At 34.4% G+C, this 72089-nt stretch overlaps 6 protein-coding genes across 6 annotated transcripts; all 6 read left to right on the top strand.

Moving 5' to 3' along the window:
• Positions 1-31138: 31138 nt before the first annotated feature.
• LOC133337676 (luciferin 4-monooxygenase-like) lies at positions 31139-34408 on the top strand. The gene is made up of 5 exons (XM_061545883.1): positions 31139-31282; positions 31445-31652; positions 31731-31917; positions 31990-32106; positions 33400-34408. Exons 1-5 carry the CDS (start codon positions 31139-31141, stop codon positions 34406-34408), a joined length of 1665 nt encoding a protein of 554 aa, XP_061401867.1.
• Positions 34409-34937: 529 nt separating this feature from the next.
• Positions 34938-40183, top strand: LOC133337675 (luciferin 4-monooxygenase-like). Its single transcript, XM_061545882.1, has 7 exons — positions 34938-35037; positions 37524-37636; positions 37734-37750; positions 37830-38009; positions 38918-39094; positions 39161-39277; positions 39511-40183. The coding sequence occupies exons 1-7, from the start codon at positions 34938-34940 to the stop codon at positions 40181-40183; spliced, it is 1377 nt and encodes a 458-aa protein (XP_061401866.1).
• Positions 40184-47095: 6912 nt separating this feature from the next.
• LOC133337674 (luciferin 4-monooxygenase-like) lies at positions 47096-50506 on the top strand. The gene is made up of 5 exons (XM_061545881.1): positions 47096-47239; positions 47370-47577; positions 47633-47819; positions 47886-48002; positions 49540-50506. The coding sequence occupies exons 1-5, from the start codon at positions 47096-47098 to the stop codon at positions 50504-50506; spliced, it is 1623 nt and encodes a 540-aa protein (XP_061401865.1).
• A 2814-nt stretch (positions 50507-53320) lies between these two features.
• On the top strand, positions 53321-55481 carry LOC133337673 (uncharacterized). Its single transcript, XM_061545879.1, has 5 exons — positions 53321-53350; positions 53555-53762; positions 53837-54023; positions 54094-54210; positions 54518-55481. The coding sequence occupies exons 1-5, from the start codon at positions 53321-53323 to the stop codon at positions 55479-55481; spliced, it is 1506 nt and encodes a 501-aa protein (XP_061401863.1).
• Positions 55482-58413: 2932 nt separating this feature from the next.
• On the top strand, positions 58414-61488 carry LOC133337672 (uncharacterized). The gene is made up of 5 exons (XM_061545878.1): positions 58414-58557; positions 58620-58827; positions 58896-59082; positions 59142-59258; positions 60522-61488. The coding sequence occupies exons 1-5, from the start codon at positions 58414-58416 to the stop codon at positions 61486-61488; spliced, it is 1623 nt and encodes a 540-aa protein (XP_061401862.1).
• Positions 61489-64688: 3200 nt separating this feature from the next.
• On the top strand, positions 64689-66722 carry LOC133337671 (uncharacterized). The gene is made up of 5 exons (XM_061545877.1): positions 64689-64832; positions 64913-65120; positions 65188-65374; positions 65436-65555; positions 65771-66722. The coding sequence occupies exons 1-5, from the start codon at positions 64689-64691 to the stop codon at positions 66720-66722; spliced, it is 1611 nt and encodes a 536-aa protein (XP_061401861.1).
• Positions 66723-72089: the final 5367 nt, after the last annotated feature.

The following is a 72089-nucleotide window of genomic DNA, read 5'->3' as shown; positions in this document are numbered from 1 at the left end:
TCGAGCTCTTTAGAAGGCGTGGATTTTTTAAAGAATATTTTTTCGAGCTCTTTAGAAGGCGTGGATTTTTTAAAGAATATTTTTTCGAGCTCTTTAGAAGGCGTGGATTTTTTAAAGAATATTTTTTCGAGCTCTTTAGAAGGCGTGGATTTTTTAAAGAATATTTTTTCGAGCTCTTTAGAAGGCGTGGATTTTTTAAAGAATATTTTTTCGAGCTCTTTAGAAGGCGTGGATTTTTTAAAGAATATTTTTTCGAGCTCTTTAGAAGGCGTGGATTTTTTAAAGAATATTTTTTCGAGCTCTTTAGAAGGCGTGGATTTTTTAAAGAATATTTTTTCGAGCTCTTTAGAAGGCGTGGATTTTTTAAAGAATATTTTTTCGAGCTCTTTAGAAGGCGTGGATTTTTTAAAGAATATTTTTTCGAGCTCTTTAGAAGGCGTGGATTTTTTAAAGAATATTTTTTCGAGCTCTTTAGAAGGCGTGGATTTTTTAAAGAATATTTTTTCGAGCTCTTTAGAAGGCGTTAATTTTTTATAGAGCTCTTTATTTTATTTTTTTTTTTCGAGCTCGTTTTTATTAAAAGCCACCACTAACTTAGTTTAACATGAATTTGCCTCCAACAGATTATAATGTTAACTATTGAATAGTTCGCAAATTAAAATGTTAACCATCGAATTGCTGGATAGATCCTTTATAATCTCCTATAATGGGAATTTCAGTGACGTAATTATTTTCTGTGTGTCCTGCTGGGCTATTTCGAACAATCGATTAACTTTCACTGACCTTTGTTCGACGACACCTATGAAACACGAATTCCAGCTGATTGTTTCATTAATCATCTGAAGGCAGCTATAATTAAATAACCAAACTGAAAATGTTGGCAATCAGGAACTACATACCTTAGTGGATTAGGGTGTAATGAAAACAAAACAATAACAACAACTTAATTCCTACATTTAGATATGTGATTCAATTTAAAATATTTCGAGGCTTACTGTGATTTGAATATGAAATCGGATCGTGTATAAATTTTATGGCCTAGTAATAGGGTCACATTTTTACCCCTTAAATCTGCTATCCTCATTAGTCTTCCATATACCCCAATATTAAACTAAATATCTGCACGAAAACAATAAAAATTGTTATGTTGTTTACGACAATTTAATGAAAAATGGACCCAAAAACACCACCAACAACAACAAAAACAGCAGCAACATTCTTTCATCATCAAACCAACCAGCCGACCATCCTGCCATTCATCCATCAGGGGATCCAATCACTAAAGTTAATCAATAACCAAAGTGACTAGAGTTCCGCACCGGGTGAGGACATTTTGTTCAACATAAAGTGGTAATGAAAATAAAAACCACACCACCACCACACACAATAGGTTCGTCGACTGCCGTGCTGTCAGACGTTTGTCCTTCTCTACGTTGGTCCCATGGCACTGGTCAGAATCAAAGGCTCAACCGTGTTATGTGAAAGGCTGTTGTCGTTGTTGTTGTGTGAAACCCATTGCGTATTTCGAATTTATATGTATATATGAGTGTGTCTATATTGGAACTAACTCAATCTTTTCTGTAGATATTTTAATTTCCCCTGATAGTGACAAAAAACAATTGAAATGAATTTCACAAAAGGCCTAGGAAAACGAAACGAAAAAAAATAACAACAACAACATCAAACAATCATAAAAGACATTCCAATGTATTAATAAAGAGAGACACACAAACATACAGCATATGGTCACACAGTGACTTAAGAAGGTGTAAAAGGAGGGGTACCAACAGACGTGGATTTGAAAAAAAATATTTTTTTTTTTTCAAATGACCACAAGACGTGGATTTTACAAAAAATATTTTTTAAGAACTATAAAAGGCGTGGATTTTTATACCCTTCACCACCCTGTGGTACAGGGTATTATATCTTTGTGCATATGTTTGTAACAGGCAAAAGAAAACGAGATAGACACATGGTTCTTTTTGAGAATATGCATAGAATCACTTTCTGAGTCGTCCATGTCCTGCATGTCCGCCCGTCTGTAGATGTTAAATTGTAAACAAAGTACAGGTCGCCTTTATGATCCGATTTGGATAAAATTTGGCACAAGTCACTTATTTGGCCCAAGGACGAACCCTATTGAAATTGGGAAAATCGGTTCAGATTTAAATTTAGATCCCATATATATTGTAAATGGTGTACCATTGTCCCTATACATCTTTCAATTTGCACGCAATTTGGCATAGAGTACTGAAGTAGGTCGTGAATGATGTGTGCCAAGTTTCAAGAAAATCGGTTCAGATTTAGATATAGCTCCCATATATAGTTTCGTACGATTTAAGGTAAATGGTGGACCAAAGTCCTTATATATCTTTCGATTTGCATGAAATTTGGCATAGCGTACTGAATTAAGTCTAGAATGATGTGTGTTGAATTTCGAGAAAATCGGGTCAGATTTAGATATAGCTCCCATATATAGTTTCGTACGATTTAAGGGAACCTCCCCCATTCTCGATTTTAATTGTTCAAGATTTTCAATGGGCTGGTAAATCAATACCGATAAGGTTTGTAACTTTGCACATATATATTTGAAGATTTAAAAGCGAAGAAAAATAATTTACAAAAAATTTTTGTTATTGTTTTGTTGTTGTTTTTTGTAATTAAAAAAAGACCTTATTTTTGATGGCGGGCATGATAACTCCTCACTGGAACATGGAATCCAACGGTGTTAGAAAGAGTACATGTCTGGCTCTCGTATATATTGACTTCGATCTAAAATTAACAAAACGGTGGACCTTTGAAAAAATATTTTTAGAAAATCGCCGATTTTTTACCAAAAACGAAGTTAAAAAATAAGGAAGATCTTCATCGATTGGCTTTATCCTAGTTCATACGAGAGCTATACACTCCCAGAGAAACGTTGCAAAATTTGGAACCGATTGGATTATTAGTTTTTGAGTTATCGTGCCCGCCATGTGTTTAGTGTTTAAAGTTTGAAAGCCCTTCAGCCGTCACTTGATGCTGACACAATAAATCGGCTATATCTTCAAGAGTCCTTGAGATTTTCACTTGAAATTTTGTAGAGACATTCTTTAATCAGTGTAGACTCGAATTATATCAACAAAAATTTTGACCCCGAGAATGGGGGGGGGTCCCCTTAAGGTAAATGGTGGACCAAAGTCCTTATATATCTTTCGATTTGCATGAAATTTTGCATAGTGTACTGAATTGAGTCTAGAATAACGTCTGCCAAGTTTCGAGAAAATCGGGTCAGATTTATATATAACTTCCCAAAGTCCCTACAAGGCTTGTTATAAAGCTCGGATTATTTTGAAAATATTTTAATATTAGTCGTATATTTGTTTTTAGTACATACAATAGCCGGAAAGAGTTCTGCTAAAAATCACAGTACATCTCTTTGCTGAACACACACACGCGCACACACACAAATACCTCTATAAAATTATTTTTATTTTCCTTTATATCCCCTTACAATCAGTTACACATTCATACCCGACATACTGTTGAATGACAGCAACTGTTGTAAAAGTAAATTTTTATGACAGAAATGATACGCTTGAATGACTTTCACCAACGACAGCGGCACGCACAAACACACACTCACACACAAATTGAAAATAAGCAACAAAATAGCAGCAAACAATCTTTTTTTTTTATAAAAGATGGAATCGAAAATACGGTGGGTCGATATAAATAAGATACGAATAGCTTTAAAGTAAAAAAAAAAACATGCAACTATTTCGAAATGTGATAAAAATTCAGTTGGGAAATAGGTCATGAATCCTTCTTCTAATATATATTTTTTTCAACCGACCCACCTTTATATTTTATGACATACGTGTATATTTCGTGTTGAATTTATTTCAAAGCCAACATAAATGTAAGGCATTTGCAGGATGTTGTCAGAAGTAGATGCTGGGATTTTTTTGCAGAATATCAACTGTTTCAAAACATTTCCTTTCATTTCAATTTAATGCCAAGAATAAGTCCCGTTAACGAGGATTGTATTGAAAAAGCAAAAGTAAATATTTCTAAGAAACTTGACGATGTTTAATAACTGGAAAAATATTCTTAACAAATATTATTTAAAGCCTCTACGCCTTCTATAGACCTGGAAAAAATAATCTTTAAAAAATCCACGACCTGGAAAAAATAATCTTTAAAAAATCCACGCCTTCTATAGACCTGGAAAAAATAATCTTTAAAAAATCCACGCCTTCTATAGACCTGGAAAAAATAATCTTTAAAAAATCCACGCCTTCTATAGACCTGGAAAAAATAATCTTTAAAAAATCCACGCCTTCTATAGACCTGGAAAAAATAATCTTTAAAAAATCCACGCCTTCTATAGACCTGGAAAAAATAATCTTTAAAAAATCCACGCCTTCTATAGACCTGGAAAAAATAATCTTTAAAAAATCCACGCCTTCTATAGACCTGGAAAAAATAATCTTTAAAAAATCCACGCCTTCTATAGACCTGGAAAAAATAATCTTTAAAAAATCCACGCCTTCTATAGACCTGGAAAAAATAATCTTTAAAAAATCCACGCCTTCTATAGACCTGGAAAAAATAATCTTTAAAAAATCCACGCCTTCTATAGACCTGGAAAAAATAATCTTTAAAAAATCCACGCCTTCTATAGACCTGGAAAAAATAATCTTTAAAAAATCCACGCCTTCTATAGACCTGGAAAAAAATCTAAAAAATCTTTAAAAAAAAATAATCTTTAAAAAATCCACGCCTTCTATAGACCTGGAAAAAATATATATCTTTAAAAAATCCACGCCTTCTATAAAAAATAATCTGGAAAAAAAAAATAATCTTTAAAAATCCACGCCTTCAATAGACCTGGAAAAAATAATCTTTAAAAAATCCACGCCTTCTATTGACCTGGAAAAAAATAATCTTTAAAAAATCCACGCCTTCTACAGACCTGGAAAAAATAATCTTTAAAAAGTCCACGCCTTCTATAGACCTGGAAAAAATAATCTTTAAAAATCCACGCCTTCAATAGACCTGGAAAAAATAATCTTTAAAAAATCCACGCCTTCTATAGACCTGGAAAAAAACCTTTAAAAATCCTAGCCTTAGGAAGACCTCGAAAAAATATTATTTAAAAAATCAACGCCTCCTATAGACCTCGAAAAAACAATCTTTAAAAAATCCACGCATGAGGAAGACCTCGAAAAATATTCGTTAAAAATCCACGCCATAGGAAGACCTCGAATAAATATTAAGAAAAAATATGCACTGAAATTCATCTGTTATTAATATTCATTTAATAGTCCCGCAAAAAATTAATTTAAATCACTTCGTCAACAAAAGATATCTCTCTCCTACCTCCCATAAGGCGTTCGGAATAAATCATTCCATAATACATTGTATAAAATATTTATTAATATTTATAAGTCTTGTAATCACCTGGCCCAACCTCGTATTCACACCGCTTATTCATTATGCAAACAATGTGTGTGTGTGACGTTGTCTATGTTTGTGTGTGTGTCCATGTTTTCCACATGACAAACAAAACTTTCTGCAGTCACTTTTGTTCTTTAACGCCGGAATTTCCTACTGTTTTGTTGTTGTTCTGAAATACCGATTGTTTTATTGTTGTTGATTTTTTATTGTTGTAACGAGACATTAGTTTCCGCCTCTACTCGCATATATCCCGCTTTCAAACTCTTTTCAAATGATGATAAATAACTGTGGCATTGTTTCGTTTTTTTTCTTCCTTTTTTTTTGCTTGACACACATCCTAACCTGCAGACAGGCGAAGGATTTAAGCAGTTCGTGTGTGTCTTCTATGGATGGTTGGAAAGGGATTTTATTTCATTTTGTTGTATTTTTCTCTTCAGACGTGAGAATTCTACAAAAAAAAAAAAATTGACGCACATCGTAACGACAACGACAAACTGACATCTACAAGTTTTTATGAATTTCTTTACACAAAAACCAAAATTTCATAAGCCATTGAAACATATTCATTTGTATTTATGTATGTATGTGTGTGTGTGCCTGTGAGTTCATCTGTTTGTCAAAATCCCTTAACGAAATCTTTGTTAGTGAAAGCATGACATACTTTAAGATATGGAACTTAGAACAGTGATTAAAATAGTAATGGAATTTTAAGGCTTACAATTTTGAAAAAAAAAAAAAAATAAAAAAATATATATATATATGGGCAATATTGCCAATTTTTTAACATAGCTGAAGCGGAGGTTCACACCTTTATAACTCGGGAACTACTTAAGTATATGAAAAAAAGTGAATAGTTTTGGGTTAATTGATCTGTCGTTGCAAACTGCTCATGATATTGACCACCAAACTTTATTTTAGTGGAAGCTGTGTCTACTTTAATGTAAAAAAATGTGTAAAAACAGGTTGAGGCGAACCAGTTTTTTTATATTCTCTATCGATTTGTGACTAAGCCACTCATTGCACGGCCTTCGTGTCAAAATAAAACTAGAAGCCAACAAAATGGGGACTACGCCCCTTATGTATCATTTTTCAAAATTTTAACTGCATCTACCTTTAAATGATGCTGACATTTTGAAGCTCGATTTTGAGTGTTTTTTGAATTTTAGTTCTAGCATTAATACGCGAACAGGAATTTCTAAAAATCGATTATACGATTATTGTAGTCGCGAATCTGCGTAATTTGATATGTATTTTGTGTATGTAGCATGCACTGCTTCAGAGTAATACTCATCCGAAGGTGCGAATTTTGTGCGATCAAATTTCTAAAAAACCTATTTTTCGGGCCAAATTTTTAGATCTGTCAACTGAATGATATGGGTACCCGCGATCAATAAGGTTTTTTCCGTTTCGGATGATATAAAATCTTCTTCGTGAAAATCCATCTACTAGAACGGCGGGAACTGGCCTTCCAAAAACACGAAATTTGGCAAAAAATGTTTTTGAAAATATCGCGGATTTATTTGCGTTTTCTGTGTATCATTTCCGCTTCAATAAATGACCTCATACGGATTTTGATCTTTTTCGAAAAGAGAACTTTAAAAACTTCAGCCGAAAGAGAGATGTACGCAATTTATCTCAAAAATAGATTTTGCTGGCACATCCATGGTTCTTAATGGACCACATTGAAATGGTATAGATCGATGTATTTTTTTAGGGTGCACACCGAAATCGGATGCGCGTTAATGGCATATGGAGTTTTCGGAAATTATTCGCGTTTTACGATTTTTTGGGTACTTCAATGTAACGTGCGGCACATCTTAGCCGTCAAATGAAATTTCGCAAAATATATATGGATTGGAAGATAAACTTCAGTACTTCCTGGAAACCGCATGCGCATCAAATGATTTTGAGAATTACGCGATGTAGACGCAATTTATCTCAAAAATAGTGTGAGCTGGCACATCCATGGTTCTTAATGGACCACATTGAAATCGATATAGATCGATGAATTTTTTTTGGGTGCACACTGAAATCGGATGCGCGTTAATGACATATGGAGTTTTCGGAAATTATTCGCGTTTTACGGTTTTTTGGGTACTTCAATGTAACGTGCGGCACATCTTAGCCGTCAAATGAAATTTCGCAAAATATATATGGATTGGAAGATAAACTTCAGTACTTCCTGGAAACCGCATGCGCATCAAATGATTTTGAGAATTACGCGACTTAGACGCAATTTAAAATGTATATTTCATAATATTATTTTATTTTAAGATTTATTCCTATTTATAGAACCCTAAGATTTATCGGAAGGGTCTTGATATAATCCGCAAGGCGTATACTTATACACAAAAAGTGATTATTATTATATATGTCAATTTTTCAGCGAAATTCGGGTAAAATAGCAGAATAACCCCAACATTTTTTTCTGAAATTTCGTGTATACAATTAAAAAAATAAATGTGATGACATTATTTTTTCGAACCAGAAACAAATAATTTTCCTCAATATCTTGTTTTGTTGTCGCTGTGATTTACAAACAGCTACACGGACTTGTGTGATTTTGATATCATTTGATTCACCATGGTGTTTAGATTATGTAGATATTTTTAAATTAATTTTTAGGTGTGTGTATGTCATTAATATAATGAAAATATTTACGTAATCTCCTATATTTTCATTATTTTTCTCATATTTCGCGAAGATGTGCAACTTTTTCGCGATTTTTATAATATATTCATATTCATATTTTACGGAGGAAGATATATATCAAAGTTTTTGGTCTATATAATAAACGGCGTAATTTTAAGATTTTTTTCTTATGTCCAAAATTAAAACCTCGATAACTTTTGCGCGCATCAACCAAAAATTTGATCGCGAACGGTTTTGGAGTCAGAACATTTTTCCCTATATATGTACCAAAAATCATTGATGTGCCACAAAAACAAAAAAGCTGATTTTTTGAAAATGGAATATTAAAAAATTGGCAATATTGCCCATATATATATATAAGGTGTGGATTTTTTAAAAATATTTCGTAGAGGACTCATAGAAGACGTGGATTTTTTTAAATAAATTTTTGGCCACATATAGAAGGCGTGGATTTTGATTTTTTTACCCTACACAACTATTTTGTCAGGGTATTATAGCTTTGTGCGGCTCCAAGAGTTTGTAACGCCGCGAAATATTGGTCCTAGACCCACCTTTAAGTATACCGATCGTCTGTCTGTCCATTATAATTTGCAAACACGATACAGGCCAAAGCTGTGGACCAATCTTCACGAAATTTAGCATGTAGGATGGGTTCTGGCCAATGATAAAAATCGATTAATATTTAGAGGTTGTAATGAACCAAATACTTAATCATACCCTGCACCACACAGTGGTTCAGATTTATATATAGCTCCCATATATATTTTCGTCCGATTTAAGGTAAATGGTGTACCAAAGTCCCTATATATCAGGGTAATGAATTAGGTCTAGAATGATGTGTGTTAAGTTTCCTGAAAATCGGTTCAGATTTAGATATAGCTCCCATATATTTTCGTCCGATTTAATGTAAATGGTGCACCTATATATCTTTCGATTTGCACGAAATTTGGCACAGCGCAATGAATTAGGTATAGAATATTGTGTGTTAAGTTTCCAGAAAATCGGTTCAGATTTAGATGAAATTGGGAAAAATCGGTTCAGATTTAGATATGGCTCCCATATATATTTTCGTCCCATTTAATGTAAATGGTGCACCTATAAATCTTTCGATTTGCACTAAATATGGCACAGCGTAATGAATTAGGTCTAGAATGATGTGTGTTAAGTTTCCTGAAAATCGGTTCAGATTTAGATATAGCTCCCATATATATTTTCGTCCGATTTAAGGTAAATGGTGTAGGTCTAGAATGATGTGTGTAAAGTTTCCTGAAAATCGGTTCAGATTGATATATAGCTCCCATATATATCTTCGTCCGATTTAAGGTAAATGTTGTACCAAAGTCCCTTAATATATTTCGGTTTGCACGAAATTTGGCACAGCGTAATGAATTGCAGAATGACATGTTTATGGATCCAGTTTCATTTTACTGGTCCTTTAAAAATGCGACGTCTGTTAGGATTCATCTGTTGAATATACACAATGTGGTGAAGGGTATCATATTGTCGGCTCCGTCCGATTTTACTACTTTCCGCAATTATGGTCCGAACACCGCGAAACATGGAGAAGGGGATCGGGCCAAAGACTAAGCATACCTGTTTGGGTAAAGATCGGTCAATATTTAGCGGGTCAAATGGGTCCTGACTTTTGTGTGAAAAATGACAAAATTTGTATTCTATAGCGTATATATTAGTCCTGAAGGACATAGAAGCGAGAAGTAGATAGTATATCCAAGATGAGTGGTTGGCCTTTAAATTGATACCAATTATATTATCGAATGTTACACTTAAATATTTACAGGTGTTTACATATTCATATATTATTTATATAGCACTGATCGCTTTGGAATTTTCCATGAGGATCTAGGTATGGCCAAGGACCACGGATTTATTTTTCGGTGATGATCAGATAACAATTTTGGGATGAGGTGGACCGAGAACTTAATTTTTTGTGCTTTTTTCGAGTCGATCAACAATTGAAAGTCGAACATCACAACAAAACCCAGGGTGAAGGGAATATGGACAAGTAATTGGAAGGACTGTAGTGCAAATTAGTAATAAAATAGATGCTGTTGACCTCTAACCGGGCAAGAGGGTGCAACTATCACGAAATATTACACAGGCTCGAAATAAAAATCCACAGAAAGTTCCGTGGTAGTTGTGTAGGGTATCGTACGGTCGGCCCCGTCCGACTATACTGCTCCGCTCGCTGATTTAAAAATACTTTTTAGAGAACCCATAGAAGACACTGTCTTTACAGGAAAACCGAAAAAGAAAGTGTTAAAAGTTTATATGTATATACCTATATATGTGTATATTCCCCCAAAGAAATATGCCCGTAAGTCTCGTTTCATTTTGGTAATCCAAAAAAAAAAAACCAAACATTGTTTTTTTTTGCAAATATTTCCATACATACATAATATGTACATGTAACTACACATATATTTATCTGTATATGAATGCCGTTTTCAACAACTCCTCCCATACCAAAACTTACACTCACACACCTCTTTGCCCATAACCATCAGCATCATCATCAGTAGCAGCAGCATCTATGTGCCATGTCTTCTATGTCATTTGTCTGTTTGTCAGTGCTTTGTCAAATCGAGTCATAGCTTTCAAAACACGCTGCTTTGTGTGTGTGTGTGCTTGCTTGCTTGCCTTTTGGGTACAGGGTCATAAATTTTGTGTCAGCCCATAATAAAAGTATTCCATTTTTACGGTCATGTGGCCTCCGCTTCGTATTTTCTTTCCAGTTTCTTTTCTTTTAGCTCAGTTTCACTTATTGAGTAATATTACTTAAAATGCCATTTTCATGGGCCTGTGATGGGTTTTTGAGTGATAATTTTGGCATTAAATTTTTAAGAACTCTTAGAGAAGACTAAGAAGTGATATTTATGCTGGCCTTAAAAGGATTAGCAAAAAAACAAGAATCAGGTCATAACATTTTCCAATGAATTCGTTAACAGATGGCATAATTGATTACCGCAAGGGGGAGGGGAGAGGTAGACATTGTTGGGATGTAATGGATAGTGTTTCGATTTAAAAACTTGTTTGATCAAATAAAATATTCTTACAATAAAAATGAAATTACATGTATATTTTTTTGCAATTGGAACCAAAGTATTCCCTGAAAAGAATCAAATTCCACTGCTTGAATTGGGTTTTTGTTTATTCTCCTATCAATTTTCTTTGCCACAACATTTCATCCCTTTGCCACCAACATCCCCATGTACTAAAACATTTGTATTACTTTTAGTTCATAATTGAATATGACATGGCTTAAAACCATAATTTTTATCAATACGTGCTGGAATAAAAATCCGGACAGAGGAACGGAAAATGCTCCATAATTCCACCACAAAATCAGAGTGTCACGAAAAAGATAACAAATGCCATGCCATGAAATTGTTTAACCATTCTTCTAATGCATTATGGTCATGGTCAAGTTCGTGGCTTTTTATGATAGCCAAGCTCATATAACAATGTTTTATCCCTGAAACTCGAACAGGACATGCAGACATCAACTGGTGGTCATTTGTGTTGAAATAATAATAGTAGAAAAATGGCGACAAAACAAGGGATCAAATCCGTAGAAATTTGTAAGAAAGACCTCGAAAAAATATCCTTTTAAAAATCCACGCCTTAGGAAAACCTCGAAAAAATATCCTTTTAAAAATCCACGCCTTAGGAAAACCTCGAAAAAATATCCTTTTAAAAATCCACGCCTTAGGAAAACCTCGAAAAAATATCCTTTTAAAAATCCACGCCTTAAGAAAACCTCGAAAAAATATCCTTTTAAAAATCCACGCCTTAGGAAAACCTCGAAAAAATATCCTTTTAAAAATCCACGCCTTAGGAAAACCTCGAAAAAATATCCTTTTAAAAATCCACGCCTTAGGAAAACCTCGAAAAAATATCCTTTTAAAAATCCACGCCTTAGGAAAACCTCGAAAAAATATCCTTTTAAAAATCCACGCCTTAGGAAGACCTCGAAAAAATATCCTTTTAAAAATCCACGTCTTAGGAAGACCTCGAAAAAATATCCTTTTAAAAATCCACGCCTTAGGAAGACCTCGAAAAAATATCCTTTTAAAAATCCACGCCCTAGGAAGACCTCGAAAAAATATCCTTTTAAAAATCCACGCCTTAGGAAGACCTCGAAAAAATATCCTTTTAAAAATCCACGCCTTAGGAAGACCTCGAAAAAATATCCTTTTAAAAATCCACGCCTTAGGAAGACCTCGAAAAAATATCCTTTTAAAAATCCACGCCTTAGGAAGACCTCGAAAAAATATCCTTTTAAAAATCCACGCCTTAGGAAGACCTCGAACATTAATGTTATTAAAGCCATTTGTAGAATAGGAAACTCATATATCTATGAGACTGGTGGTCATTTGTGTTGAAATAATAATAGTAGAAAAATGGCGACAAAACAAGGGATCAAATCCGTAGAAATTTGTAAGAAAGACCTCGAAAAAATATCCTTTTAAAAATCCACGCCTTAGGAAAACCTCGAAAAAATATCCTTTTAAAAATCCACGCCTTAGGAAAACCTCGAAAAAATATCCTTTTAAAAATCCACGCCTTAGGAAAACCTCGAAAAAATATCCTTTTAAAAATCCACGCCCTAGGAAGACCTCGAAAAAATATCCTTTTAAAAATCCACGCCTTAGGAAAACCTCGAAAAAATATCCTTTTAAAAATCCACGCCTTAGAAAGACCTCGAAAAAATATCCTTTTAAAAATCCACGCCTTAGAAAGACCTCAAAAAATATCCTTTTAAAAATCCATGCCTTAGGAAGACCTCGAAAAAATATCCTTTTAAAAATCCACGCCTTAGGAAGACCTCAAAAAAATATCATTTTAAAAATCCACGCCTTAGGAAGACCTCAAAAAAATATCGTTTTAAAAATCCACGCCTTAGGAAGTCCTCGAAAAAATATTCCTTTAAAAATGCACGCCTAAGGAAGACCTCGAAAAAATATTCCTTTAAAAATCCACGCCTAAGGAAGTCCTCGAAAAAATATTCCTTTAAAAATGCACGCCTAAGGAAGACCTCAAAAAAATATTCCTTTAAAAATCCACGCCTTAGGAAGACCTCGAAAAAATATCCTTTTAAAAATCCACGCCTTAGGAAGACCTCGAATAAATATCCTTTTAAAAATCCACGCCTTAGGAAGACCTCGAAAAAATATCCTTTTAAAAATCCACGCCTTAGGAAGACCTCGAAAAAATATCCTTTTAAAAATCCATGCCTTAGGAAGACCTCGAAAAAATATCCTTTTAAAAGTCCACGCCTTAGGAAGACCTCGAAAAAATATCCTTTTAAAAATCCACGCCTTAGGAAGACCTCGAAAAAATATCCTTTTAAAAATCCACGCCTTAGGCAGACCTCGAAAAAATATCCTTTTAAAAATCCACGCCTTAGGAAGACTTCGAAAAAATATCCTTTTAAAAATCCACGCCTTAGGAAGACCTCGAAAAAATATTCCTTTAAAAACCCACGCTTTGGAAGACCTTAGGCTTTATAGACGTCGAAAAATATATTATAAAAAATCCATACCTTAACAGACCTCAAAAAAATATTCTTTAACAAAATCTCCATCTTATATATGGTCCTTGTTTAAATGCATTTGTTAATTATGTCTTAATGTTCATGATTTGTACTTTAATCCATTTATGTGACACATTTGCTTGATTAATCTGTTCCGTAAGATTGAAAATAATCATTGAAGATCAATTCCTTTCAGAAGAGGATTTTCAAAAAAATAATCATTACATTATGAGCATTAATGTTATTAAAGCCATTTGTAGAATAGGAAACTCATATATCTATGAGAGGGTTGCAGTAACCATGACATAGTTGACTATACAAAACACTATCAGCAGCAACAACAACAGCAAGGGAAAATTGATATCGAAAAACTCATGTCCTACAGCTATAGTAGGAATATTTTATGGGGATTCCATAAACAGTAAGCAATTACTTAAATTGCGTTTAATTTCTCAGATTGCTTTGTATTGAACAAACAAGCGAATAATTATTTTTAATAAAATTATGCAATTCAGTGTAAATGTGCCATAAATAGTTTGTCATAAACGTTTATAATTTATTTTACGTCAATTACGCTCCATCGAATTACGCTGACATCGAATTAAAATATTAATTTAAAATTGAGACTATTTAAAATTTTCTGAACATACAAAACACGTATGGCAATGTGGAACATAGATGGGGTCGACATTGAAAATTAATTAAACAAAAATTTTAAATCTGTTTATTAAATCTGTTTATATGTTTTAAACAAGTGAGATGAGCAGTATAGTCGGACAGGGCCGACCATACAATACGCTACACAATTACCACAGAACTCTATCTTTCTGCTGATGTTTATTCCGAGCTGGGGCAATATTTCGTAATATTTGCTACCTCTAGCCCGATTAGAGGCAGCAACCTCTAACAGCACCTCTTCCTTGAACTGACATATTTTCGGAATATAAATATTCATATGCAGAACAGCCCTTCTAATTAATTGTCCAGATTTCCTTCACCGTGGGCTGTGTTGTGATGTTTGACTTATTATTGGCATCGCCTCAAAAAAAAAAAAAACAAAATTAACTACTCGGTCCACTTTATCCCATAATTATAATCTGATCATCACCGAAAGCTATAGGCATTGTCCTTGACCATAACTGGAACCTCATGGAAAACTTGGTATTGGTTTACTAAATTATATATGAACACCTGTAAATATTTAAGTGTAACTCCCACACCCGAGTACATACGACAATATAATTAGTATCAATTTATACAGTGGTGGTCACAGAATTAAAACATTTACTGTGGTAAACATTTTTTGATCAGCCCTCGATTCGTTTGAAGTATTTTTGAAAATTTTTAATTCAGAACACTTCGATATACTGCACTTAAGAGATTTAGTGTGAAAATGGAAAATTATTGCATGCAATTTTTCCATAAATAACGGTTTTTATGAAAATACATCGACTTTGAAGTGGCCATATAATTAAAACATTGTGTAATTTTTGACTTTACTGCATTTTTTGAAAATATTTCTTAAAAAAACTCTTTAATTTAGTTCAATTATGTAAACTAAGCACCGATAAAATCATTTACTGATAAAAATTTTTGAAAAAAAGCTGTAAAATCTATCAAAATTGCCAAAAATTTGTACAGTACACTTTACATTCAGAAAATAACCCTTATTATAGAAAATAAAGGTCCGAATGCACCAGAAATTGCTAGAATTAGTAGAAAACAATAAATAATTCTCAAAATAAATAAATATTTGAAATAAAAACTCAAAAAATTGGAATTAACCTAAAGGAACGATTCAATTTCGATAGCCTTTATTGAAGAAGGCCGGAATATTTTTGCAGTATGTGAGGAAATATCGATTGATATTGGCATTTATTATATCAAATCGATTGTTCGAATAGTACAGAATATATTTTATCAAAACATATACCAGTCACAACAGAAAGAACAGAGATCAACGCCTATGTTGACGAGTAAACGTTTCCGCCACACTGCAGCATTTTTGATGCTCAACACAAGACTTTAAATATTTGTCAAATTGTAAAACGTTACTTTCTTTTAGGCTAAAATAGATTAAATGGACATTATTCTATTCAAATATTTTGGAAAAATATTGTCATGTTCAATAGATTTTAAGGGTCAAGAGTGAACCATCAAACATGCTGCTGTGTACCAGAAACGTTTTCTCGTCAACATAGGTCTTGATCTCTGTTCGTTCTGTTGTGGCTGATATATTTTTTTGATAAAATATGTTCTGTACTACTCGAACAATCGATTTGATATAATAAATGCCAATATCAATCGATATTTCTTCACATACTGCCAAAATATTCCGGCCTTCTTCAATAAAGGCTATCGAAATTGAATCGTTCTTTTAGGTTAATTCCCATTTTTGAGTTGTTATTTCAAATATTTATTTATTTTGAGAATTATTTATTGTTTTCTACTAATTCTAGCAATTTCTGGTGCATTCGGACCTTTATTTTCTATAATAAGGGTTATTTTCTGAATGAAAGGTGTACTGTACAAATTTTTGGCAATTTTGATAGATTTTACAGATTTTTTTCGAAAATTTTTATCAGTAAATGATTTTATCGGTGCTTAGTTTACATAATTTAACTAAATTAAAGAGCTTTTATAAAAAATATTTTCAAAAAATGCAGTAAAGTAAAATATTACACAATGTTTTAATTATATGGCCACTTCAAAGTCGATGTATTTTCATAAAAACCGTTATTTATGGAAAAATTACATGCAATAATATTCCATTTTCACACTAAATCTCTTAAGTGCAGTATATCGAAGTGTTCTGAATTAAAATTTTTCAAAAATACTTCAGACGAACCGATCGAAAAATGTTTACCACAGTAAATGTTTTAATTCTGTGACCACCACTGTATGTCAACCAATCCTCTTGGATATGATATTAACTTATCGGTTGTATGTCCTTCAGGGGCAAATATATATGCCATATAATACAAATTTTGTAATTTTTCACACAAAAGTCAGGGTCCATTTGGCCCTCTAAATATTGACCGATCCTTATGAAAACAGGCATATTTATTCTTTGGCCCGATCCCCTTCTCCATACAGAATTTTGCGATATTCGGACCATAATTGCGGCCTCTAGAGCAGGGTTAACCAACCAACCACCACATGTGCATTGGCTTTGATTGTGTTTGTCTCACAGACAAAGGGGCGAGGTGACCATTTTCCGTGCTTATACTGATCATACGAGACCAATCTGCTAGGACGTTGTTTAAAAAAAAGAAACCACTTGGTGGTGGAATTAGAGTGGTGAACTGTCGTTTATTCAACAAACCTATGATTGTATGCGTGCACACAAAAAGCGCCCAATCGCCACCAGCCCGATTGGTGCGACCAGAAAAACCGACAAAAATTAACTATTTGGTCCATTTTATCCCCTAAATATTAACCGATCTTTACCACAAACAATAGGGGTCGTCATTGGCCAGAACCAATTCTACAGGCAAAATTTCGTGAAGATTGGTTCATAACTGTGACTTGGTCCATAACATGGTCCATAACTGTGACTCGTATCGTGTTTACAAATTATAATGGACAGACGGACGGACACCCATGTCTAGATCGAATCAGCTAGTCGAGATATGACGAAAAAATATTTAATCTTTGCAAAAGTATTCCAAACCAGTAAGGAAAGTAGTATAGTCGTTATGCCATGATTTTTAGGGACTTTGGTGCACCATTTACCTAAAATCGGCCGAAACTATATATGGGAGCTATATCTAAATCTGAACCGATTTTCACGAAACTTAGCACACATCATTCCCGACCTAAGTCAGTAGGCTATACCATATTTCGTGCAAATCGAAGGACTTTGGTACACCATTTACCTTAAATCTGAACCGATTTTAACAAAACTTCACAGATATCAGTCTGGACCTAATTCAGTATTCTGTGCAAAATTATATCCCAATCGGAAAATTATTGGGAGTTTGGTGCAACATTCACATGATATCGGACGAAACTATATGTGGGAGCTATATCTAAATCTGAACCGATTTTAACTAAACTTCATATACATCAGTCTGGACCTAATTCAGAACTCTGTGCAAAATTTTGTCCCAATCGGACAAATATTGGGAGTTTGGTGTATCATTCAAAAAAAATCGGACGAAACTATATATGGGAGCTATATCTAAATTTGGACCGATTTTAACAAAACTTCGCAGACATCAGTCTGGACCTAATTCAGTACTCTGTACAAATTGTTGTCCCAATCGGACAAATATTGGGAGTTTGGTACATCATTCACATAAAATCGGACGGAACTATATATGTGAGCTATATCTAAATCTGAACCGATTTTCATGAAACTTTGCACGCATTATTTTAGACATAATTCAGTAGGCTATACCAAATTTCGTGCAAATCGAAGGACTTTGGTACACCATTTACCTTAAATCTGACGGAACTATATATGGGAGGTATATCTAAATCTGAACCGATTTTCTCCAATTTTAATAGGGTTCGTCCTTGGGCCAAATAAGGGAACTGTGCCAAATTTCATCCAAGTCGGATCATAAATGCGACCTGTACTTTGTTCACAAAAATACATAGATTCTATGCATATTCTCAAAAGGAACCATGGGTCTATTTCGATTCCTTTTGCCTGTTACAAACAGATGGGTATAAAAAATATGTAAACCAGTAAGGAAAGTAATAAAGTCGGACGGAGCCGACTATATGATACCGTTCACCACTTTGTATATATTCAACAGATGAATCCTAACAGACGTCGCATTTTTAAAGGACCAGTAAAATGAAACTGGATCCATAAGCATGTCATTCTGCAATTCATTACTCTGTGCCAAATTTAGTGCAAACAGAAAGATGTTAAGGGACTTTGGTACAACATTTGCCTTAATTCGGACGAAAATATATATAGGAGCTATATCTAAATCTGAACCGATTTTCAGGAAACTTAACACACATCATTCTAGACCTAATTAATTACTCTGTGCCAAAATTTCGAGCAAATCGAAAGATATATAGGGACTTTGGTGCACTATTAATCGGACGTTCGGCATCGGGGCACCTTCGGCAATCGCGTTTTCGATATGAAGTTCTCACCGTACATCACTAGTTTCGATACATAGGTATCGAATATCGAAATAAATAACTGACACAAAGTTTGACATTTCTAGCTAATAAGCTTATTTAGATACATAGGTTTTTGTATTTTTATAGATGTTTCTGTAATATTTCAATTCCATTTCGTAAGTATTTCGTGTATAAAACTTTTAAAATTTTTAAGACAATATTATTAAAAAGTGGTTAACTACGATGTGTATTATTATAAAAATATTTAAAAATATAATCTTTTTACAAATCTGATCGAAAAAAAATGAAAAAAACTATAAAAAGTACATTCGGGGTACATTCGGCATTTCAAAGTGGGGCACATTCGGCCATATACAGATTGTGCAATATTATTTCCGTAAAAGGTTTTTGAGTTTGTTTTTAAAACTAATCCTTTAATATGGTTCGAAATTGCATATATAAGATCAAACGTGCTTGTATTGACGAAAATGCGATAGAAACCCCTTATTTCTGATGGTGTGTGCGACCTTGAGATGTAAACGTCCGCCGCTCGAAAATAAAGCCATATAATTCAAACATTGTGTGGCGTATTAAAACCTAATAGAGCCTTTAGAGGATCAGAATTTCAACCAGACTGATAGCGATGACAATTACCCGGCTATGACTATGGTGCCGAATGTGCCCCATCAAATGCCGAAGCTACCCCGGGTTGGGGCACATTCGGCGAATTTGACTTTTTTAAAAAAAATGTAAAATTTTTTAACTAATACTATTTTTTTATATCTTTTTGGTACTATTTTTTATAATTAAGTGTCAGAGGACAAAAATCAGCCATAAAGTTGTTATATATGTTGAATAAGTACTGAGATATAGAGCTCTAAAAAAAAGTGCCGAAGGTGCCCCAGTCTCCCCTACTTTGTTCACAAAAATACATGGACGGACAGACGGACGGACGCACAGACAGACATGCGTAAATCGACTCAGAATGTGATTCTATGCATATTCTCAAAAGGAACCATGTGCCTATCTCGTTTCTGTTTGCCACAGTACCACAGTGTGGTGAAGGGTATAAACATTTACGCAGTATATATTTAGCCCCTAGAAAAAATATTTATTCTTTGGAAAAGTATTCCAAAAAATTTTAATTAGTTATTTATCGACCCAGTCTATTATGTTTATGTGTTTTTAAATTCAAGCTCTGTTAAATATAGCAAAATGATGAACTTTTCATTGTTTACCGGCCCCTGCGATATCCGAACCCCGCTCTTAAATAATGTTATGTGTTAATGGAATGTGCATGTTCTATATGACGTAAAAATCATTCACATGTGTATATATATAGAGCTGGGATATGTGTGGCTGGCGATGATGATTACGATGACAGGCGGGATAGAATTTCAGTATATGTGCGTGTGTGTGTTTGTGTAGGTTCTGATATCCATCACATTTTGATGAGATGACAAACAACTTGCTAATGATGAACGACGATTATAACAGCAGGCAATAAATACTCATTAATATTTTAAAAGTAGATGACAAATTACGAATGAAATATGAAGCAAAATGATATGGGGGTAATAATAATGGACCACAAATAAGCAGGGTAGCTAGGAAAACACATTAGCTTGCACGTTATGGAGAACCATATTAAATGCGAGAATGCATGTATAAATACAAAATTTAAATATTTTTTTTAAATTTAACTAAAATACTTTTATTTTTGAGAAGGTAGTTCAAATGAACCCCATTCTCTTCGAAGAAAAAAAATCTCATTTATTTGACACACTAATTGCATTCATTTGTATATTCCTCCTCCCTCCCTCCCTCCTTCCCACCCACCCACCCTCTACTAAATGTATGTATATATGTAAATGTCCATTAAATGCTATTGGAAAATTGAAATCGAATATTGTAAATGAAATTAATGTGTTCGTGTCATTGCACTTTGTTTATAGCATTTTTCACGCCTCATCAATTCAATTCGATTTGATTTCATATTCAAAGAATAAAGAGACATTTTCAAATATTTATGACGATTGATAATTAACTTTAAATATCTAAATGAACGAACATTCATTCAACTGAATGCGAGCATTTAATATTTAATGCAGAAGCCAGAATTCGACATCAAAATTTAATTCGTTTTGTTTATTCAACACAAATTGAATAACAAAATCGCAACAGACAGATTCAATTTTACACAAACGCACACACAGATATACATATGGTAATGATTTGGCAGTTTTAAATGCGAGATTCATTTGGGAAGGGGGTAATAGGATTTGCTAGGGAATTGGAATTTTGGAGTGAATATTAAAAAAAAAGAATTCCTAGAATTTTTTTTAAAATCATTTCTAGGCTTACCTAAGGCATGGAATAAAGATTTTTTCCGACCCCTACGTAAGGCTTGATTTTTATACCCTTCACCACACTGTGGTACAGGGTATTATGTCTTTGTGCATATGTTTGTAAAAGGCAAAAGGTAACGAGATAGACTCATGGTTCTTTTTGAGAATATGCATAGAATCACTTTTTAAGTCGATTTATGCATGTGCGTCCGTCCGTCTGTCTGTCCATGTTAAATTGTAAACAAAATACAGGTCGCATTTATTATCCGAATTGGATGAAATTTGGCATACGTCACTTATTTGGCCTAAGGACGAACTCTATTGAAATTGGAAAAAATCGGCTCAAATTTAGATATAGCTCCCATATATATTTTCGTCCGATTTAAGGTAAATGGTACACCAAAGTCCTTAAATATCTTTCGATTTGCACGAAATTTGGCACAGCGTACTGAATTAAGCCTAGAATGATGTGTGCTAAGTTTCGTGAAAATCGGTTCAAATTTAGATATAGCTCCCATATATATTTTCGTCCGATTTATGGTAAACGGTACACCAAACTCCCTAAATATCTTTCGATTTGCACGAAATTTGGCACAGCGTACTGAAGTAAGCCTAGAATGATGTGTGCTAAGTTTCATGAAAATCGCTTCAAATTTAGATATAGCTCCCATATATATTTTCGTCCGATTTAAGGTAGATGGTGCACCAAAGTCCCTAAATATCTTTCGATTTGCATGAAATCTGGCATATCGTACTGAATAAATTCTAGAATAATGTGTGTTAAGTTTCGTGAAAATCGGTTCAGATTAAGATTTAGTTCCCATATATATTTTCTTCCGATTTAAGGTAGATGGTGCACCAAAGTCCCTAAATATCTTTCGATTTGCATGAAATTTGGCACAGCGTACTGAATTAAGCCTAGAATGATGAGTGCTAAGTTTCATGAAAATCGGTTCAGATTTATATATAGCTCCCATATATATTTTCATCCGATTTAAGGTAGATATTGCACCAGAGCCCCTAAATATCTATTGATTCGCATGAAATCTGGCATATCGTACTGAATAAAGTCTAGAATGATGTGTATTAAGTTTCGTGAAAATTGGTTCCGATTTAAATATAGCTCTCATATATATTTTCGTCCGATTTAAGGTAGATGGTGCACCAAAACCCCTATATATATTTCGATTTGCATGAAATCTGGCATATCGTCCTGTATAAAGTCTAGAATGATGTGCGCTAAGTTTCTTGAAAATCGGTTAGATATAGCTCTCATATATATTTTCGTCCGATTTAAGGTAAATGGTGCACCAAAGTCCCTAAATATCTGCCGATTTGAACGAAATTTGGCACAGCGTACTGAATTAAGCCTAGAATGATGTGTGCTAAGTTTCTTGAAAATCGGTTCAGATTTAGATATAGCTCCCATATATATTTTCGTCCGATTTAAGGTAGATGGTTCACTAAAGTCCCTAAATATATTTCGATTTGCACGAAATTTGGCACAGCGTACTGAATTAAGCCTACAATGACGTGTGCTAAGTTTCATGAAAATCGGTTCAGATTTAGATATAGCTCCCATATATATTTTCGTTCGATTTAAGGTAAATGGTGCACTAATGTCGTTAAATATCTTTCGATTTGCACGAAATTTGGCACAGCGTACTGAATAAAGTCTAGAATGATGTGTGTTAAATTTCGTGAAAATCGGTCCCGATTTAGATATAGCTCTCATATATATTTTCGTCCGATTTTAGGTAAATGGTGCACCATAGTCCACATATATCTTTCGTAATGAACTCAGTATAACCTATAAGTTAGATATAAATGCTGCACCGAATTCCCCAGGCGTGTCCGATTGGCACAAAGTTTTGCACAACTTATTGAAGTTATTATGAGATAACGTGTGACAAGTTTTGTTGAAATTGGTTCAGATTTAGATATAGTATAGTTTCGTCAGATTTTATGTTAAATGTGCACCAAAGACCCAGAGTTATATAGTTTATATAACCTTTATAAATGCGACGTGTGTAAAGATTCATCTGTTGAATATACCCAAACTCTACATAAGACGTGGATTTTTATACCCTACACAACTATGTTGTCAGGGTATTATAGCTTTGTGCAGCCCCAAGATACCCACCTTTACCACTGAGTCGATCTAGGCATGTGTGTCCGTCCGTCTGTCCATTATAATTTGTAAACACGATACAGGGGATGGCATGGACCAAAAATTTTATTTTTGTCTGATTTTCTGGTCGCAATTATGGCCCAAACGAATTTTTACATGGAGAAGGGAATCGGGCCAAAGAATAAGCATGCCCTTTTTTGACAAATATCGGTCAATATATAGCGGGTCAAATGGGCCCTGACTTTTGTGTATCGAAGAGGAATTGGTTGACCTTCAAATTGATACAGATTTTATTGGCGTATGTATTCGGATGTGGGAGTTACATTTAAATATTTATATGTAATTACGTATTCAGATATTATTTAATAAACTATTACCACACTAGAGGACGGAAATATAGCGTTGATCGCTTTGAACTGTTCCATGAGGTTCCAGTTATGGCCAAGGGCAATGCCTATAATTTTCGGTGATGATCAGATAATAATTTTTGGACGAAGTGGACCGAAAGCTTAATTTTTTATGTGTGTTTTTTTATACCCTCCACCATAGTATGGAGGGTATATTAATTTTGTAATTACGTTTGTAACTCATCGGAATATTCATTTCCAACCCTGTAAAGTATATATATTCTTGATCAGGGTAAAATTCTAAGACGATCTAGCCATGTCCGTCCGTCCGTCTGTTATAATCACGCTATCTTTTGAAGGAATTGAGATAGGGTGCTGAAATTTTGCATAGCTTTGTCTTTTGTCTGCAGGCAGGTCAAGTTCGAAGATGGGATATATCGATCCACGTTTAGGTATAGCTCCCATATAACGGTACCCCCAAATTTTCGGTATTTTGGGGTTCTTGAGCGCGTTTTCCAACCGAATACGCTGAAATTTGGTACATTGGGTTCTTATTGGGTACTTAATGTATCCACAAGAAAATGTTAATATATGTCCACTTTTTCTGGTAGCCCCCATATAACGGTACCTGAGCGTGCTTTTCAACCGAATTTGGTACATTGGGTACCAAATATCTCTACTAAAAATTATAAATATCGGCCCACTTTTTCTGGCACTCTCAATTTTCGGTATTTTTAGGTTCTTGAACGCTTTTTTCAACAGAATTTGGTATTTTGTAGTTGTATATGGTAAGAAATCTTCCTACCAAAAATTAATAATATTCGCCCCCTTTTTGGGGTACTCCCCATATAACCCCCTTTTTTATACTAAACTTAACGCTTTTTCACTTTTTTTTTTTTTTTTTTTTTTGAGTCGAGTCGATATTGCCCACTATTAACACAACCCATGGTGAAGGGAGTATGGTCAAGTACTTCTTCTATGTACTGAATATAAGTAATATTCGGAAAATATATCAGTGTAAGGAAAAGGTGCTGTTGACCTCTAATCGGGCAAGATAACCCAACTATCACGAAATATTGCCAGGCTCGGAATAAAAATCCGCAGCAAGTTAAAGTTCCTTGGTAGTTGTGTAGGGTATTGTATGGTCGGCCCCGTCCGACTATATTGCTCCCCTCACTGGTTTAAAAATATTTTTTTCTAACCTGTGCAAAAAATATTATTTCTAAACTCTACATAAGTCCTGGATTTTGTTTTCAAGGAATTTAAAATAGCATTCGTGGATTATTTATTTATTGTGGTCATATTTTTCTTTTATGGAACACAAATTTGGATATTTCGCATTCCTGCCCGTCACACAAAGACTACCCGCTGGACCCTTGTGATAAATTGGTCTATTCCAAATATTATTTCGGGCATAATTACAAGTTAAAATGATATTATTTCTCAGACCCCTTTCAGTGAGAACCGCTCCACAACCAATATGAGTATTCAGCTCATTAACCATTGTTGTAAAATGGGAAATAACCTGATCTCCATCACCATGAAATTTATCCAAATCCGCTTGTTCCGTATATTTTCCCTCAGCATACCAATCGTCTACCAATGTTTCCAAAATGGGTTCAATACTACGTCTTGACCACCTACACCAGCCTTTATTTTGTCCTGGATATCGAAACTCCTTGGTGGTGTGACAGAAATCATGTTGCCTGTTACATTGCATCGCATTGAGAAGGGCATATTCGGCCAGTTCTGGATGCCATTGCATTGTGGCCATGCGTGAAGCTGGTTCGAATTTCGTTTGATTTCCAGCCACTTTATTGCGTATGTCATTGTGAAGAAGTAGCAGCAACTCCTGTTGCGGTTTGGTAAATCTTAGCACTCGGGTACCGGGAAGACACTGCTCGGAAAGGGTCTAAAGAGAAAGAGACAAAGTTTGTGACTAGAGGAACTCACTTCTTTTCTTCAAAATCTTACCAAATTGTTGCGACATGCAATGTGCGGTTCCTTACGACAATTTCGTCTGCAAGTCTCCTCCAAATTGAAAAACTCCAAATAAAGACTTCCTAGTTCGTCAGCAATTTCTTTACGGGCCTCTTCAAGTTCTGTCTTAATTTCCTTTGCCAAATCGCTGTTTGCTACAAACCGTGGCTTTCTTTTCAATCTCCTTGATTTTCGTGTACCTTTCACCTTGTCAACATGATTATGTCTCCTCCGATGGATAGGTTCATTTGCCGTAGTCTCACTTCCAACTAATTCCAATTCGTTGGTTTGTTTATTAAAACGAAATTGTAGTAGAATTTCATTGTAGCTATTTGTCCAGAAGTCAATGAGACCATTACCACTTTGGCTTTTCCTCGCAGCGACGGCTAGGGGACTGTTGGCGATGTAAACAGCAACAACAATACCAAATAAAATAAACAACGTGTTGTTATTCATTGCCAGATTCGAAGTTAACTAAAAAATCAACGACCATGGGCAGTGTCTCATAAGCAGTTTTTTTAGTTTAAACAATTTTTAAATTTTGATTTTTTTTTGCTTACTTAACAAATTCGTTCAGGAATGCTGCTAATTCGCAGAATTGTACGTGGAAAACAAGTATTTATTTTAAATTATTGTTACACAAAATTACAACAAAATGAAACAATAAATTGTATTGCAATTTCTTACATCCTGTAATGAAAATTATATTTTAAAAAATCCATGCTAAGAAATATATTTTTTTTAATACAGGCCTTATATAAATGTCGAATTTTTTTTTTAAATCCAAGCTTAATATGGCAGTCAAAAAACTATTTTTAACCCAGTGATTGGAGCAGTATAGTCGGACGGGGCCGACCATACGATACCCTACACAGCTACAATTGAAATATAACTTTCTGCGTATGTTTATTCCGAGCCTGGTCAATACTTCACATGATTAGAGGCCAACAGGCTATACTGACATTAGAGGCCAACAGGCTATACTGACATATTTTGCCAATGTTACTAATATTCAGTACAGCCCATTACCATGGGTTGTGTTGTGATATTCGGCTTATAATTGTGGTCCATAGGTCGATTCGAAAAAAAAACAAAACAAGTGAAAAAACGGTAGGTTCGGCCGGGCCAAACTTTGGATACACTCCACCATAGATACACCTGACAAGTACTAGAAATGAAAATATAGGGAACATACCAAAAAGTGGACCTATACCGACATTTGTAAAAACGGATTATGTAAACCATAATACAAATTTCAGAAATTTTGGATAATAATACCCTTAGCCTTATAGCTAATGAGGGTGTATACACTTTAACACGGTGAAAATGTGCCTTATCGAAATATTGGTTGGCTAGACCCCATGTTTCTTTGGACCAAATCATCCAAACTTTGCCCACCTTAAACTTAAATTTCCTTCTTCTGGAACCTCCACACAGGGTCAAGGTCTAAATGTGGCTATAGTTCATTATCGAACCTTACGTTCTAATTTTTGATCTCGCTATCCTCCGGAGGTGAAATGATTACAACGATGAGGAATATCGGTCGACTCCTTCTGGAACCTCCACACAGGGTCTAGGTCTAAATGTGGCTATAGTTCATTATCGAACCTTACGTTCTAATTTTTGATCTCGCTATCCTCCGCAGGTGAAATGATTACAACAGAGTCTCAAAACGCGGAACGAATATAGTTATCATATTTTATCTTAATTTAATATAAAAAGGGATAACTATTTAAATATAAAAAAGGGGGTTATATGGGGACTACCCCAAAAAGGAGGCGAATATTAATAATTTTGGTAGGGAGATTTGTTACCATATATACGACTACCAAATACCAAATTGCAGCAAATTCGGTTGAAAAACGCGCTCAATAACCCAAAAATACCCTTATATGGGGGCTATCCGAAAAAAATTGACCTATATTCATAATTTTTTTGTAAAAAAATTTGTCACCTATTAAGATCTCAAAATACTAAATTACAACTAATTCGGCGGAAAATACGATCAAAATACTAAAAATTGGGAGGTACCGTTTTATGGGGGCTACCAGAAAAAGTGGACCTATACTTATAATTTTTTGTGGAGACATTTAGTATCCAATAAGAACCCAATGTAGCGAATTTTTGCGATTCGGTTGAAAAACGCGCTCAAGAACCCCAAAATACCGAAAAATGCCTAAACGTGGACCGATAAAGCCCATCTTAGAACTTGACCTGCCTGCAGACAAAATACGTCTTTATGCAAAATTTTGGCGATCTATTTCAATTCGTTTAGACGTTAGAGTGATTACAGCAGACAGACGGACATGGCTATATCGTCATAGAAGAATATATATACTTTATAGGGTCGGAAATGGTTATTTCGATGAGTTACAAACGGAAAAACAAAATGAATATGTATATATAAAAAAATTAAGTTTCGTTCCATTCCATCCCAAATTTTAATGTGAATCACCGAAAATTATGGTCCTTGTCATGGAAAATTTCAAAGCGATCAGCACTAAATAAGTTACTAAATAATATCTGAGTATTTCCGCCCTCTGGTGTGATAATGGGTTACTAAATAATAACTGAGTACTTAAGCGCCTCCAAACATTTAAGTGTAACTCTCACATCCGAGTACATACGACAATATAATTGGTATCAACTTAAAGGTCATCCTCTCTTCTTGGATATACTGTCAACTTCTCGGCTTCATGTCATTCAGGGGTAAATCTATACGCTACCGAATACAAATTTTGTCATTTTTCACACAAAAATCAGGGTCAATTTGACCCGCTAAATATTGACTGATCTTTATCAAAACAGGCATGCTTATTCTTTGGCCCGATCCCCTTATTCATGTAAAAATTCACGATGGTTGAGCCATAATTGCGGCGTCGGCTTCATGTCTTTTGTAATTAATCACATAAAAGTCAGGGTCCATTTGACCCACTAATTTGGCCTATCTTTATCAAATCCCGCATGCTTATTCTTTGGCCCGATCCCCTTATCCATGTAAAAATTCACGATGTTTGGGCCATAATTGCGGCCTTCGGAGCGACAAGAAAAACTGACAAAAATTAAGTATTTGGTCTTTTTCATCCCCTAAATATTAACCGATCTTTACCAAAAACAATAGGGGTATTCATTGGCTAGTACCCATCCTACATGCAAAATTTCGTGAAGATTGGTCCATAACTGTGGCCGTCTTTACAAATTATAATGGACAGACAGACGAACGGACAAAATGTCTAGATCGACTCAGCTAGTCGAGATTCTTCTAACTCACTCCTTTTTGACCCTCATTGTCTTGGTATTAATAAACATTTGGAGGTACAGTTTCTCCACCCTCTTTTTTCTAATCTAAACACCTAATCTTCAATTTGTTTATTTATTTTTCAAAATTAAACATTTTTTTTCAAAACAACCAATAATAATTTTTGAACAGTCATTTAGGAATATTTTTAATAGATTTTCCATAGGAACACGACTATAATTAGCAATTTATTGAAGTCTCGTTTTTGCTGATTATCATCACCTACCTGAAAATCGGGGGAGTTGTTTTTATTTTTTCTTTAGAGATAAGTGACTTGGTGAAATGTTTATGCCAAGAATTGGCAAGACATTAAAAAAAAACAAATAACGTGTTTTGTTCTTAACCATGACCAATGGAAAAGAAATATATGAAAACGAACGCATCTCGTGGTAAATGCGTGATCGAAAAACACTCACCACGATCATAACACGAGGGGTATTGCTAGGATAGAAAGCGTAGATAAGACTGAAACGAAAAATGAAAGTGAAAACAACTGTAGGGGTGTAGAAGAGTTGTTTGCAACGAACTTGTTGCGTTCTACAGTGCGGGGAAGAGAGGAGTTTTTAAAGGCGTGGAATTTTATAAAAAAAATATTTTTTCGAAAAAATCAAGTTTGGAAGTTTTTGAAAATCCAAAAAAAAGGTTAAAAAATACTTCAAAAAATCCGCGCTTTAAAAAAAAAACACACCTATAGTGCGAGGGAGAAGAGTTTTTAAAAGGCGTGGAATTTTTATAAAAACATATTGTTTCCAAAAATCAAATTTTGGAAGTTTTTGAAAATCCAAAAAAAGGTTAAAAAATATTTCCAAAAAATCCGCGCTCTTAAAAAAAAACTATCTAATATAGTAGCGACAAAATATTAAAAAATCCACGCCTTACATAGTAGTTGAAAAATATCTTTAAAAAACTCCGAGTTATAAATTAGCTGACAACATATTTTTAAAAAAAACTTCGTCTTTCAAATTAGCAGACACCATATTTTTAAACCAGTGAGCGAAGCAGTATAGTCGGACGGGCCGACCATACTACACAACTTCCACGAAAATCTAACTTTCTGTGGTTTTATATTCTGAGCATGGAAAATATTTCGCTATATTTGCACCCTCTCGACCGACTAGAGGTCAACAAATATTACTAATATTCAGTACAACACTTCTAATTACCTGTACAGATTGTCGTTACCGTGGGTTGTGTTATGATGTTCGGCTTTCAATTGTGGCCTATATATCGACTAGAAAAAGTGCAAAAATTAAGTTTTCGGTCCACCTCATCCCAATATTATTATCTGATCATCAATTATAGGCGTTATCCTTGACCATACCTGGATCCTCATGGAAAATTTCAAATCGATCCGCGCTATATTTCCGCCTCTAGTGTGGTAATGTGTTACTAAATAATAGCTGAGTACGTAAGCACCTGTAAACATTTAAATGTAACTTCCACATCCGAGTACATACGACGACATAATTGGTATCAATTTTGACGTCACCACTCATTTTGGTCCATTTCATCCCCTAAATATTAAGCGATCTTTACCAATAACAATAGAGGTCTTCATTGGGCAGAACCCATCCTATATGCAAAATTTCGTGAAGATTGATCCATACCTGTGACCTGTATCGTGTTTACAAATTACAATGGACGGACGGACACACATGTCTATATCGACTCAGTTAGTCGAGGTATGAAGATCGGTAAACTTAAAGGTGGGTCTAAGACCAATATTTCTCGACGTTACAAACTCTTGGGGCTGCACAAAGCTATAATACCCTGACAACATAGTTGTGTAGGGTATACATATAAAATCTCCGAAAAATTATTTTTAATATTTGTCGTTTAGTACGGTCTACGATCGATTGTATTCTCCAACCATTCAAACCATCCCCCACAAAAAAATGAATGCTATAATCACAATTTGAAACAACACATTTTTGACAACTACCACTATTTATTGATCTCTCAAACTCTCTCACCTTCTCTCTCTATTTTCCTACAAAATGTTGTTTTTATTTGTAATCAAGAAGAAAACAACCACAGTGACTCGCCACTTTGTTTACACCAAAATACACGTGAATGTGGCTGATCTCGCAATTTACCTGTTCTACTAAAAAAAATTTGGCTAAAAAGATTTCATATAAAATTGATAAGCGCCCTGTGCCGATAAGATATTAATAATATTATGTTGCTTTATAAGAAGGACCCGCTTTGGTCACCTAGCAATCAGTTTCTAAAACTTCAGCAAACAGTTTACATATCAAAAAAACTAATAGACATTCAGACAGACAGACCGGCATAGAAATGGCTGAACTTAAAACTTTTTATGACAAACAACAAAAGATATGGAGTGGACCGCGTGTAGCTCCCCTGCACAATATTGAGCATCATTCGATTGGCAGAATTCTTTTCGGGCAAATGCGGCTGAATCCACACAATGTGCTGCAGGTAAGGAGAGGAAATATTATTAAAACAAAAAGAAAATAATATTTATTTTTAAGAAAAAATTTGAGTTCGGAAACTATATTTTATTTTTTATAATCTTTATATAAAATATAGCCTCTTTAATTATATTTTAATATAATTTTCTGCTTTTTTGCTAACTTCCAGATTGATGCCTTCGACAACACCCAAGCTACCAGCGGCGAACTCTTGACCTGGGGCATACGCATTGCTTTGCATTTAAAAAAACTTCGCATGCGTCATGACGACATTGTGGGTGTGGCTGCTCGCAATACCCTGAAGCTCACATCTGTGGTCTTGGGTTGCCTGTTCAATGGCAATCCCATGCATGCCGTAAATCCCAATTATCAAGAAGGTTTGTAGAACAAAACTAAACAAAATTTTCCAAATCCTATTAATCTTCCCTATCTGCCTACCTCCTCGCCCTCTATAGCTGCCATTAGCCACAGTTTTGGCATTACCAAGCCCCAAATTATTTTCTGTGACGGCTGTGATTATGAGAAAATTCGCAAAATAACCGCCTCCTTTCAACCCACAATCTACACCATGTGTGATCACATTCAGGGTGTACCAACGATATTGGATCTCTTGGAACCCACGAAAATGGAACGTTTTTACCAGTAAGTACAGGGAGATGTTTATTTTTAAATGCAGATAAGTTTGAATTATTTTTTGTTATTTTTTCCCCACAGACCTGAAAAGCAAGTCTTGGGTGGTGATCAAACCATTGTCATACTAAGTTCCTCCGGCACAACAGGATTATCAAAAGCTGTCACCGTATCGGCCTCAAAAATCACCTTGGAAAATGCGTAAGTAACAATTTTGATAAATATGAAGGGGGTTTTCTATAGGGTAAAATTCGGAAGCGTACAAGGCCAAACTGAGGCTTAAGTTGCCATTAAGGTATTTTTTTATAGAAAAAAATTGGAAGACTTAGCTATCGAAAAAAATTGGCGAGCCTCAGTAACCACAGGAGCAAAAAAATTCTGAGGCCTCAGTTGCCACTGAGACAATTTATTTTTAATAACAAAATTCGGAAACATCAGTTGACCCTCCTATAGAAAAAATCGGAGGACTCTGATGCATTTTTTTTTCTATAAAAAAAATCTGAGGCCTCAGGTTCCAGGTTTTCTATGAAAGCCTCAGTTGCCTCTGACGCAATTTTTTCTATGGAAAAGAAAAATCGGAAGCCTCAGTTTCATATGAGCCATTTTTTATCTATACGAATATAATCGAAAGCCTTAGTTGCCCCCGATAATTTCTATAGAAACAAATCGAAATAAATGGCTGTAGCCTGTCCCAGGTGATGGGACTGCCATCTATCGTTGTCTAGAGGCAATGCCTCCCTGAATTTTGTGCAGCGGTATTTTTTTTTTCTTTTTGGAAGTCACCACTGAGAAAAAAAATTCTATAGAAAAAATTCTGAGGCCTCAGTTACCACTGAAACACCTTTTTCTATAATAAATTCGTAAGCCTCAGTTCCCCCTGAGCCAATGTTTTTTTTTTCTATAGAAAAAAATCTGAAGCCTCATTTGCCTATGAGATAATTTTTTATCTATACGAAAAAAAAATCTAAAACCTCTAAACCCATTCATTCCAAATTGTTTTCCTGAGAAAACAATTCGGAATGAATGGCTGTAGTCTGTCCGAGGAGATGGAACTGTCATCTGTCGTTGCCTAGAAGCAATGTCTCCGTGAATTTTGTGTAGTGGTTGGAGTCATTGCTATTTTAGTTATCTCTTGCAAATCCTTATTTTTGCATCGGAAGCCTCGGATGCCTCTTAAGCTATATTTTTCTATAGAAACAATTCAGAAGCCTCAGTTGCCCCTGAGGCAATTTTTTTTCTATAAAAATTTCGGATAACCTCAGGTGCCACTGATACAAGTTTTTTTCTATAGAAAAAAATTGGAAGCCTGAATTACTTCTGAGGCAATTTTAGTTTCTATAGAAATTAAATCGGAAGCCTCACTTGACTCTAAGGAAATTTTTTCTATAGAAAAAAATTCGGAAGCCTCAGTTAACACTGATGTAAATTTATCTTATAATCTCAAGCTCCTCAATATCAAATTCTAACCCTTAAATGTTCTCCTTCCTTTTACAGTTTTTCAAATATCGATGAAGTTTTCTATACTTCGAGTGGCATTGATTGGGCCAGTGGCTTCATGTCCCTCCTGCAAAACTGTTACACCGGCTGCACGCGTATTATCAATCGTAAACCTTTCAATGCTCCCGATTTCATAGAAATGGTAAAGAAATATAAAATCACCACCGCCATCTTAGGTCCCATACAATTTGTAGAGCTACTCGATTGCCCTGATTTTACCTCCGAAAATATGGCCAGTCTTCAATTGGTGACCAGTGGTGGTGGTTATGTCTCCAAACAATTGGTCGAAAGGGTACAACGTGTTCTACCCCAATGTATGCTGTGTATAGCCTATGGCCTCACCGAAACTGGTGCTGTCACCATTAATGTGGGTGTCCAAGAAAATAACTCTGTGGGAAAATTAATACCCAACGTTCAACTGCGTATTATCGATGAAGAAGGCCGCAGTTTGGGTCCAAATCAAACTGGTGAAATTTTGGTGAGACTACCCAACTGCTCGTGGGCGGGTTACTATGGCAATCCAATTGAAACGCAGAAAATGATGGATTCTCTGGGATGGTATCACACCGGTGATTTGGGTTATGTCGACGAGGAGGGCTACCTTTATATTGTGGATCGTATCAAGGATATTTTGAAATATAATCGTATGCAATATTGGCCCGGAGAGATTGAAAACACCATCCGAGAGTTGCCCGATGTGGCTGATTGTTGTGTGGTGGGGATTTACAATGAGCGATATGGTGATGTTGCAGGAGCTTTGGTAATGAAGAAGAGTGGCAGTCCACTGACCACCGAACAAGTTGTCGAACATGTTCGTAATCGTTTGCGGGAACCCCAAAAGCAGTTACACCATGGTGCATTTTTCGTAGAGAAATTACCACAGAATATTAATGGCAAGATATTGAAGCGTGAAGCGAGGGAAATACTTAAATCGTTTTTGGAACAATCCTCATCATCATCGGCGGCGCTTTTGTCATCATCATCATCCTTGTCATTAGATCGTTAAGTGTTAGTGTTTTATGAAAAAGTTTTTAAAATTAGTAAGGTCTTAGAGTTTTAAGTTTTTGTACTGAATTTATTTGGTAATATCAATATATTTTTTTAATTATTTATTATACCACATTGTAATTTACTATGAACCCATTGCAAAAAAATATTGGAACAAAATTATATATCTGAAACGAGAGACATTTTAGGAGCAATTGTTTTCATTATCATCAATTAATGCAAGTTATTTAATTTTAAGTTATTTATTTATAAGTTCTTAAATTATAAAAAAAATATAGAATATATAGAATACCGTAATATATGTATTTTTAAATGAATTGCCATCGCCCAGGACAGGCTAGGTTATTGGGGCTGCCATCTATCGTTGGCTAGAAACAACATATCCTTTAATTTTAATTTTGTGTAGTGGTATATGTCCTTGCTTATTTTAGTGTTGCAATTATCCACTGGGTGTTTTTCCTGCAGCGCCTTCCACAAAGCATCAACATCTGCCTCGATTAGTTTTAGATTTAGATTTTTTTCTAACTATGTATTGCCATCTGTCGTTGTCTAGAAACAACATATCCTTTATCTCCTTCCATTCCTATTTTGTGTTATCTTTAGGTTTTTATGTTGTTGCCGAAGTCGGTAATTTAAATGACAAAGGTCTTGGGAGGTATGAACTTTTTTTAAATATTCGAAATCCAACTAGGAAAATGTTTTTCCTGCAGCGCCTTCCACAAAGCATTAACATCTGCCTCGATTAGTTTTAGATTTACATTTTTTTCCAACTATGTATTGCCACCTGTCGTTGTCTAGAAACAACATATCCTTTAATTTTGCAGTGGTTGATATCCTTGCTTAGATTAGTTTTGCCATTTTCCTGTGGATGGTGTTATCTCATGTCATTCCTATTTTGTGTTATCCTCATGTGTTTTTATGTTGCGGCCTAGGTTGATTATTAAATGTCATGAATTTTCAGATGGATTTTAACTGGAAGGTAAATAAAAATCTCTTATTAAAAATATTCAAAAAGCCCTTGGCAAATTGTGACCTTCTCCGATATAATTCGAACACAAAACCCATTGATTTGTTGTCTGGCTACCGTTTTAGTTTCGTAATTCATTGCTTTTAATTCCAGCTAAATAAATAATTGGCCTATGTGATAAGTCTGTCATCTACCGTTGCCTAGAAATAACGTCTGGTTGAATTTTATGCAGTGGTTGGGGTCCTTGATTATTTTAGTATTATAATTTTCTGTTAGTTGGCGTTTCTACCGTTGCCTAGAAACAACGTCTGCTTGAATTTCATGCAGTGGTTGGGGTCCTTGATTAGTTTAATATTATAATTTTTCTTTAGGCGGCGTTATCTCCTGCTATCACTAATTTTTATTGTCGGTATGTGTAGGTGCCGTGATTAGTTATTAGAATATCAGGAAGATGTATTTCATAGGGAGGGTATTGTGTCACAGTGTTAGTTTCGTTAATCATTTATTAATATTCCAGCTAAGTAGATGATTAGTCTGCTATAACCTGTTCCAGGTAATTGTTCAGCCATCTATCATTACCTATAAATAACAGCTTCTTGAATTTTGTGCAATCATTGGTTCATTGCTTAATTTTTGGGGTGGCACTGGTTCTCTTGTCATTCCTATTTTGTATTATCCTGTTGATTCTGAGGTTATTTAATACAATGAGAGGGGGTCAGATGAATTTCATATGCTGTAATCTTTGTTGCACAAATATTCGACAACTACTTTGAAATATATTTGAAATATATTTCCTTCGGATTTGAAACCGAGTGATGCGACTGAAAAATATCGTTGACTAGAAACAACGCCTTCTTGAATTTTGTGCAGCAGTTGTCGCTCCTTGTTTATTTTAGTGTTGTCATTTTGCTGTAGGTGGCGCTATCACCTGCCATTCCTATCTGGTGTTATCCTCAAGTGTTATAGTATTGCTGCCTAGGTTGATTATTCGAATGTCAGGAGGCTCCGAATGTATATGCGAATCTGAAGGGATGTGTGTACTTGGAAAACCTCTTTAAAATAAATATTCCTTCTGCGCTAAATCATTAATCAGCTGTAGCATGTCCTAGATTATATGGCTGCCATCTATCGTTATACATTTTAAAAAATCTACCTCATATAGGCTTTGAAAAAAATATTTAAAAAATCAACGCCTTATATAGACCTTGAAAATTTATTTTTTAAAAATCTATGCCTCATATAGGCCTTGAAAAAAATATTTTTAAAAAATCTACGCCTCATATAGGCCTTGAAAAAAATATTTTTAAAAAATCTACGCCTCATATAGGCCTTGAAAAAATATTTTTAAAAAATCTACGCCTTATATAGGCCTTAAAAAAATATTTTTAAAAAACCTACGCCTTTTATAGGCCTTGAAAAAATATTTTTAAAAAATCTACGCCTTATATAGGCCTTGAAAAAATATTTTTAAAAAATCTACGCCTTATATAGGCCTTGAAAAAATATTTTTAAAAAATCTACGCCTTATATAGGCCTTGAAAAAATAAAATTATTTTTAAAAAAAATCTACGCCTTATATAGGCCTTGAAAAAATATTTGTAAAAAATCTAAAAAAAATATTTTTAAAAAATCTACGCCTTATATAAAAAAATATTTTTAAAAAATCTACGCCTTATATAGGCCTTGAAAAAATATTTTTAAAAAATCTACGCCTTATATAGGCCTTGAAAAATTATTTTTAAAAAATCTGCGTCTTATATAGGCCTTGAAAAAATATTTTTAAAAAATCTACGCCTTATATAAACCTTGAAAATTTGTTTTTTAAAAATCCACGCCTTTATTAAACCACAAAATTAGCATGACGCATTTTCTGTGCGCTCCGAGTCACAGCATGACTTGCCACTAATCAAATTTATAGAGTACCCTGCAATGGGGAGTCATCTCAAATGTGACTTGTAAAATACATTTTTTTAAATTTGTTTCAAAAGATCGATAAGTCGAAATCGATAAGGTATCATCATCAATAATATGATGTTGTCAATAACCAGTTTTAAAAACTCCATTACCCTGATCACACACACACACACAAGATACATACAAACATACAGTTAGTTCGACAGCAAACTTGAAACTTTTTATAATAAAGAACAGAAAATATGGAGTGGACCCACGGTGAAACCTCTGTACAACTACGACAAACAGTCGATTGGCGAAATTCTCTTTGGACAAATGCGATTGAATCCACAGAATGTGCTACAGGTAAATAAAAATTAATTTCGAATAAAAATAGTTTTTTTTTTTCTAATAAAAAATTCCAATTTTGAAAAATATTTTCCTGGACTTGGAAATTTTCCAGATCCTACTCCCTGGACTGTGATAAGATTATAAAATAATTGTCCGGTTCTTTTATTTCCTTACAAATTGATGCCTTTGACAACACCTCAGCAACCAGCGGCGAACTCGTGTCCTGGGCCATACGCATTGCCTTGCATTTGAAAAACCAACAACTCGGTCATGAGGACATTGTGGGTGTGACAGCTCGTAATACCCTGAAGCTCACATCTGTGGTCTTGGGTTGCCTCTTCAATGGCACTCCCATGCATGCCATAAATCCGAATTATGAAGAAGGTTTGTTAACATAAATTAACGTGGTTAAGATCGAGAGGGCCGATTTATGTATACCCTCCACCAAGTGGTGTGCATTGAAACTTCCTTTGAACGGTCTTTATATGGGGACTTTATTATTGCCTTATGGGGTAGTAGGTTCTTTATGGTCCGGAAAATAATGTTCCAAATTGCAGACACTCACCTTAGCGAACTTGGGTAGGAATTTCAATACATCGAAAATTTAAAATTATATTGAATTCGTCAATAAAATAAATTTTGTGGAAAACCCGGGTTTCCAAATTTTTGATCCGGATATTTATACCAAAAACCGGTTTTCATACCTTATGTGCATATCATTAGAAAGCTAGTAAACAAATTCGCCGAGGTAAAATGAACCGGGTTTCATCAATACCTTATATACATATCCTTAGAAGGCTAGTGAACAAATTCGTCAAAAAAATTGATTTCGTGGAAAAAAGAAACGTTTTTTAATTTTTTGAATCGGATATTGGGATAATAAAACCGGTTTCACAAATTCGTAAAAAAATAGATTTCGTGGAAAAAATAACCAAAAAAATTGATTTCGAGGTAAAAATAACCGGGTTTCTAAGTTTTCGAACCGGATATTCAAATAATAAAACCGGTTTCAATACCTTATATGCATAACATTAGAAAGCTAGTAAACAAATTCGCCAAAAAATAAATTTTGAGAAAAAAATAACCGGTTTTCAAAATTTTTGAAACGGATATTCAGATAATAAAACCGGTTTCAATACCTTATTTGCATATCTTTAGAAAGCTAGTAAACAAATTCGTCAAAAAAATAAATTTTGGGGGAAAAAGGAACCGGGTTTGAAAATTTTTGATACGGATATTTATACAAAAAACGGTTTCAATACCTTTAAAATTTTCTCGCCACTTAACTAATATTAGCCACAGCTTTGGCATTACAAAACCCCAAATTATTTTCTGTGATGGCGGGGATTATGAGAAAATTCGCAGAATAACCGCTTCCTTCAAGCCCACAATTTATACCATGTGTGATCACATTGAGGGTGTACCCACAATATTGGATCTCTTGGAACCCACCAAAATGGAGGAGAATTATCGGTAAGTAAAAGTAAGTTTTTGAAGAGGAATCTTGAATTAATTATATGTTTGTAATTTCCTCTACAGACCTGAAACCCCAATCTTGGGTGGTAATCAAACCATTGTTATTCTAAGTTCCTCGGGCACCACGGGTCTATCAAAAGCTGTTACCGTACCGGCATCAGAAATCATATTGGATAATGTGTAAGTATCAATTAAGTACTTCAGCAGTTAGTCAGAACATAGATAAAAAATTCGGAAGCCTCCGTTACCACTGAGGACATTTTTTTCTATAGAAAAGCATTCGGAGGCCACAGTTACCAATGAGGCAATTTTTTTCTTTAGAAAATTTTTTTCTATTGAAAACAATTCGGAGGCCTTTCTCAAAGTATCCACTACTAACCCTCAAAATTCTTTTCCATCTCCCCCTTCTACAGCTTTTCAACGATCGATAAAGTTTTCTATACGTCCAGTGGCATTGACTGGACCAGTGGATTGGTGGCCTTTATGCATAACTGCTACAATGGCTGTACTAGGGTTCTCAATCGTAAACCCTTCACTGGTCCCGAATTTATAGAAATGGTGAAAAAATACAAAATCACCAGCGCCATAATGAGTCCCATACAATTTGTGGAGCTACTCGATTGCCCTGATTTTACCACCGAAAATATGAACAGCCTGCGACTGGTGGCCAGTGGTGGTGGTTATGTGTCTAAACAATTGATCGAGAAGATGCAACGTGTTCTACAACAATGTGTGCTGTGCAATACCATCCGCGAGTTACCCGATGTGGTTGACTGTTGTGTCGTTGGCATCTACAATGAACGCCATGGTGATGTTGCAGGAGCTTTGGTAATAAAAAAGAATGGCAGCCCATTGACATCCGAAAAAGTTGTCGAACATGTTCGTAATCGTTTGCGGGAACCACAAAAGCAGCTGCACAATGGTGCATTTTTCGTTGAGAAATTACCACAGAATATTAATGGCAAGATTTTGAAACGTGAAGCGAGGGAAATTCTGAAATCTTTTTTGGAAAAATCCCCAGCATTGTCATCATCGGCATCATCATCATCTGTGTCATCGTCATCATCATCTTCAGTTGATCGTTAAGTTGTAGATTTTTTTTAAATTATTTGTTATAAAAATTAATTAGATATCAGAAAATAAAAACGAAAAAATGTTATTTTGTCGCCCTATACTTTGGTAAAAATGAACACACACCTGTAGATTATCTGCTAGTCGACATATGACGATCGTTGTATTAAAAAATAGTTCAGGAATAATATTCCACACAGTTACAATCTCTTGGGGCCACAAAAGAACCTATACAAGGCGTGGATTTTTTAAAACATATTTTTCAAAGGAACCACAAGGCGTGGATTTTTTAAAAAATATTTTTTGAGGTTTTATACAGGACGTGAATTTTGTAAAAAATAATTTTTTGATGATTTATACAAGGCGTGGATTTAAAAAAAAAAAAATACTTTTTTGAGGATTTATACAAGGCGTGGATTTAAAAAAAAAATAATTTTTTGAGGATTTATACAAGGCGTGGATTTAAAAAAAAAATACTTTTTTGAGGATTTATACAAGGCGTGGATTTAAAAAAAAATAATTTTTTGAGGATTTATACAAGGCGTGGATTTAAAAAAAAAATAATTTTATGAGGATTTATACAAGGCGTGGATTTTTTAAAAAAATTAATTTTTGAGGATTTAAAAAAAAAAAAAATTTTTTTGAGGATTTTTAAAAAAAAAATTATTTTTTGAGGATTTATACAAGGCGTGGATTTTTTAAAAAAATAATTTTTTGAGGATTTATACAATGCGTGGATTTTTTAAAAAAATAATTTTTTGAGGATTTATACAAGGCGTGGATTTTTAAAAAAAATATATAATTTTTTGAGGATTTATACAAGGCGTGGATTTTTAAAAAAAATATATAATTTTTTGAGGATTTATAAAAAAACATTTTTTTTGAGGATCTATACAAGGCGTGGATTTTTTAAAAAAATAATTTTTTGAGGATTTATACAAGGCGTGGATTTTTTAAAAAAATAATTTTTTGAGGATTTATACAAGGCGTGGATTTTTTAAAAAAATAATTTTTTGAGGATTTATACAAGGCGTGGATTTTTTAAAAAAAATAATTTTTTGAGGATTTATACAAGGCGTGGATTTTTTAAAAAAATAATTTTTTGAGGATTTATACAAGGCGTGGATTTTTTAAAAAAATAATTTTTTGAGGATTTATACAAGGCGTGGATTTTTTAAAAAAATAATTTTTTGAGGATTTATACAAGGCGTGGATTTTTTAAAAAAATAATTTTTTGAGGATTTATACAAGGCGTGGATTTTTTAAAAAAATAATTTTTTGAGGATTTATACAAGGCGTGGATTTTTTAAAAAAATAATTTTTTGAGGATTTATACAAGGCGTGGATTTTTTAAAAAAATAATTTTTTGAGGATTTATACAAGGCGTGGATTTTTTAAAAAAATAATTTTTTGAGGATTTATACAAGGCGTGGATTTTTTAAAAAAATAATTTTTTGAGGATTTATACAAGGCGTGGATTTTTTAAAAAAATAATTTTTTGAGGATTTATACAAGGCGTGGATTTTTTAAAAAAATAATTTTTTGAGGATTTATACAAGGCGTGGATTTTTTAAAAAAATAATTTTTTGAGGATTTATACAAGGCGTGGATTTTTAAAAAAAATATATAATTTTTTGAGGATTTATAAAAAAACATTTTTTTTGAGGATCTATACAAGGCGTGGATTTTTTAAAAAAATAATTTTTTGAGGATTTATACAAGGCGTGGATTTTTTAAAAAAATATTTTTTTGAGGATTTATACAAGGCGTGGATTTTTTAAAAAAATAATTTTTTGAGGATTTATACAAGGCGTGGATTTTTTAAAAAAATAATTTTTTGAGGATTTATACAAGGCGTGGATTTTTTAAAAAAATAATTTTTTGAGGATTTATACAAGGCGTGGATTTTTTAAAAAAATAATTTTTTGAGGATTTATACAAGGCGTGGATTTTTTAAAAAAATAATTTTTTGAGGATTTATACAAGGCGTGGATTTTTTAAAAAAATAATTTTTTGAGGATTTATACAAGGCGTGGATTTTTTAAAAAAATAATTTTTTGAGGATTTATACAAGGCGTGGATTTTTTAAAAAAATAATTTTTTGAGGATTTATACAAGGCGTGGATTTTTTAAAAAAATAATTTTTTGAGGATTTATACAAGGCGTGGATTTTTTAAAAAAATAATTTTTTGAGGATTTATACAAGGCGTGGATTTTTTAAAAAAATAATTTTTTGAGGATTTATACAAGGCGTGGATTTTTTAAAAAAATAATTTTTTGAGGATTTATACGAACGGAGTAACGAACGATTAAAAAACACTTCCTAGTGGAATGAGATATTTAATATAGACAGGGTATTGACCGTACAAGTAAACACATTTTACACGTGATAAGAATTTCCGATTAGGGAGATTTGTTTCCATATACGGCTACAAAATACCAAATTTCAGTGGTTTCGGTTGAAAAACGCGCTCAAGAACCTCCAAATGCCGAAATTTGGGGGTACCTTTATATGGGGGCTACCAGAAAAAAATGGTTTTATATTTATAATTTTTAGTGGAGATATTTGGTACCCAATAAGAACCCAATATACCAAATTTCAGCGAATTCGTTTGAAAAACGCGCTCAAGAACCCCAAAATACCGAAAATTGGGGGTACTCTTATATGGGGGCTACCAGAAAAAATGGACCTATATTCATATTTTTTGTGGAGTGATTTGGAACCTATTTAGAACTCAAAGTACTAAATTACAGCCAAATCGGTGGAAAAATACGACCAAAATCCCCAAAATACTGAAAATTAGGAGGTGCCGTTACATGGGGGATACCAGAAAATATGGGCCTACATTTATAATTTTTTGTGGCGACATTTAGTACTCAATAAGAACCCAATGAACCAAATTTTAGTGCATTCGGTTGAAAAACGCGCTCAAGAACCCCAAAATACCGAAAATTTGGGGGTACCCTTATATGGGAGCTATGCCTAAACGTGGACCGATATGGTGTTTTTAAAGAATATTTTTTCAAGGCTTCCTTAAGGCGTGGATTTTTTAAAGAATATTTTTTCAAGGCTTCCTTAGGGCGTGGATTTTTTAAAGAATATTTTTTCAAGGCTTCCTTAAGGCGTGGATTTTTTAAAGAATATTTTTTCAAGGCTTCCATAAGGCGTGGATTTTTTAACGAACATTTTTTCAAGGCTTCCATAAGGCGTGGATTTTTTAACGAATATTTTTTCAAGGCTTCCATAAGGCGTGGATTTTTTAACGAATATTTTTTCAAGGCTTCCATAAGGCGTGGATTTTTTAAAGAATATTTTTTCAAGGCTTCCATAATGCGTGGATTTTTTAAAGAATATTTTTTCAAGGCTTCCATAAGGCGTGGATTTTTTAAAGAATATTTTTTCAAGGCTTCCATAAGGCGTGGATTTTTTAAAGAATATTTTTTCAAGGCTTCCATAAGGCGTGGATTTTTTAAAGAATATTTTTTCAAGGCTTCCATAAGGCGTGGATTTTTAAAGAATATTTTTTCAAGGCTTCCATAAGGCGTGGATTTTTTAAAGAATATTTTTTCAAGGCTTCCATAAGGCGTGGATTTTTTAAAGAATATTTTTTCAAGGCTTCCATAAGGCGTGGATTTTTTAAAGAATATTTTTTCAAGGCTTCCATAAGGCGTGGATTTTTTAAAGAATATTTTTTCAAGGCTTCCATAAGGCGTGGATTTTTTAAAGAATATTTTTTCAAGGCTTCCATAAGGCGTGGATTTTTTAAAGAATATTTTTTCAAGGCTTCCATAAGGCGTGGATTTTTTAAAGAATATTTTTTCAAGGCTTCCATAAGGCGTGGATTTTTTAAAGAATATTTTTTCAAGGCTTCCATAAGGCGTGGATTTTTTAAAGAATATTTTTTCAAGGCTTCCATAAGGCGTGGATTTTTTAAAGAATATTTTTTCAAGGCTTCCATAAGGCGTGGATTTTTTAAAGAATATTTTTTCAAGGCTTCCATAAGGCGTGGATTTTTTAAAGAATATTTTTTCAAGGCTTCCATAAGGCGTGGATTTTTTAAAGAATATTTTTTCAAGGCTTCCATAAGGCGTGGATTTTTTAAAGAATATTTTTTCAAGGCTTCCATAAGGCGTGGATTTTTTAAAGAATATTTTTTTAAGGCTTCCATAAGGCGTGGATTTTTTAAAAAAAAATTTTAAAGAATTTTCAAGGCTGCTATGAGGTGCGGATTTTTTAAAAAAAAAATTATTAAAGAATTTTTAAGGCTGCTATGAGGCGTGGATTAAAAAAAAAAGTTTTTCAAATTCTTAACCTAGGCGTGTATTTTTTAAAGAATTTTCAGGGCTGCTATGAGGCGTGGATTTTCAAAAAAAAAAAACACAGTTTTCAAATTCTTAACCTAGGCGTGTGTTTTTTTAAAGAATATTTTTTTCAAGGCTTCTATAAGGTGTGGATGTTTAAAGAATAATTTTTCAAGATTTTTATAAGGCTTGGATTTTTTAAAGCTCTTTTTTGAATATTTCTCCTTCACCTTTGATATCCTTTCTCTATTCTCACATAACTATTCTATTATCAAAATATTCACAGACGGACGGACGGACATGGCTAGATCGTCTTAGAATTTTACCCTGATCAAGATAATATATACTTTATAGGGTCTGAAATGAATATTTCGTGAATTACAAACGGAATGATAAAATTAATATACCCTCCATTCTATGGTGGAGGGTATAAAAAAATAAATATATTTTTTTCAAGGCTTCCATAAGGCGTGGATTTTTTAAAGAATATTTTTTCAAGGCTTCCATAAGGCGTGGATTTTTTAAAGAATATTTTTTCAAGGCTTCCATAAGGCGTGGATTTTTTAAAGAATATTTTTTCAAGGCTTCCATAAGGCGTGGATTTTTTAAAGAATATTTTTTCAAGGCTTCCATAAGGCGTGGACTTTTTAAAGAATATTTTTTCAAGGCTTCCATAAGGCGTGGACTTTTTAAAGAATATTTTTTCAAGGCTTCCATAAGGCGTGGACTTTTTAAAGAATATTTTTTCAAGGCTTCCATAAGGCGTGGATTTTTTAAAGAATATTTTTTCAAGGCTTCCATAAGGCGTGGATTTTTTAAAGAATATTTTTTCAAGGCTTCCATAAGGCGTGGATTTTTTAAAGAATATTTTTTCAAGGCTTCCATAAGGCGTGGATTTTTTAAAGAATATTTTTTCAAGGCTTCCATAAGGCGTGGATTTTTTAAAGAATATTTTTTCAAGGCTTCCATAAGGCGTGGATTTTTAAAGAATATTTTTTCAAGGCTTCCATAATGCGTGGATTTTTTAAAGAATATTTTTTCAAGGCTTTCGTAAGGCGTGGATTTTTTAAAAAAAATTATTAAAGAATTTTCAAGGCTGCTATGAGGTGCGGATTTTTAAAAAAAAAAATTATTAAAGAATTTTCAAGGCTGCTATGAGGTGCGGATTTTTTAAAAAAAAATTATTAAAGAATTTTTAAGGCTGCTATGAGGCGTGGATTAAAAAAAAAAGTTTTTCAAATTCTTAACCTAGGCGTGTATTTTTTAAAGAATTTTCAAGGCTGCTATGAGGCGTGGATTTAAAAAAAAAAAAAACAAAACAGTTTTCAAATTCTTAACCTAGGCGTGTGTTTTTTTTTAAAGGCTTCTATAAGGTGTGGATGTTTAAAGAATACTTTTTCAAGGTTTTTATAATATTTCTCCTTTACCTTTGATATCCTTTCTCTATTTTCACATAACTATTCGATTATCAAAATATTCACAGACGGACCGACAGACGGACGAACTTGGCTAGATAGTCTTAGAATTTTACCCTGATCAAGAGTATATATACTTTATAGGGTCGGAAATGAATATTTCGATGAGTTACAAACAGAATGACAAAATTAATATACCCTTCATACTATGGTGGAGGGTATAAAAAAATAAATGTATTAATTTCCACACATGGAAACTAAAAATAATTTTTAACTTAACATCGATTATATTTTTAGATTAATGTAATGGAATAATTTATATTCGTCAATCTGAAATCAGTAGAATGACTTTGTATTAAATTTCTATTGCCTACACTCCCGTTGCTGAGTCCAGCAGTGCTCCAGCAGCTATATCGATAAAACATTATTTGTTCACGTTTCTTTTCGTGATTGAATTCTTATCACCGTCGGTCGCTGAAGTAGACATACAAACCTATAATATGTTTATAGTTATGTTGAACAAAAATCGTTACTTTTATTTTGATTTTCTGACCCAGTCCAATAAAATTAGCGAAAAAAATCCACGTTTTGTGTAGGTCCTTAAAAAAATATTTTTAAAAAATTCACGCCTTGCTTTGGTCTTTGAAAACATATTTTTAATAAATACACTACTTGTGTTGGTCTATAAAAAAAATTTCTTTTCCATTTTAATTATTTGGAACCCACTGTGAGTAAATTAAAATGGTGTTACTTAGGCCGATCAATTTGTCAAAATTGATTTTGAGATAGCAACAATAAAATGACAACTTCCAAAAACAAACACCCTATTACGATCGCCTGTTGTTGCCATAGTTCATTTCTTTCGAAGACATTTAAATGCCTATGTGTATTATGATAAATTAAAGAAATTGTTTAGTCATTATAATATGGCCTCACAGCGGCTAAATTTATTTTTAGAAATCACAATTATTATTGATAGAAATATCACCAAAGGTTTGGGGATCTCCATAATGGCGTTTCAAACGCCTCACTGATAGATAAGTCTAAAGTCCGATTAGATACCCAGCGACATGGTCTGATTTACGGAAGTTTGCTGTTATTTGTTGTCGATGCTTCGGAATCAGTTTCAAAATACTCACACAAGGAGTCGGAAGAGATTTTATTAAGGCCTAAATTTTAATACAAAGAGAAATAAAAATAAATTGAAAATATGACTGCTTTCGATACTGTTTACGATAAACATAATAAAATATGGAAGGGTCCCAGTATTGCACCACTTTACGATATTGAACATCATTCGATGGGCACGATTATTTTCAATCATATGAAAATGAATCCTAGGAATATATTACAGGTAAGGAAGGAAGGAAGGATGGAGCAAAAATATTCAATTAAAAATAATTCCCAATGAGATGAAATTATTTCAATCCCATCATCCAAGAGTGATTTAAAAATCTGATTTTAAATATATATCTTCACTGCAGATCGATGCCTTTGATGGAAAAACAGTAACAAGTGGAGAAGTCCTCACCTGGGGCATACGCATAGCCATGCATTTAAAAAAATTGCGAATGCTCAAAGACGATATTGTGGGTATTTCGGCTCGTAACACCACCTATTTGACACCGCTTGTATTGGGATGTCTCTTCAATTGTAATCCTCTGCATGCTGTCAATCCGAATTTTCAAGAAGGTGATTAAATTGTGCCCAAAAAAATTTTTGAATTAAAAAAAACTCTACTTTTTAGCCGCCATAACCCACTGCTTTGGCATCACCAAGCCTCAAATAATTTTCTGTGATGGTCGGGATTATGAGAAAATTCGCAAAGTGACGAATTCCTTCAAGCCCACAATTTATACCCTATGCGAACACATTGAGGGTGTGCCAACGGTTATGGATCTATTGGAACCCACAAAAATGGAACGTTTTTATCAGTAAGTCAAATATTTACAATGAGATGTAGTAATTTAGAAAAATTAAGAAAATATTATTTTTTGCAGACCTGAACCCTTGACCTTGGGCGCCGACCAGACCTTTGCCATTCTGTGCTCTTCGGGTACCACAGGGTTACCAAAAGCAGTTACCTTATCGTCGCCAAAAATTAAAGTTGAATTCACGTAAGTTCATCAAAAATCCAGGACTTCAGTTAGTCAATGAGGATTTTTTTTACAAATCCACCCCTTGTGATGATTCTTGGTGATGGACCTTATAAAATATTTTTTTTAAATCCATGCCTCTAAAGGACCTTGAAGAACATGTTTTATAAAAAAATCTTTAAAAACATGTTTTTATACCCACCACCATAGTATGGAGGGTATATTAATTTTGTCATTCCGTTTGTAACTCATCGAAATATTCATTTGCGACCCTATAAAGTATATATATTTTTGATCAGGGTAAAATTATAAGACGATCTAACCATGTCCGTCCGTCTGTTGTAATCACGCTATCTTCTGAAGGAATTAAGATATGGTGCTGAAATTTTGCATAGGGTTGTCTTTTGTCTGCAGGCAGGTCAAGCTCGATGATGGGATATATCGGTCCACGTTTAGGCATAGCTCCCATATAACAGTACCCCCCCCCCCCAATTTTCGGTATTTTGGGGTTCTTGGGCGCGTTTTTCAACCGAATACGCTGAAATTTGGTACATTGGGTTCTTATTGGGTACTAAATGTCTCCACAAAAAATTATAAATATAGGTCCACTTTTTCTGGTAGCCCCCATATAACGGTACCTCCTAATTTTCAGTATTTTGGGGAGTTTTTATCGTATTTTCCACCGAATTGGCTGTAATTTTGTATTTCGAGTTCTTAATAGGTACCAAATCTCTCCACAAAAAATTATAAATAAAGGTCAATTTTTTTCTAATATCCCTCATATAAGGGTACCCCCCAATTTTCGGTATTTTGGGGTTCTTGAGCGTGCTTTTCAACCGAATTCGCTGAAATTTGGTAAATTGGGTTCTTAATAGGTTCCAAATCTCTCCACAAAAATTATGAATATAGGTCCATTTTTTCGGATAGCCCCCATATAAGGGTATCCCAATTATCGGTATTTTGGGGTTCTTGAGCGCGTTTTTCAACCGAATATGGTAACAAATCTCTCTACCAAATAGTTATCAGATTTGTTCCGCGTTTTGAGTTTGGTTCTAAGACTCTTTTGTAATCATTTCAACTGCGGAGGATAGAGAGATAAAAAATTAGAACGTAAGGTTCGATAATGAACTATAGCCGCATTTAGACCTAGTCCCTGATTGGAGGTTCCAGAAGGAGTGGGCCGATATTCCCCATCTTCGAATTTGAACTGAGTTTGGAAGAAATAATAAGATGGGCAAAGTTCGGATGAAATCTAAATTTTCTGAAACGAATTTGGTTCAAAGAAACATGGGGTCTAGAACAATAATTTCGATGAGGCACATTTTCGCCGTGTTAAAGTGTATACACCCTCATTAGCCATAAGGCTGAGGGTATAATTATCCTTTAAAAATTTTAGAAATGTCGGTATACGTCCACTTTTTGGTATTTTCCCTATATTTTCATTTCTAGTAACTGTCAGGTGTATCTATGGTGGAGGGTATTCAAAGTTCGACCCGGTCGAAATTACCGCTTTTGCACTTGTTAAAATTATTTTAATATTTTTTTCTTCTCATTTCAGCTCCGCAACGGTGGATGATGTCTACTACACCACCAGTGGCATTGACTGGGCCAGCGGCCTCATGTCACTGCTACAAAATTGTTATGTCGGCACCACTCGTATTGTTTCCCGAACTCCCTTTAATGCTGGCGAATTTGTTGAGCTGGTGAAAAAATATAAAATAACCTCCACAATATTGGCTCCCGTTCAATTGGTCGAACTTGTCGGCTGTCCAACATTTACCACTGAAAACGTGGCCAGTCTGAAGTTTATTCTCTTCGGTGGAGGTTATGTTTCCAAACAACTTGTTCAACAATTACAAAAAATATTACCCCAGTGTGCCATCTGTATAATGTATGGACTGACGGAGACAGGTGGTGTCACCATTGATATTTGTGAAAAATACAATCACTCGGTAGGGAAACTCCTACCCAATGTCCAGCTGAGAATTATGGATGCTGATGGCCGCAATTTGGGTCCCAATGAAACGGGAGAAATTCTCGTACACCTACCATACAACTGGGCGGGATATTATGGCAATCCCATTGAGACACAGCGAATGTATGATTCTCTGGGATGGTATCACACGGGAGATTTGGGCTATATGGATGATTCGGGTTATCTGTATATTGTCGATCGTAAAAAGGATATTTTGAAATATAATGGTCTGCATTATTGGCCTGGGGAGATTGAGAATGCCATTCGAGAACTACCTGATGTTGTGGATTGTTGTGTGGTGGGCGTATTCGATGAGCGTTATGGTGATGTGGCGGGTGCCTTGGTATTAAAGAAAAGTGGAAGTAATTTAACATCCGAAAAAATTGTCGAACATGTTCGCAATCGTTTGGTGGAACCTCAAAAGCAACTACATAATGGTGTATTCTTCGTTGACAAATTGCCACAGAATAATAATGGTAAAATTCTGAAGCGAGGAGCTAAAGAAGTACTGAAATCTTTATTGGAACAATCGGTATCGGTAGATCGTTAAGTTTTTGTTGTACCACCCTATAGTTATAAGATTAATTTAATTTAATAAAACCATATTTAAATTTAAAATTTGGATTTTTGTCTTTCTTGTAAGGCAATGACAGTCCTTAAAATATATATTTTTCCAATGACAATACGAAGGTGAGCATTTTAAAAGAATATGTTTTTAAGGACCAACACAATTAAATAATATATTTTTTTAATAGGACTTTTAAAAAAATTGTTCAAGGCCTATTTGAAGACTTGAATTTTTGTGAACAAGTATGTTTTCAGTGCACCATCTGTTTTTATATCACTATAATCTTTGAAATGAGTTTGCATAAAAAAGGCCCCGTTGGCTCACACAATTATGGTTATTGATAAGGCAAGCTCCCATAGGGCGATCTTGATTATTTTTTGTAAACATATTTCAAATTATTATTAAAAAAAAAAACCAGTAAGGAAAGTTCAAAAGTCGGACGGCCCGACTATATGATACCCTTCACCACTTTGGGTACATACAAGAGATGTTAATATCTACAATAGACATAGAATCTTTGGAGGACTATTGAGATGGAATCGGGCGAAATTAATTGTGCTATCTAGATGGATATTTGAACAAATTTAAAAAACCAGTAAGGAAAGTAGTAAAGTCGGACGGGGCCGACTATATGATACCCTTCACCACTTTGGGTATATTCAACAGATGAATCCTAACAGACGTCGCATTTTTAAAGGACCAGCAAAATGAAATTGGATCCATAAACATGTCATTCTGCAACCTATACTAATTTCTTTAATTTGGTCAGATAAAGAAGCTATGTCTAAATCTGAACCGATTTCAACGATTTCAGGAAATTTAACTCACATGATTCTAGACCTAATTCATTACGCTGTGCCATATTTCGTGCAAACCGAAAGATATTAAAGGACTTTCATACATCATTTACTTAAATTGGACGAAAATATATATGGGAGCTTTATCTAAATCTGAACCGATTTTCATGAAACTTAGCACACATCATTCTAGGCCTAATTCATTGCGCTGTGCCAAATTTCGTGCAAATCGAAAGATATATAGGGACTTTGGTGCACCATTTACATAAAATCGGACGAACATATATATGGTAGCTATATCTAAATCTGAACCGATTTTCACCAAACTCAGCACACATCATTCTGCACTTTATACAGAACGCTCTGCCAAATATCGTGCAAATCGAATGATATATAGGGATTTTGGTGCACCATTTACGTAAAATCGGACGGAACTATATATGGGAGCTATATCTAAATCTGAACCGATTTTCAGGAAACTTAACACACATCATTCCATACCTAATTAATTACGCTGTGCCAAATTTCGTGCAAATCGAAAGATATATAGGGACTTCGGTGCACCATTTACATTAAATCGGACGAAAATATATATGGGAGCTATATCTAAATCTGAACCGATTTTCAGAAAACTTAACACACATAATTCTATACTTCATTCATTACGCTGTGCCAAATTTCGTGCAAATCGAAAGATATATATTGACTTTGGTACATAATTTACATAAAATCGGAAGAAAATATATATGGGAGCTATATCTAAATCTTGACCAATTTTCACGAAACTTGGCAGACATAACTCTACGCTCAATTCAGTAATTTATGCCAAACTTCGTACAAATCGAAAGACCATTTGGTGGACCATTTACATTAAATCGGACGAACATATATATGGTAGCTATATCTAAATCTGAACCGATTTTCACCAAACTCAGCACACATCATTCTCCACTTTATACAGAACGCTCTGCCAAATTTCGTGCAAATCGAAAGATATATAGGGACTTCGGTGCACCATTTACACTAAATCGGACGAAAATACATATGGGAGCTATATCTAAATCTGAACCGATTTTCATGAAACTCAGCACACATCATTCTAGGCCTAATTCATTACGCTGTGTCAAATTTCGTGCAAATCGAAAGATATATAGGGACTTCGGTGCACCATTTACATGAAATCGGACGAAAATATATATGGGAGCTATATCTAAATCTGAACCGACTTTTCCCAATTTCAATAGGGTTCGTCCTTGGGCCAAATAAGTGACATATGCCAAAGTTCATCCAAATCGGATCATAAATGCGACCTGTACTTTGTTCCCAAAAATACATGGACAGACAGACGGACGGATGAACATGCGTAAATCGACTCAGATAGATTCTATGCATATTCCCAAAAGGAACCATGGGTCTATCTAGATTCCTTTTGCCTGTTACAAACATATGCACAAAGACATTGTCACACATTTATCAAGAAGAATTTCTTTAAATATCTTCATAGACATGGATTAGTTTGCGAAAAATTAAAAAAAAAATCTTCAAAAAAGGGTCAATACAAGGCGTGGAGTTTTAGGGAATATTTTTTAATGAGATGTCATAGATTTTTTTTGAAAAATATACATATATATGTATATATATATATATTAATTTGAATGTAAAGTCATTCAACAGTGACTTTGCATATGGCGATATTGATTAATGTTTGTAACTATTGTTAAAAAATATAATTTAAGAACAAAACAAAAAAAATAGATAAGTTCGGAAATTTTGATTAGATATTGGCCAAAAAGTTTTCTTTTAAAATCTCTTCATAGGCATTGATTAGTTGGCATTTATCCTTCATAGAGTTAATATTAGATCTCGGAAAAAAAATAAAAAAAATATGGATAGTCTTGTTTCCGTATACGATGAACAAAATAAAATATGGAAGGGCCCCGCAGTAGCTCAACTCTACAATCTGGAAAAAAATTCAATTGGAAAAATTATTTTTCGACAAATGAGATTGAATCCAAAAAATGTGTTGCTGGTAAGGAGGAAAAGCGATACATAATTGTATAATAAAAAGAGAGAAATTGACCGTGATCCTTGATCGGCTACAACGGAGCCCAAAAATTCATTAAGGCTAAATTATGGCCAGAATCAAATTTTGTGGAAAACCACACCACACCGACCACACAAATCTGCGGCTTCAGAAATTGATTAACATTATATTATTGTCACTTCCTTGTAGATCGACGATTTCGATGGTACCATTACGACAAGTGGTGAACTTCTAACCTGGGGCAAACGAATTGCTTTGCATTTTAAAAATTTACAACTACGTCATGATGATGTTGTGGGTATATCGGCACGCAACACCACCCATTTGACATCGGTTGCATTGGGGTGTCTCTTCAATTGTACTCCCTTTCATGCGATAAATCCGAATTTTCAAGAAGGTAAGTATCCAAAAAAAAACAAATATTATCCAAAATAATTGAAGTCCTTACCAACACCCTTTGATACTTTCCAGATGCCCTTAGCCACTGCTTTGGCATAACAAAGCCTCAAATAATTTTCTGTGATGGGCGTGATTATGAAAAAATTAAAATGGTTACCAAATCATTTGGGCCCACAATTTACACCGTATCGGAACACATTGATGGTGTACCATCGGTACTGGATCTATTGCAGCCATCGAAATTGGAACATTTTTATCAGTAGGAGGCATTTAAAGGAGACATGTTTGAAACATTTTAAATTATTAATTTTGTTTTAATTTTGTTGCAGACCCGCAGAACCAACATTGGGTGGTGATCAAACCGTTGCCATTCTATGCTCTTCGGGAACAACAGGATTACCAAAAGCTGTTACTATGTCAGCATATAAATTATCATTTGAAAATCTGTAAGTCGAATGTCCAGTGGCTTGTGAAACATATTTTTTTTCAAGAAATCCACGTCCTCTAGTAGGCCTTGAAATTTTATTTAAGAGATCCATGTACTCTGGTAGACCCTGATTTTTTTAAGAAATCTACGTCCTCTAGTAGACCTTGAAAATTTATAAAAGTCAATGAAAAAAATATTTTTTTAAATCATTGTCCTTGTAGTAGAACCATATTTTGTATAGTCCTTGAAAAAATATTCCCTATAAATCCTAATTAATTTTCAATTCCTTCTCCCTCTCTCTCTCTCCCTCTCCCTATCTCTTACAGCTTTACAAACAACGATACGGTCTTTTACACCTCCAGCGGTTTGGATTGGGCAACAGGTCTGCTGAGTCTTCTGCAAAACTGTTATAACGGTTTTACCCGAATTATAAATCGTAAACCATTCCAAGCTGACGAATTTGTCGATATGATGGTGAAATATAAAATATCCTCGGCAATATTGGCTCCAGTCCATTTAGTCGAACTTCTTGATTGTCCAACATTTACCACCGAAAATATGTCCGCCTTACGGTCGGTAACATGTGGTGGCGGTTTTGTCTCCAAACAGGTGATTGAAAAGATCCTTAAGGTAATGCCACAATTGTTGATAATCATTGGCTATGGATTTACCGAAGTTGTCGGAGTATCGCTTAATATTGGTGTTCAACGTGAAAATTCGGTGGGTAAACTCCTACCCAATGTCCAGATGCGTATTGTGGATGAAGAGGGTCGCAATTTGGGTCCCAATGAAACGGGTGAAATTCTAGTACATGTTCCATACTCGTGGTCAGGTTATTATGGCAATCCCATGGAGACACAACGTATGCAGGATTCTCAGGGATGGTACCACAGCGGCGATTTGGGTTATATCGATGATGATGGTTACCTCTATATTGTTGATCGCAAAAAGGATATTTTGAAATATAATGGTCTGCATTATTGGCCGGGGGAGATTGAGAATGCCATTCGAGAACTACCTGATGTTGTGGATTGTTGTGTGGTGGGCGTATTCGATGAGCGTTATGGTGATGTGGCGGGTGCCTTGGTATTGAAGAAAAGTGAGAGTAAATTGGCAGCAAAAGAAATTGTCGAACATGTTCGGAATCGTTTGGTGGAACCACACAAACAGCTGCATAATGGTGTTTATTTTGTCGATAAGTTGCCTCAGAACAATAATGGTAAAATTTTGAAACGTGAAGCAAGGGAGGTGCTTAAAGCACTGATTAGTAAAACGGCATTGGATCGTTGAATTTTTTTAACAACATTTATTATTTCTATATAATAATTTTTAATAAAATAGTTTTTTAATAATAAAAAAGAAAAAATTATTTTAGTCCTAGAAAATTATTTAAAAAAACCACTCTTATTGGTCCTTGAAAAAAATATATTATTTAAAAATCTATGTCTATTTACAGTCCTTAATAAATTGAAAACACCTGTAGACCTGTTTAAGTTAAAAAACCATGAAATCACTGCTGAATGACATGGCAATTAAAAGGCCCTGTGAGGTCACAAAATTGTTGATAAGGCCTAGCCCCTTATGGTGATCTTGATAATTGTTAAAATAGTTTTAAAAAATATATTATTATTGAAAACTGGAGATACGTGTAGAACTTTGATTAGATATTGCCAGACATTTTCCAGGAATTTTTCTTTCGAAATCTCTTCAAAGGCATGCTTTAGTTTTCCATAATCTCTCAAACAAAAAAAAATGAATAGTCTTGTTTCCATTTACAATGAACAAAATGAAATATGAAAGGGGCCCACAGTAGCTCAACTCTACAATCTGAAAGAAAAATCGATTGGAAAAATTCTCTTCAGACAAATGAGATTAAATCCCAAGAATGTGTTGCTGCTAGGGATAAAAAAGGATAATAGGAAGGTATATATACTTTTTTAACGTGGAGATACGGTCTAAGTCTAAATTTTGCGAAAAAATAATAATTATTAAATTTTTATAAGTAAATTGAGATGACATTGTATTTTTAAAAATAAGAATAATTTTAGAAATCATCGATTTTTATAATCCCTAAAATATATATTTTGTAATCCACACCCCAATGATGGTGTTTGAAAAAATGGGATTTTTAAATCAACGCCTAAAATTCTGCTAGAAAAAATTAATTCACATTTTTTTTTGCAGATTGACGATTTCGATGGTACCATTACGACAAGTGGTGAACTTCTCACCTGGGGTAAACGCATAGCTCTGCAATTTCAAAAATTATATTTTAAACCAGTAAGGAAAGTAGTAAATTCGGACTGGGCCGACTATATGATACCCTTCACCACTTTGGGTATATTCTATATATGTATCCTAACAGACGACGCGTTTTTGTTATATATTTATATCTGAACCGATTTCAGGGAAACTTGCCAGACACAAATTTATATTACATCAATACTTTGTGTCAATCGGCATAGCTATGGATCTTTTCACAAAGCTTATCAACATCATTTTAGACTTAATTCAGTACCCTATACCAAAATTCGTGCAAATCGAAAGATATATAGGGTCTTTGGTGCACCAATTACCATAAAGCGGATGAAAATAAATATGGGAGCTATATCTAAATCTGAACAGATTTTCACGAAACTTGGCAGACATCATTCTCGATTTTATTCATTACTCTGTGCCAAATTTCGTGCAAATCAAAAGATTTCCAGGGACTTTAGTGGACTATTTACCTAAAATCGGGCGAAATTATATATGGGAGCTATATCTAAATCTGAACCGATTTTCACGAAACTTTGCATCATTATTCTAGTCTTAATTTAGTACGCTGTGCCCAATTTCGTGCAAATCGAAAGATATATAGGGACTTTGGTACACAATTTAATTTACCTTAAATCGGACGAGGAGCTATATCTAAATCTGAACCGATTTTCACGAAACTTTGCACACATCATTGTAGACTTAATTTAGTACACTGTTTTCCAAATTTCGTGCAAATCGAAAGATATATAGGGGCGTTGGTACACAATTTACCTAAAATCGGACGAATATATATATGGGAGCTATATCTAAATCTGAACCGATTTTCACGAAACTTTGCACACATCATTGTAGACTTAATTTAGTACGCTGTGCCAAATTTTGTACAAATCGAAAGATATATAGGGACTTTGGTACACAATTTACCTTAAATCGGACGAAGATATATATGGGAGCTGTATCAAAATCTGAACCGATTTTCACGAAACTTTGCACACATCATTCTAGACTTAATTCCGTACGCTGTGCCCAATTTCGTACAAATCGAAAGATATATAGGGACTTTGGTGCACCATTTACCTTAAATCGGACGAAAATATATATGGGAGCTATATCTAAATCTGAACCGATTTTTCCCAATTTCAATAGGGTTCGTCCTTGGGCCAAACAAATGCGCTGTGCCAAATTTCATCCAATTCGGATCATAAATGCGACATGTACTTTGTTTACAATTTAACATGGACAGACGGACGGACATGCATAAATCGACTCAGAAAGTGATTCTATGTATATTCTCAAAAGGAACCATGGGTCTATCTCGATTATTTTTGCCTGTTACAAACATATGCACACAGTGGGGTGAAGGATATAAAAATCAACATCTTGTTGAAGTCCTTGAAAAAAGGATTTTTTTAATTCACGACTTATAGAAGTCATTGAAAAATTATTCTTTAAAAATCAACGCCCTGTATTGGCCCTTAAAAATGATTCGTTAAAAATCCAATTCTTATTGATCTTTGAAAAAAATTGTTCTTTAAAACCCAAGCCTTATTGGTCCGCCTTATTGATCTTTGAAAAAATTATTCTTTAAATCCAAAATTTTCCTTGTGTTGGTCCTTGAAAAAATTATTCTTCAACTATCCATGCCTTGAGAAAATATGCTTTTAACATCAATGACGTACCCTCTCATTTTTTCAAAATAATACGTGAAACGTGCTAGGTCATCTGAACTTGCTAGGCCCATACCATTATCATATTTCACCTACTTTTAAAATAAGTAATCAAATAATTACCATTTTTTGCACGTAAAATATTTTATACGAAATATTTCGATAAGTTCCGACCGATTAGATATTGTCGAATTCCTACAACACCCAAACCAAAACAAAGCATTCACAAAAATATTCTTTGCTGAAATCTTCCGATCAGTATTGAAGAAATCGTCAAAGAGAAATTACCAAAACAAATGGATAGTCTGCACACCATCTATGACAAGGAAACTAAAATATGGAGTGGTCCAGAAGTCCTGCCCATACATAATATCGAATGCCATTCGATTGGTAAAATTTTATTTAGTCAAATGCGTTTAAATCCCAGAAATGTGATACAGGTGAAAAAAATTGTAGCAATATTCTCCGACAAATTTTGTAAAGGGCGTACCTTCGATTTCAGATTGATGACTTCGATGGAACATCGGCCACAAGTGGAGAACTTTTGTCCTGGGGCATACGTATAGCACTGCATTTAAAAAGTCTAAATATGGGCCATCAGGATGTTGTTGGCATAGCAGCTCGAAATACCACACATTTGTCATCGGCGATTTTGGGATGTCTCTTCAATTGTAGTCCCTTTCATGCGGTAAATCCAAATTTTTCAGAAGGTGCGTATTTTAAAAATTTCCAAAAACTTTGAAAATATATATTTTTTTATTTTTCTTTATAATTTTAGATGCAATTAGCCACTGCTTTGGCATAACGAAGCCAAAAATAATTTTCTGTGATGGTGAGGATTATGAAAAAATTCTTAGATTAACGAGATCCTTTGAGCCCACAATTTATACGCTATGTGATCACATTGATGGGGTGCCATCAATAGTGGATCTATTGAAACCTTCGCAAATGGAAAGGTTTTATGAGTAGGTCGGATTATATACATTGTAAAAATGTCCCATTAAAAACATCGATTTCTTTGCAGACCCGAACCTCTAACTCTGGGAGCCAATCAAACTTTTGCCATCCTCAGCTCTTCTGGCACGACAGGATTACCCAAGGCTGTTAACATATCCGCACATAGGATTATGATTGAGCATCCGTAAGTTACATATAGATTATAAAAATAAAAATTGAAAGGACCATTAGGGGTAGAATTAAAAAAAATTAAAGAATAGTTTTTCAAGGCCTACAGGAAGGCGTGGACTTTTAAAGAATAGTTTTTCAAGGCCTACAAGAAAGCGTGGATTTTTAATAGGCCTACAGGAAGGCGTGGACTTTTAAAGAATAGTTTTTCAAGGCCTACAAGAAAGCGTGGATTTTTAATAGATTTTCAAGGCCTACAAGAAGGCGTGGATTGTTAAAGAATAGTTTTTCAAGGCCTACAAGGAGTCGTGGATTTTTAAAGAATAGTTTTTCAATGCCTACAAGAAGGCGTGGATTTTTAAAGAATAGTTTTTCAAGGCCTACAAGAAGGCGTAGACTTTTAAAGAATAGTTTTTCAAGGCCTACAAGAAGGCGTGGACTTTTAAAGTGTAGTTTTTCAAGGCCTACAAGAAGTCGTGGACTTTTAAATAATATTTTTTCAAGACCTACAAGAAGTCGTGGACTTTTAAAGAATATTTTTTCAAGGCCTACAAGAAGGCGTGGATTTTTAAAGAATAGTTTTTCAAGGCCTACAAGAAGGCGTGGATTTTTAAAGAATAGTTTTTCAAGGCCTACAAGAAGGCGTGGATTTTTAAAGAATAGTTTTTCAAGGCCTGCAAGAAGGCGTGGATTTTTAAAGAAGAAATTTTTCATGGACGGAAATAAAGGATATTTTTATGGATCATGGGAGGCGTGGATTTCTGAATCTCTCGGTTAAATTTCAAGTGTAGGGTATCATCCATGTTTTTTATTTCCTTATTAAGTTTGAGTTTGCACTTTGCTCAGTACGTGTGCAACATAAACTATTAACTATTATTACGCCAAAGGCCTGATAAGACTGTCTGGGGTGTGCCTGTCTCAAGTTTTTGCAGATATCTTATCGGGATATTTTTAGCCAATATATAGTAGAATTTTCCGCAAAATATTATTATATATTATTTCTAGAAGAGGGTGTGTCGATGGGTACACAACAGTTTTTAAAAAATATTTTTCAGAGGCCCAACAAAAGCGTAGATTTTTAAAAAACCCAGACAAGTCGTGGATATTTTAAAAACATTTTTCAAGAAACCATACGGGACGTGGATTTTTTTAAATATTTTTAAAAGGCCCATACAAGGCGTGGATATTTTTAAACATATTTTTAGAGGGTTTTTTTTAAATGATTTGTCTTCATCCTTTAGAAGTTATTTTATTAACTGCATCCTCTCCTTCTTTATAGATTCATCAACATCGACAATATAATCTACACCTCAAGAGGCATTGATTCGTTAAGCGGCCTGGCGGCATTTATACAAAACTGCTATACCGGTTGTACCCGGATAATATCCCGCAAGCCATTTCACACCACTGACTTTGTAAAAATGACAATGAAATATAAAATCCAATTGGCAATGCTGAACCCAGTCCAACTCACAAATCTTCTAGATTGTCCAATATTTTCCAGAGAAAACATGATCAGTTTGATTGCCCTGCAATCGGGTGGTGGTTATATCTCCAAACAAATATTCGAGAAACTTCAAGAAATTCTTCCCCAATGTTTAATTGGAGTGGGATATGAGATCACAGAAGTCGGTACAATTGCAATAAACATTGGAGAGAAAGCGTCAGCATCGGCCGGAAGACTTGCTCCCAACATTCAACTGTGTATTGTCAATGAAGAGGGAAGAAATTTGGGCCCAAATGAAACAGGTGAAATATTGATACGTCAACCCTACCCATGGTCAGGATATTATGGCAATACCTTGGGCATCGAACATGGCTTGGATGCTCTTGGTTGGTATCATACCGGTGATTTGGGTTATATGCACGAAGAGGAGGAGTGTCTCTATATTGTGGATCGTAAAGAGGACATGTTGAAATCTAATGGTTGTCAATATTTGCCAGGGGAAATAGAGAATGTCATTCGAGAATTACCCGATGTGGTGGATTGTTGTGTGGTGGGTATATTTGATGAGGGATATGGTGATGTTGCCGGGGCCTTGGTAGTTAAGAAAAGCTATAGTCAATTGTCGTCATATGAAATTTGCCAACATATTCGAAATCGTTTGATGGAACCTCATAAGCGGTTGTATAGTGGGGTATATTTTGTTCAACAACTGCCACACAATTGTAATGGAAAAATTTTGAAATGCGAGGCAAGGGAAATTATTATGTCATTTATGGATGAATCATCATTAGATCGTTAAGAATTTATATATGTATATGTAGATTAATTTAAGAATTAGGAATAATAAAAAATATATTTAAAAAAAATAATGAATTTTTTCAAAACAATGGATTTAAAACAAAATATTTTTTAAGGACCAACAAGAACTACTCCAAGTCCTGGATTTTTTAAAGATATTTTTCGAAGCCTATAGAAGTCGTGGAATTTTTTTAAAGAATTTTTTTTTTCAAAGCCTATGAAGGCGTGGAATTTTTAAAGAATATTTTTCAAAGCCTGCAGAAGACGTGAATTTTTTAAAGAATATTTTTCAAAACCTATAGAAGACGTAGATTTTTAATAGAATATTTTTTAGGGACCATTCGAAGCCGTCAATTTTTTATTGAATATTTTTTCAGGCCTATAGAAGGCCTGGATTTTTTAATGAATATTTTTTCAGGCCTATAGAAGGCCTTGATTTTTTAAAGAATATTTTTTCCAGGCCTATATACGGCCTGTGTACCGAACATTATCTTCTGATTTGATTTACAACTGTAAACAATTTTGCTACCGGGACACATGTTCTATAGTTATAACTATTCATATTCCGTAACACTGACCACATTAATGAATGAATGCCCCGCACGCGTCACCTATGATATCGGAATATTCTTATCTTAGCACCACTTCTGATAGAAAACATAACAAGCATTAGTTTCTTATTGATAAGAAATCAACAAAAAATTATAAAAAATGCAAGTGGCAATGTGTCGTAATTAAGAACAATTTACGTCACGTTCAAAACAAATAAACATTGAAGGAAAGGTGTGAAAAATGACGAACTAGCTTTACCCTACAGACAGAAAACTCGACAAAAAAAATATATTATATTCTAAGCTAGAAAAAATATTTTTAAACCAGTAAGGAAAGTAGTAAAGTCGGATTGGGGCGATTATATGATACTCTTCACCATTTCGGGTATATTCTACATAAGTCTCCTAGCAAACTCCGCCTTTTCTGGAACCTATGATAAATTACAGTTTGGGGTCGTTTGCATACAATGGGACAAATTTATGTAAATCGATTTTATTTACATACATTTAATCTCAATCAGATGAGCGTTGGTAGTATATACGGAAGCTGGGTCTATATCTGCACCAATTAAAAAAAAGCTATAACCTCATTCTAGTCTCAATTTAAAACAAATGTGAGCTATATATAAATCTGAACCGATTTCAAAAGAATTGTGTGAAAATCGAGTGAAAATATAAATGGGAGCTATATCTAAATCTGATTTTTACGAAGCTTAGCAGACATTATTCAAGACTCAATTCACTACGCTATGCCAAATTTCGCGCAAATCGAAAGATATATAGGGATTTTGGTGCACAATTTACCTTAAATCGGACGAAAATATATGTGGGAGCCATATATAAATCTGAACCGTTTTTCACGAAACTTAGCATACATAATTCTAGAGTTAATTCAGTAGGTTGTGCCAAATTTCGTGCAAATCGAAATATATATAGAGTCTTCGGTGCACCATTTACATTAAATCGGACGAAACTATATATTGGAGCTATATCTAAATCTGAACCGGTTTTCACGAAACTTAGCACACATCATTCTACACTCAATTCAGAACCCTATGCCAAATTTCGTGCAAATCGAACGATATATAGGAACTTTCGTGCACCATTTACATCAAATCGGACGAAAATATATATGGGAGCTATATCTAAATATGAACCGATTTTCACGAAACTTAGCACACTTTATTCTAGGCTTAATTCAGTACGCTTTTCCAAATTTCGTGCTAATCGAAAGATATTTAGGGACTTTAGTGCACCATTTACCTTAAATCGGACGAAAAAATATATGGGAGATATATCTAAATCTGAACCGATTTTCCCCAATTTCAATAGGGTTCGTCTTTGGGCCAAAGAAATGAGCTGTAACAAATTTCATTCAAATCGGATTATAAATGCGACCTGTACTTTGTTTACAATTTAACAATAACAGACGGACGGACATGCATAAATCGACTCTCAAAGTCTATCTCGCTTCCTTTTCCTTTTGATACCCTTCACGGTGTGGTGAAGGGTATAAAAATCCATGAATTGTGTGAGTCCTCGAAAAAATGCTTTAAAAAAATCCAAGCCTTGTGTGAGTCCTCGAAAAAATATTTAAAACCAGTGAGCGGAGCAGTATAGTCGGACGGGTCCGACCATATGATACCCTACACAACTACCACGAAAAAACAAACTTTCTGCGGTCCTATTTTGAGCATGGGCAATATTTCGGGATATTTCTGGAGCGACCAGAAAAACCGACAAAAATTAAGTATTTAGTCCATTTCATCCCCTAAATATTAACCGATCTATACCAAAAACAATAGGGGTCTTCATTGACCAGAACCCGTCCTACATGCAAAATTTCGTGAAGATTGGTCCATAACTGTGGCCTGTATCGTGTTTACAAATTATAATGGACAGACGGACGGACATGTCTATATCGACTCAGCTAGTCGAGATATGACGATCGGTATACTTAAAGGTGGGTCTAGGTCCATTATTTCGCGGCGTTACAAACTCTTGGGGCTGCACAAAAATTAAGTATTTAGTCCATTTCATCCCCTAAATATTAACCGATCTATACCAAAAACAATAGGGGTCTTCATTGACCAGAACCCGTCCTACATGCAAAATTTCGTGAAGATTGGTCCATAACTGTGGCCTGTATCGTGTTTACAAATTATAATGGACAGACGGACGGACATGTCTATATCGACTCAGCTAGTCGAGATATGACGATCGGTATACTTAAAGGTGGGTCTAGGTCCATTATTTCGCGGCGTTACAAACTCTTGGGGCTGCACAAAGCTATAATACCCTGACAACATAGTTGTGTAGTGTATAAAAATACACACTTTGAAATAATTTACATTATCATACTAATAATCACATTTTGTGTGTACCTAGTTTATTGTACATGGATACACTTAACAGTTAAACGCGCTGCATACAACTGACAATGAAAATATAGTCAGATTTTCAATATAACACTAACTTTGTACGGGGGTTATCAATAATTGAAGACTGCCCACCCTGATAAGATATAATTTGAAATGATTTCGAAAAAGAAATTAGTTACTTGTAACGGAACAACATAATGTATTGGGAATTAGTCTCAAGTAAAGTGGACAAAAGCTAACATCGAATTAAGAAATATTTTCAATTTGTAATGGATATTGTGGCTGCCGATTACGATAAGCATACAAAAATATGGAGTGGTCCAAAAATAGCACCACTCCACAATATCGAACATCATTCGGTGGGAAGGATTTTGTTTGGACAATTGCGAACACATCCGAAGAATATTTTATTGGTAAGTTTAATGAGATAGTAGGTCGGTCCAGAATTCATTTCAAGAATTGTATTTTTCCTTTTTGAAAATTTGCCTTACAGATAGATGACGATGTCAATAGAAGTGTAACCAATCAGGAAGCCCTCACATGGGGTATTCGCATTGCTCTCTTCTTAAAGAGTCGACGCATGCGTCATGATGATGTGGTGGGTATTGTAGCTCGTAACACAACCTATCTGACATCTGTTGCCTTGGGATGTTTCTTTAATTGTACACCATTTCATGGAGTAAATGCCAGCTATCAAGAAGGTTTGAAAGATAAATTTTGAAAATATTCATTTATGATATCGAACTCATCCTTCGGGGATATTTATAGCTACTCTCAGTCACTGTTTTGGTATTACTAAACCCGCAATCATTTTCTGTGATGGTCAGGATTATGAAAAGGTTAAAAATGCTACCGAATCCTTTAAACCCGATATTTTTACCATAAGTGAACATATTGAGGGTGTGGCATCTATACTGGAGCTACTTGAAACCAATCCAAAGGAATATTTTTATCAGTGAGTGAAAAATATGCGATTTTCTTATTTAAAAAGAATAATTTTTCTGATTCTTCTTTAGGCCAGAAAAACTAACATTGGGCGCTGATCAAACCGTCTGCATCATGTGTTCGTCGGGAACCACGGGATTGCCAAAGGCTGTTACAATATCGGCACATAAATTAATGTTTGAGCACCCGTAAGTTAATAAAAGTTAGTCTTTGAAATTTGTTAATAATAAATTTCAGTACAATGGATTGACCTTGAAATATATTTTTTAAAACTCCACCCCATTTGGTGGATCTTGAAAAAATATTTAAAAAAAAATCACGCTATGTGGGCCCTTCTATTTAAAAAAAATCGCCCTATGTGTCTTTCAAATAAATATTTTTTCATAATCTTTTTTTCTACTTTCAGTCTCCTAACCAGTGAGGATGTTATTTACACCCCCTCCGCCTTGGATTGGATGAGTGGTCTAATGATTACATTGATGAACATTTATATGTGCTGTACACGAGTTATAACCAGTAAACCATTCGACCCGGAGCATTTTATTGGCTTGGTGAAAAAATATAAAATAACCAATACCACCATATCCCCCGTACAGGTTGTGGCCCTAAGAGAATCTACCCAATTCATAGCGGAAAATGTATCATCTATCAAAATTTTAAATTGTGGTGGTGGTTATATTTCCAAACAAACCTTGGCCTACGTACAAAATATCCTACCTAAGGCAATGATCTGCTTCGGATATGGCCTCACGGAAGCTGGTGGTGTATCGGGTTACTTCGGTTTAGAACGTGGTAATTCGGTGGGAAAACTGGTACCCAACATACGTCTACGTATTGTTAATGATAATGGTGAAAATCTTGGACCAAATGAGACTGGAGAAATTTGGGTCAATTATCCACATCATTGGGCCGGATATTATGGCAATCCCATTGAGACACGACGTATCTATGATTCCATGGGTTGGTTCCATACCGGCGATTTAGGTTATATGGACAAAGATGGTTTCCTTTATGTCAAGGATCGTAAAAAGGATATTCTGAAATATCAAGGATTACATTTTTGGCCGGGTGAAATTGAAAATGTTATACGGGAGTTGCCAGATGTGGTGGATTGTTGTGTTGTCGGTGTGTACGATGAACGTCTGGGTGAGGTACCCGGAGCCCTGGTGGTAAGAAGAAATGGTTCTAATATTAAGGCGGAAGAAATTGTCGATTATGTCAAGGAGCGATTGATGGAGCCACAAAAACAATTACACAATGGTGTGTATTTTGTCGAATTGCTGCCTCACAATAGTAATGGTAAAATTTTAAAACGTGAGGCGAGAGATTTGTTCGAAATGTTAATGAATGGGAAATAGACCCTGGAGAATGTAAAAATTAAATAAAACAAACATAAAAAAGAAAAAAAATAAATATTCCTATTTATATTTTTTCGAGGGATACAGGACAACCAACAGGAGTGGATTTTATAAAAATATTTTTTCAAGGTCCATCAATAGACGTGGATTTTTAAAAAATATATTTTCAAGGTCCATCAAATATAATTGCAGTTTTGTTAACTTATCCATTTTACCATACCATACCTTTAGTGTTATGCACTTTGTAAACATATTCGCACTAACGACACATACATACATATGTCTACGAAATGGAACTTTTAGTTCTGGCTTGTCATTGTGTCAATTTTCATTACCAGTTTGAAAATTTATGAATTCGACGACCAGTAAATTTTGCTGTGCCAATAACCGCATAAAATGGTATCGAATGGTCTGCTTGTATCTGCTGCCACAACAATTCGAACATCAAATCAATTTTGCAATTTTGTATACCAACTAAAAATATTCAAATCACAAATTCAAACATATGTACATGGTTTGCAAATAATATCAGTGTAGATAATAAATTTCAATAATGCTAATATTTTTGGGAAATTACAAAAATGCCTCCTTCCTCTTTCTAAAATTTGCCCCTATCAAGTTTTAAGAATTTATCCATTGAGCACTCTGTTACATATTTCCGCAAACATTTCGCATAATATTGGCAATGACATTTTAATTGTTTCTACATACATGCACATATATGTATATTGGATCGCATATGTATTCAATATCATTTCAAAACGAATGCTCATCGCATTCATGCGGTGGCAACCACTTGCTGGTCAGTTTGGGAATAATATACAGACTGAAAATAATTGGCTTTGGTTCTGGGAACTACAAACTAAATAGACTGTGTATTATAGATGCTTCGGTTGGAAAATGCGGCTAATTCTTTAAAAATATTATAAATGCGGTTATAATGTTGTATGTGGGGCTATAGGAATTCTATCACGAGTTCAACAAACAGTCAAAATCGACATAAAATGTTATGCTGATCAACAATATATAAACGTTATGGGATATCCGACTAACATTTCAAGGTGTGGCAAATGGAATGAAAACTGTAATATACACTTTACCTCATGGTGAAGAGCCTTCGATCTATATAGGCGAGATGAAGGGCCGCCAGTGAGCCTATCTATAGGCGAGATGAAGGACCGCCAGTGAGCCTATCTATAGGCGAGATGAAGGGCCGCCAGAGAGTCTATCTGTAGGCGAGCTGAAGGACCGCCAGAGAGTCTATCTATAGGAGAGCTGAAGGACCGCCAGTGAGTCAATCAATAGATGAGCTGGATGACCACCAGTGAGCCTATCTATATGCGAGATGAAGGGCCGCCAGTGAGCCTATCTATAGGCGAGCTGAAGGTCTATCTAAAGGCAAATGAGTCCATCCATAGGTGAGCTGAAGTGTCGCTAGTAAATCTATCTATAGCCGAACTGAAGGACCGCCAGTGAGTCCAACTATAAGCGAGCTGAAGGAAAGTCAATGAGTCTATCTACAGGCGAGCTGAGTGACCGTTAACGGGTCCTAGCCTATAAAATACCTAATGGAACGTAAGTATACCAATTTGTAAACAACCTGCAGAGTCAACAGTGAGTATATCTATAGGAGAGCTGAAGCGCCGACAGTGAGCCTATATACATTTAAAATTAATAGTACGTTTACATTAGACCGGATTTCGTTAATGCAGGGGTTTCAATTGTCAATTCCATTGTATACATGTCAAATAAATCCTCATAAAAAGTTCTAATGTAAATGCCGTTTATTTCCATCAGTGAGTCAATCTTCGCTTATATTTTTCGAATATACACACCTCGACATTTAATAGGATCCACATGTAAAATGTAAATATTCTATTTCTGTCGTAGCGCCCGAAAAAAATTTATATTTAACGGAATTATTTTAAAAATAAAATCAAATATTTTTTTCTCTGACTTACCTTGTTTTGCCATAAATTTTATTACCACGACAATGGTGTGTTGAATCGCAAGTACCCCACAGAATCAGCTGTTTCCAAATGTGGTAAATTCCATAGTAAACTGACATTGTTGTGTAAAACTGAGAACAAGTAGTAAATTTACTCCGTAAACAACAGCAAATATTTTAAAAAAATCTTTGAAAAAATAAATACCTGCTCCTGCAAAGTCCACACGATGAAAGAAGAATATTTAGAAATTGAAGAATATGAAAGTTATCCAAATCTCCTGCAATCGCAATGTGAAGAGTCTGCACAATTTGATGAAGCAGCCGGGGCAACCCAACCGGAGGAGTCTACCGCCAATGCCAATGAAATAGACGCCTGCAATGAATATTTCCCATTGCATCCACCGGACTATGATGGCCATGCGGACGATGTAATGTTGCGGAAGTTGTTGAAAAAATTCCAAATGATGTTTTTGTATCCATTTTTCAAAGGTAAGTGAAAATGAAATTTTGATTTGTTTGAAAACGAAACTAGATATAATTGTGTGTATATGTGTATTCAACAGCTGTTGAGTTGAAACAAAAACAGCTGTGTTTGGTAAAGTGTGGTAGATTAACTTCGATGCTTGGCGCCATCTATGTTTCAAATAGTACCCCACAAGTACACCACACTATAGTTTGTGGATGGAAACGGACTTGAATCTTTGCTTTTGTAATATAAAGTATAGATGGCGCCCTATTAAAAATGATAATTTAAAATATTTTTTTCAGTCGACTTCAACACCATCTATATAGGAAAATTGAAATTTTTCTGGAAAATGCATTACAATTGTGAATAACAATCAATAGATGGCGGCACTGTTAACTGTTATACTGTTATAAAACTGTTATACTATTAATTTTCATCAAATTTTTTTCCAAAATTAATGATTTTTGATTATTTTTTTGATTTTGTTGATTGATTTCCGCGAAAATTGGATGGAAAAACAAAAAAACAATGTTTTTTGTTCACGGATAAATAATATTAAACGTTTTAATCTCTTTATAGCAAAATAAAAATATATATTTTATGTGCGGATCTCTGATTTTATTTACATTTTAAACAAACATTTTCGGGTATTAGCGTTTTTATTCTTAACATGCCCCTGGATATTTCTTCATAAACTATTTTGTCAAAATGCATAAAGACTCGACAAACAGACAAAAATATTAGGTCATCCCATAAGTTTCTCCCCCTTTCATACCAATTTGCATACGGTACAAATGCCTATGTACCGTTGTATTGGGAATGGTAGTGCCATCCACTATCTATGACGGATTTGTTTAAATTAAATTTAAATTTCATTATAAAGACAAAATAAAAATTATTCAATAACAGTTTTCAACAAAAAATGTTTATAAATATTGTTAATAAACAACATCTCACAATTTATCTAACTTATCTTCATCGATTCAGTTGTATCGGGTTGTAAATCGGTTTGTTCCAGGTCCAATGTGGTCCTTGAAAATATAATTTTAAAAAATCTACACCTTGTAGTTGTTCTTGAAAAAATAATCTTTAAAAATCCATGACTTATTTATGTCATTAAAAAATCATCTTCTGTCTTTGATTATGTCCTTGAGAAAAATAAAGAAAAGTAAATAATCCATCCATCCTTGTATAGGCCTTTGAAAAATGATTTAAAAGAAATCCTGTGTTGTTGTTGTAGCAACAGAATACATGATGTGTGTCATTCATTGACTGGTTCTGCTTCCTCTACCTTCAAATTCAGGAAAGTTGCAACTTGAACGGGTTGCGTCCAAAGAGAATTCGGCGATAGATGAGTCGGCTTAGCTGGGCAGTTGAAGAGCTGCAACGTGTCGTGTGGAGCCATAGGTCTGAATTTTTAAAATGTTTTTCTTAGAACCATCATCCTAAATAAGTATCAGATTTCCAATGGGGTTTCTTGATAACTATAAGACCTGTTACAAGTAATCTTAATATTTGAGAGATCTCCTATAGGTCTCCTCAGGTCTTTGATTGCATTCTCATAGGTTCCGAACTTCCGAACCAAGGCGATTATACAATGATGGCATTACCATATCGATGAAGTCCTTTAATAATTCCATAGTCTTTGTCCTTTCAGCTTACGATATTACATATCGTAGTTTACGTTACCTTTCGGTGGATGACATCAATACCGTGATACGTAGTGTTGGACATCGTGCGGAATTCCGTGAGAAGCTTTTTATATGGCGAAGAAAAAGGGTGAGTCTAATTAATGTATAAATTTGAAAGGACAGCATTTTTTATAACCCTCACAATGTGTCTTTCTATAAACACTGGGCCGCCATTGTGTCTGTCTATAGGCGAGCTAATGGACCATCAGTGAGTCTATCTATAGACGAATTGATGGCCCATCAGTGAGTCTATCTATAGACGAATTGATGGCCCATCAGTGAGTCTATCTATAGACGAATTGATGGCCCATCAGTGAGTCTATCTATAGACGAATTGATGGCCCATCAGTGAGTCTATCTATAGACGAATTGATGGCCCATCAGTGAGTCTATCTATAGACGAATTGATGGCCCATCAGTGAGTCTATATATAGACGAATTGATGGCCCATCAGTGAGTCTATCTATAGACGAATTGATGGCCCATCAGTGAGTCTATCTATAGACGAATTGATGGCCCATCAGTGAGTCTATCTATAGACGAATTGATGGCCCATCAGTGAGTCTATCTATAGACGAATTGATGGCCCATCAGTGAGTCTATCTATAGACGAATTGATGGCCCATCAGTGAGTCTATCTATAGACGAATTGATGGCCCATCAGTGAGTCTATCTATAGACGAATTGATGGCCCATCAGTGAGTCTATCTATAGACGAATTGATGGCCCATCAGTGAGTCTATCTATAGACGAATTTTTTTTTTTTTTTAATATATTATTCTTTATTTATTTCTTTATACAGAGAGTTACAATTCATAGATCCCACGAAGCTATAGGCTTGTCTGTAGGATATTCTTAAATGTAATTATCTATATTACAAAGGCTGTTTAACAGTTCAAGTGTATTATTATTTAATTATTATATAAAATTATTATTGGGAATTTATTAAATGTTCTTTAAGCAATTTCTTTCTTTTAAATTTATTACTTAAGCTTAGAATAGATGCTGGTATTGAATTCATGAGCGATGGAAGGCCAACACTGAGCGTTCGTTTTCCGTATTCGTTTTTGAAGCATGGTATCTTGTATTTTCCTAATGCTCGGCTTCTTGTATTCTGGGCGTGGTTGATTCTATGTAGGATGCTTTTTTCGTCGTGAAACTCGTTAATTATGGTGGTCTTGTACAAATTTTCAATGTTTAATATGTGCAAAAGTTTCGGTAGATTTTCATTGTAGTTTGCTATTGTTTGAGTTGAAGAGTTA

Source organism: Musca vetustissima, unplaced genomic scaffold (assembly GCF_032173495.1).
Source record: "Musca vetustissima isolate MV318-11 ecotype Yass unplaced genomic scaffold, APGP_CSIRO_Mvet_v1 utg34935, whole genome shotgun sequence".
Taxonomy (NCBI): Eukaryota; Metazoa; Arthropoda; class Insecta; order Diptera; family Muscidae; genus Musca; species Musca vetustissima.
This window is presented reverse-complemented; position numbering and strand designations above follow the sequence as displayed.

Excerpts from the sequence above, each read along its gene's own strand:
- LOC133337676 (XM_061545883.1), top strand. The coding sequence starts at position 31,139 with ATGGCTGAACTTAAAACTTTTTATGACAAACAACAAAAGATATGGAGT. Across the intron at positions 31,653-31,730 it reads AAATCCCAATTATCAAGAAG|CTGCCATTAGCCACAGTTTT; the intron begins GTTTGTAGAACA and ends CGCCCTCTATAG. Across the intron at positions 32,107-33,399 it reads AAAATCACCTTGGAAAATGC|TTTTTCAAATATCGATGAAG; the intron begins GTAAGTAACAAT and ends TTCCTTTTACAG.
- LOC133337675 (XM_061545882.1), top strand. The coding sequence starts at position 34,938 with ATGTATTGCCATCTGTCGTTGTCTAGAAACAACATATCCTTTATCTCC. Across the intron at positions 38,010-38,917 it reads CCGAATTATGAAGAAGGTTT|CCACAGCTTTGGCATTACAA; the intron begins GTTAACATAAAT and ends AACTAATATTAG. Across the intron at positions 39,095-39,160 it reads AAAATGGAGGAGAATTATCG|ACCTGAAACCCCAATCTTGG; the intron begins GTAAGTAAAAGT and ends TTTCCTCTACAG.
- LOC133337674 (XM_061545881.1), top strand. The coding sequence starts at position 47,096 with ATGACTGCTTTCGATACTGTTTACGATAAACATAATAAAATATGGAAG. Across the intron at positions 47,240-47,369 it reads ATCCTAGGAATATATTACAG|ATCGATGCCTTTGATGGAAA; the intron begins GTAAGGAAGGAA and ends TCTTCACTGCAG. Across the intron at positions 48,003-49,539 it reads AAAATTAAAGTTGAATTCAC|CTCCGCAACGGTGGATGATG; the intron begins GTAAGTTCATCA and ends TTCTCATTTCAG.
- LOC133337673 (XM_061545879.1), top strand. The coding sequence starts at position 53,321 with ATGAGATTGAATCCAAAAAATGTGTTGCTG. Across the intron at positions 53,763-53,836 it reads AAATCCGAATTTTCAAGAAG|ATGCCCTTAGCCACTGCTTT; the intron begins GTAAGTATCCAA and ends GATACTTTCCAG. Across the intron at positions 54,024-54,093 it reads AAATTGGAACATTTTTATCA|ACCCGCAGAACCAACATTGG; the intron begins GTAGGAGGCATT and ends ATTTTGTTGCAG.
- LOC133337672 (XM_061545878.1), top strand. The coding sequence starts at position 58,414 with ATGGATAGTCTGCACACCATCTATGACAAGGAAACTAAAATATGGAGT. Across the intron at positions 58,828-58,895 it reads AAATCCAAATTTTTCAGAAG|ATGCAATTAGCCACTGCTTT; the intron begins GTGCGTATTTTA and ends TTATAATTTTAG. Across the intron at positions 59,259-60,521 it reads AGGATTATGATTGAGCATCC|ATTCATCAACATCGACAATA; the intron begins GTAAGTTACATA and ends CCTTCTTTATAG.
- LOC133337671 (XM_061545877.1), top strand. The coding sequence starts at position 64,689 with ATGGATATTGTGGCTGCCGATTACGATAAGCATACAAAAATATGGAGT. Across the intron at positions 65,121-65,187 it reads AAATGCCAGCTATCAAGAAG|CTACTCTCAGTCACTGTTTT; the intron begins GTTTGAAAGATA and ends GGATATTTATAG. Across the intron at positions 65,375-65,435 it reads CCAAAGGAATATTTTTATCA|GCCAGAAAAACTAACATTGG; the intron begins GTGAGTGAAAAA and ends ATTCTTCTTTAG.